A 71,883-nucleotide genomic window follows, 5' to 3' on the forward strand; every position below is an offset into this window, starting at 1 on the left:
CAGGGGTGCCCTCCTTCGGAGCAGAACGGGCCGCAGCGTCCACGACCACGTTAGCGGGATTAGATTTCTGGCTACCGATACTTGAAGTGCGAAGGGTAGCTCGTTGTGAAGCCGTCTCTGGAACGTCCTTGCGGCTGGCCAAGATTTGTCCATAGGTTCCCTCCTTTGGAGCAGAACGGGCCACAGCATCCGTGGCCACGTCAGCAGGACTCGACTTCTGTCTACCGGTACTTGAAGTGCGGAGGGTACCGCGTTGCGAAGCCGTCTCTGGCACGTCCTTACGGCTGGCCGAGCTTTGTCCAGGGGTGCCCTCCTTCGGAGAAGAACGGGCCACAGCATCCATGGCCACGTTAGCGGCATTAGATTCCTGGCTACCGGTAAGTGAAGTGCGAAGGGTATTGCGTTGCGAAGCCGTGTCTGGCACTTCCTTACGGGTGACCGAGCTATGTCCAGGGCTGCCTTCCGTAGGAGCAGAAGGGGCGACAGCATCCGTGGCCTCGTCAGCAGCATTCGATTTCTGGCTACCGGTACTTGAAGTGCGAAGGGTACCGCGCTGATAAGCCGTCTCTGGCATGTCCTCACGGTTGGCAGGGCTTTGTCCAGCGGTGCCCTCCGTCGCAGCAGAACTGGCCGCAGCATCCCCGGCCACGTTCGCAGGATTCGTTTTCTGGCTACCGGTACTTGTGCGAAGGGTACCGCTTTGCGAAGCCGTCTCTGCAACGTACTTACAGCTGGATGAGCTTTGTCCGAGGGTGCCCTCCTCCGGCGCAGAACATACCGCAGCATCTGTGGCCACGTCAGCAGGATTAGATTGCTTGCTATCGGTACGTGAAGGGCGAAGGCTACCGCGTTGCGAAGCCGCGTATGGCACTTCCTTACGGCTGGCAGAGATTTGTCTAGGGGTGCCCTCATTCGGAGCAGAAAGGGAGGCAGCATCCGTGGCCACGCCAGCAGGATTCGATGTCTGGCTTTCGGTACTTGAGGTGCGGAGGGTACCGCGCTGAGAAACCGTCTCTGGCATGTCTTCACGGTTGGCAGGGCTTTGTCCAGCGGTGCCCTCCGTCGCAGCAGAACTGGCCGCAGCATCACCGGCCACGTTAGCAAGATTCGTTTTCTGGCTACCGGTACTTGAAGTGCGAAGGGTACCGCTTTGCGAAACCGTCTCTGCAACGTACTTACAGTTGGCCGAGCTTTGACCAGGGGTGCCCTCCTCCGGCGCAGAACATACCGGAGCATCTGTGGCCACGTCAGCAAGATTAGATTGCTTGCTATCGGTACGTGAAGGGCGAAGGCTACCGCGTTGCGAAGCCGCGTATGGCACTTCCTTACGGCTGGCCGAGATTTGTCCAGGGCTGCCCTCACTCGGAGCAGAAGGGGCGGCAGGATCCGTGGCCACGCCAGCAGGATTCGATGTCTGGCTTTTGGTACTTGAAGTGCGAAGGGTACCTCGTTGCGAAGCCGTCTCTGGCACTTCCTTACGGCTGGCCGAGCTTTGTCCAAGGGTGTCCTCCTTCGGCGCAGAAAATACCACAGCATCTTTGGCCAAGTCAGCAGGATTAGATTCGTGGCTAGCGGTACGTGAAGTGCGAAGGCTACCGCATTGCGAAGCCGCGTCTGGCACTTCCTTACGGCTGGCCGAGCTTTGTCCTGGGGTGCCCTCCTTCGGAGCAGAAGAGGCGGCAGCATCCGTAGTCACGTCAGCAGGATTCGATACCTGGCTACCGAAACTTGGATTGCGAAGGGTAGCGCGTTGAGAAGCCGTCTCCGGCACGTCCTTACAGTTGGTTGAGCTTTGTCCAGGGGTGCCCTCCTTCGGAGCAGAAGAGGCGGCAGCATCCGTGGCCACGTCAGCAAGATTCGATGTCTGGCTTTCGGTACTTGAAGTGCGAAAGGAACCTCGTTGCGAAGCCCTCTCTGACAGGTCCTTACGGCAGGCCAAGCTTTGTACAGGGGTGCCCTCCTTCGGAGAAGAACGGCTGACAGCAACCGTGGCCACGTCAGCAGGAATCGATTTCTCGCTAGCGGTACTCAAAGTGCGAACGGAACCGCTTTGCAAAGCTATCTCTGGCACGTCCTTACGTCTGGCCAACTTTTTTCCAGGGGTGCCCTCCTTCGGAGAAGAACGGCTGGCAGCATCCGTGGCCACGTCAGCAGGAATCGATTTCTCGCTAGCGGTACTCAAAGTGCGAACGGAACCGCTTTGCAAAGCCATCTCTGGCACGTCCTTACGTCTGGCCAACTTTTTTCCAGGGGTGCCCTCCTTCGGAGAAGAACGGCTGGCAGCATCCGTGGCCACGTCAGCAGGAATCGATTTCTCGCTAGCGGTACTCAAAGTGCGAACGGAATCGCTTTGCAAAGCCATCTCTGGCACGTCCTTACGTCTGGCCAACTTTTTTCCAGGGGTGCCCTCCTTCGGAGAAGAACGGCTGGCAGCATCCGTGGCCACGTCAGCAGGAATCGATTTCTCGCTAGCGGTACTCAAAGTGCGAACGGAACCGCTTTGCAAAGCCATCTCTGGCACGTCCTTACGTCTGGCCAACTTTTTTCCAGGGGTGCCCTCCTTCGGAGAAGAACGGCTGGCAGCATCCGTGGCCACGTCAGCAGGAATCGATTTCTCGCTAGCGTTACTCAAAGTGCGAACGGAACCGCTTTGCAAAGCCATCTCTGGCACGTCCTTACGTCTGGCCAACTTTTTTCCAGGGGTGCCCTCCTTCGGAGAAGAACGGCTGGCAGCATCCGTGGCCACGTCAGCAGGAATCGATTTCTCGCTAGCGGTACTCAAAGTGCGAACGGAACCGCTTTGCAAAGCCATCTCTGGCACGTCCTTACGTCTGGCCAACTTTTTTCCAGGGGTGCCCTCCTTCGGAGAAGAACGGCTGGCAGCATCCGTGGCCACGTCAGCAGGAATCGATTTCTCGCTAGCGGTACTTAAAATGCGAACGGAACCGCTTTGCAAAGCCATCTCTGGCACGTCCTTACGTCTGGCCAACTTTTTTCCAGGGGTGCCCTCCTTCGGAGAAGAGCGGCTGGCAGCATCCGTGGCCACGTCAGCAGGAATCGATTTCTCGCTAGCGGTACTTAAAGTGCGAACGGAACCGCTTTGCAAAGCCATCTCTGGCACGTCCTTACGTCTGGCCAACTTTTTTCCAGGGGTGCCCTCCTTCGGAGAAGAGCGGCTGGCAGCATCCGTGGCCACGTCAGCAGGAATCGATTTCTCGCTAGCGGTACTTAAAGTGCGAACGGAACCGCTTTGCAAAGCCATCTCTGGCATGTCCTTACGTCTGGCCAACTTTTTTCCAGGGGTGCCCTCCGTCGGAGAAGAACGGCTGGCAGCATCCGTGGCCACGTCAGCAGGAATCGATTTCTCGCTAGCGGTACTCAAAGTGCGAACGGAACCGCTTTGCAAAGCCATCTCTGGCACGTCCTTACGTCTGGCCAACTTTTTTCCAGGGGTGCCCTCCTTCGGAGAAGAACGGCTGGCAGCATCCGTGGCCACGTCAGCAGGAATCGATTTCTCGCTAGCGGTACTCAAAGTGCGAACGGAACCGCTTTGCAAAGCCATCTCTGGCACGTCCTTACGTCTGGCCAACTTTTTTCCAGGGGTGCCCTCCTTCGGAGAAGAGCGGCTGGCAGCATCCGTGGCCACGTCAGCAGGAATCGATTTCTCGCTAGCGGTACTTAAAGTGCGAACGGAACCGCGTTGCGGAGCCGCCTCTGCCACGTCCTTACGTCTGGCCAACTTTTTTCCAGGGGTGCCCTCCTTCGGAGAAGAACGGCTGGAAGCATCCGCGGCCACGTCGGGAGTAATCGACTTCTGGCTACCGGTACCTGAAGTGCGAACGGAACCGCGTGGCGAAGCCGTCTCTGGCACGACCTTACGGCTGGCCGAGTTTTGTCGTCTTACAGCTAAATTGGCGGCCCTACTTGTCCCGGCGGCCAATTCAGTAACTGCAGCGGTGCTGCCACTCCGCTGCTGGGTGGCGGCTTCCGCATTTGTTCTTTGAGGGGATCCTTCGGAGAACTTGTATGTTGCGTTACGGCGCGCCTGGGATCCTGATGACGTTCCTGCGAAAAAGATATGCCAAGCTAGAAGCATGTTGCTCGTGATCTAAAATGCGGTATATGAACGGTAATGGCTAGAAAGCTACATTAGGCACCGCAGGATAGTACAGCCACAGGGCAGTAAGGTGCCCCCAGAACCTCAAATGGAAACACCTCAGGAGATCTCGTTTGAGACTACGCAGCTTTGAATAGTCAGCATCACTCTAGCACCGCTCGGCTGTTGGCAAAAAAGCGGAATGCTCTTGTCCCAATGAACAGGATTTCTTATCCAAATTACCATCGGCGGCGATCGCGGATTTGTGCCACCCGTACTTCCCCATTGGTCATGCGACAGCGCGGACGTATCCCTATCGTCACGCCTATATCGACATCATTGACCAGTCTCGCATATTGGCGTGTAACGTGTTTGACGCAGGTTCTTGTGTCGTTACTCTCAATATGACGGTGGTCCGAAAAGGAAATTGAATGTACGTCCAACAACATGCCCACAAAGGTGAATTGCCGACTTCGCGTTAGAGTCCCCAGTTCCCATCTGGCAGCTCTCTCAAGAGATATCCATCCACCATATAAATATACCCTCTCAGAAAGAGTGGTCCTTGCAACGACGACAACCGATACGAGAAGCTCAGAACCAGTTCACCACTTGCTTGTTCGCTGCAACGTTTACACACAAACCACCAAATTTCTCATACCGACTATGGCGATTCCCTTGTGAGGATATGACAGCAGCCGTCACAGCTTCATCGCCGATGCGTGAATTCCAGTTGGAAGCGACGTCTGAATAATCACCCGCACCTAAGCCCAAATCTCTAAGAAACACGATGCTGACGCATTCTCACATTATTAAAGAAAGCGTTGATTCTCCCTTTTTTAACAGCAGAGCGGCTTAGGCAGAGCTCGCTCAGTCCGTCACTATAAAATACCTCGAGGCCTAAAAAAAAAATGTCGTTAAGGAGGTCCCATAAAATAAAACCCATAAGCGTTACGCCGGTAACATAACCATTGGGTCACCCCAATAGGCTAAAGCATACAGGGTTGGCAGCGGCGGGGAGCAATAACACGTGCAACTCATGAAAAAAAAAAACCCTTCCCGTGGTCGGAATCAAACCTTGGGTCGCTGGCCTTATCCCTTTGCTGCTCACCAAAAATATTTTTGAAAAAATGGCCACAAGTAATTAAATTTTGTGTATTAACCCCTTCCTAATATTGCTTCGACAAGTTCAAATAAAAAGATCAGAGTATTTCACACAGAAAACAAGCCGCCACATATGTGTGGGCTGGATGGGGCTTCGTTTCGTATGATCTGCGCATAGTAAGAATACCTTAAAAATGGCATCAGGCGCAGAAAAACCGCATTTTTACGTATTATTTATCAGTTTTGTATTGTTTTTAGGAGTACTTACACTATAAATAGGATTTTGTGAAAATAAATAATAATGAAGTTTTAATTGGTGTAATTTAATTGAAATTATTAATATTATCACAAGTAATTACGGAACTAGTTAAAGTTTAAGGCGGAAGAAAACATTATCAACGAGCCAGCACAAAACCGCAAATAAATGAGACACCAAGAAAGCAAGAAAAAATTATTTATCGCTAGCGCTGCAGTACGCGAGCCCGTCAGCCCAGAAAAATATTCGTAACAACGAAAGCCCAGCCCACACATATGCCCCGCATATGTGTGGGTGCATTTTTCAAGCGTGCTGACGGAACGCACACGAAGCGAACGGGTTTATTTTTTAGTAGATCGTGTCTTTCCAAGTTCTGCAAGTCGTGTCTTACGCTTGTTATTAAGAAAATACGAGAATAGCAAGAAGAAGTATCAGTTTTGAAGGCAGCTAGCCTGATCGCGCCTGCTGGGGCGCAGTGTTTAATGTGTGATTTCTCGCCCCTGGTGGCAAAATGGGTGAACTACCGAAACCAATAAAGTCTCGAACCCGTTTGCCGCGGCTACCCAAGACTGTGAAACCGAAACCGAAACAGGCGCCTCTGAGTAAACGAATTATTTACCCACACGTTTGTGTGGGCTGGGGCCCTAAAGGGTTATGAAACCGATGTCTATCCAAATGAGCTGTCATCGAATTCCGGGCGCACAACAGTTTCTTTTGGTTTGTAGAGCGGGCGTTGGCTTTGGACACGGATCATGCTGACAAGAATCAGCATGAACCGTGTCAGCATCACCTTCAGCGTCAGCGTCAGTTGGAATCACGCTGACATGGTCTACGTGGGAAAGGTGTGAAAGCCCGCGATAGCCTGAAAGCGAACGAAACGACCCGGAACTTGCATTCATGGAGAACGTTCAGCGGAAAGTTAGGAAATAAGTGTGAAGTGCAACGTCCGGGCCTCGGGTGACGGGAGACGGGCCGCCAGCTCTGCTGTTTGTAGAGGATTGCACCACAAGCGCAAGCTGCCCAAATTTTGTTTTTTGCTTAACATTCGGGGGTGCCAAAAAAACATGGTAGGAACTATTTCAAAAAGTTATATGAACAGCGCAGCCATTACAGGGAAGACCCTGCCGACAGTGTCTACTGGTATCGTGTCACGCTCTCTCTATATCAGGTCCCCCATCGAGGAAAAAACCAGCTCCCCGTATTAAAAGTTTTCACAGGAAAACAAACGGTCCTAACGCCTTGATATTCGGATATCAAGGCGTTGGTTTTCAAAGCGGGCAATAAGTTATTGCCAGAAAATTATAGACCGATTTCCATTACATGCGCAGCGTGTAAAATGTTAGAACATATAATATCGAAACATCTAGTTGAATACATTGAAACTAACAACTTATTCTACGGAAAACAGCATGGTTTTCGCCGACGCTTGTCGAGAGTAACGCAGCTTTTTGAAGTGTCCCATGCGTTCGGCCTTGCAATTAACAAGGAGCAAATCGATGTAATAGCCATTGATTTTTCGAAGGCTTTTGGTCGGGTGTGTCACACTAAACTTATTGAGAAATTATATAAGCTTGGAGTTAACAAGCAAATCGTGAAATGGATTCACGCGTACCTTACCAATAGAAAACAGGATGTCTAAACAGCTGGCGAACGATCATCTTTTTTGCCGGTTTTGTCGGGTGTGCCGCAAGGGTCGGTTTTAGGACCAATTTTGTTTCTTTTATATGTTAAGGATATTGCTAATGACATTGATTCTAAGACTGAACTACGTCTATTTGCGAATGATTGCCTCATTTATTGTCGCGTCAAGAATGTTCAAGATCAAGTGCTGTTAAACGAAAGCCTTCAAGAAATTTACGACTGATGTATTACATGGGACTTGAAAATTAATTTTGATAAATCGGCTTACATGACTGTATCTAGCAAGAAAACCCCATGCCTTTTACTTACACAATAAATAATATTCCACTTCAGCATTCCAGTAAGCTTAAGTATCTCGGGGTCACATTAACGAACAATTTGAACTGGAACGAGCACATTGATAACATCTGCGGATCTGCTCAACGCAAACTCGGTCTGTTAAAGCGAAAGTTAGAAGATGCTATGCCCGAGACCAATCAATTATACGGCCGACACTGGAGTACGCTAGTATAGTGTGGGATCCACACCAAGTGGGTTTGATAAACAAATTGGAACGGATTCAAAGGCTAGCCGCACGGTTTGTCTTCGGTGCGTACCGAAGAACGAAGTCTGTATCTGCACTATTATCTCGTGCCGGTTTGCCCGAACTCTCAGCGCGCAGAAAAATAGCTAGGCTGAAATTCTTGTACCAACTGTATAATAATAAATTCAACTTGGATTCCAGGCTATACTTGCACCCCCCAGGGCGAGTGTCGCCACGAACAGGTCACTCTCCTGCTGTGATGCCGTATGTGCCACGCGTTGATGTCTTCAAATTTTCTTTTCTTCTAAAACTATAGTTGAGTGGAACAACCTTGATGCAGATGTATTCATTGACACACCCACGACTGAATCATTTGAGCGTAAGCTGTCACTGTGTGTTCTCTGAATGCATTGCTTGTCTATCGCGGAACTGGTGTTAAATGTTTGTGGAAAATTATTTTCCACCCACCTCTGTAACAGCCCGCAAGGGCTAACAGTATTGGAAATAAATAAATAAATAAATAAATAAATAAATATAAAACGGCTTAAATATGCCTGAAAAATTACCGCAACTTGCACTAGTGGTGCGAAGCTCAAGAAACAGCAGAGCTGTCCGCTCCTCTCCCTTCGTCGCAGACCCGGTACTGCACCGCTCATAGCGGAAATACACGCGCAAGCCTGGACGGCACGGCCGCCTGTATGACTCCGTCAGGGCTTTGCAGGCGTCGCTGAGGCTCGGCGGAGCCTCGCCTCGGCTAGCAAAGCGAACGGGGAGCTACGCACAGCTGCGCCAGGGGTTGCTAGGCAAGGCGAGGGGACGTCATCGTGCTTTGAGGATTTGTGGTGCGACGGACGGATAATGCTCGACTTAATTAAACATCTCTGCTGTTAAAATGACTTCCCAGCAATACACTTGCGTTTAGCGGTGAGGCCGACTTCACGGGATTGGTGTAAGCTTGATTTTTGTAAGCTGGCTTCTCACTTTGTCTATTGCACAGTGAAACACAGCCATTAGCGGATGTAGCGTGATTACGCAAAACGGCTCTAACTTTTGTGTTACAATATCTCGAAAAGAATTTACCTCCATTAGCCGCTAAGGCGAATCTACCACTACGAGTTTTCTTTTGTTATCAGGGTTGCTTAGTTACTAGTTAATTTGTAACCGTCACAGAATTGCTGTCTGCTGTCAATGCATGACCATCTACTGACGGGGTATGGTTACAGAAAACGGCTGCAACTTTTATTGTAACCACCGGAGAACAAATTCTATGGCAATCATCCACTATGATGATACTAACATAAAGCATTAGAAAGAAGCCGGAGCGAAGCACCATCTTACAGGCAGTTTTTTTGTCTACAGTAATCTTCCATTTTCATCGTTGAGTTGGACATAGAACAAGGCAGAAGAACACGTTTTTTGTGTGTAATTTTTAATCACACCTCGCAGCCTGAAATGTTGGGCCAGATGGCTTCCAGCTCTGGGGATATGGGGAGCGCGACGATTTGTATGTGGCCCTGAACGTGTGCGTTCTGTGTGCCCTTCGCAACAAATATAGCCGAATAATCAGGGCATTACAGTGAACTGAACGTCAAACAACATGATGCCCTTAATAGGGTATTCCTGCCCTCCACAAAGAAAGCATTGAGGAGAGGCCGAAATGTGCCCTGTCCCAGGCCTGTCAACTGTGAATGAACCCATAAAATTACTTGCAGGATGTAACTGCTCCGAGTGATTAGTTGCTACGACTTCATCAACACCAATACATTAATGATTGCTACCATGTCACCCGCAAATTCTCTTCACGAAATATTTTGTCATGAAGGGAATTAACCCAAAACCTACATTCTTTGATGCAAAGGTAAGCGCGCGCTGTACACTTGCCTTCATATACGAAAAAATATTTAGTCTTGTTTGAAGTGGCACAATATCTTCTTTACAAATAGAAAACTCCGTGATGGCAAGCGAAGAGTTCAAGATGTTCGAACGATCAACTGAAATTTTGGTCGGACGTTGTGTAATAGCACCCGTTGCGCAAATCATAAAATGTCTCTGGGGGGTTTTTTCACCAGTTTAGACATAATGTTGGTCCTGTATACAGACACCTTAGCGAAGACTGGGAATACATTTGTATGGCTGCGGTAGCAGCTTGTCCTTTGTGATCGCTACGGCATCAGCGAGCCTTTTCAGAAACTTTACAGTTAAAAGAAAATTCACGTTGGTTATGATGTTTTCGGCAACATTGAAGATATTGAAAGATAAGGCTTACTTAGTTGGACCGATGGCGTCCTGCGAAAAAACTAATGCATTTGCCAATAGACCAGTTGGTCGAATGACAAGGTCCCGTAAGACCTCTTGACTCACGGCGCCGGCGTGAAACCGGCTTCGATTCTGTCAATACGGTTACTTCAAAACCCCCAAGACGGAGCGATTCTAGATAAGACCATGCAGGTATCAAATACCCTTAAGGAGTACAATGGCATACATTTATCTTATAAACCACGTATTGGTATACATTTTCACCGGACGTAGATGCGTTTATTTGATGAGCTAAAAAGCGTCGCATGGGTTCGTTCTTTGTTTGCGAGTGGGGTCTTTGAATGTTTGACGATAGATTGTACGCCCTTTCGGCGAAAGTGTGGCGCACTTTTAGCGAAGGTTCTCCGCATTTTCCCCGCAGTTTTGATGAGAGAAACTTTTGCGCATCTCCCAACTTTCTTGAGGAAGGATTGATAAGGTTGTATTGTTTTTTTCATCTGCAAAGTTCCCGAGAAAGCTGAAGAGCCTTCCTTTGTAGCTGCACGGCTGAAGTTTAAGTGGGTTTCATCTTTTCCCCGCAGAAACGTACTCCCTGGTCGATTAGCATTTGTGCGGCTATGTGGTTCCCGTTTGGTGTGTAGGCGTTGCGTACCGCTGGCGGTGTTAGGAATTTAGGGAAAGTGGTTGGGTCACCTCTGCCAATGTTTTTACAAGTTCTATAAGCTGCATGCACTGTTGCTTAATCGTGTAAAAGAATATCCGTGAAGTTAGGCGTTTAGGTGCGTATTTAGAAAAGGAAGTCTACCTTTAGCAGAATCTGTCTGTGCTGACTGTTGTCGCTCGCGTGGACCGGAAGAGGCGCTGGTCTTTTGAGCAGTAGCGTCCGTTGCGACTGTCATGCCAGACTTGACGTTCGCCAGTCTGACGGTGTCAAGCTTGTAGTCGTCGGAGGTCGAAGAGGACTTCGCCTTTTGGTACACGATATTCGTGACCCGTACCATTGTCTGCAGCCAGAAGAAGTACACGGGAGAATAAAATGTAAACCCCATTTCATCCTGCGTGAAATCTGTTGAACAGTGGAGCTACAGTTGTCTTGCGCCGGCTACAACGTCAACGGGTGCTCTCACTATAGTTGCAGTGCCGTCGCCGGGCGAATTTCACAGCTCGCTCAAAAGAATCGGCAGCTAAACGTCAACGGCGAAAGCGTTTCTCACCTCTTTCTCCCCGAGCGGGCGAGGGAGAGGAATACGCCCCTGCGAGACCATGGCGCTCGCTATCAGTGGGACTGCAAACTGGTTTCTGCGAGGCCATCGGCGGGTCTGGGAACCTGCTCCTAATCCCGCGTGACGCCGACCTTCAGCAGACGGACTAAAACGCTCGTCGTACAACAGGTACGCTGTTAAAAATGGTCATGTCACGTGTTACGCTGGGCTCGCAAGTTTACAACTGTACGACGGGAACAATGATAACCTCAACGGGGTGAAATTTCGAGATGCGTATGAAAAAAAAAAACTTATTCCAATAACAAAATCGTGTTTCTACGTGGCAACCGGAATGTCTGTAGTGATTATGAGGCTCGCACAAAAACAAATTGGTTGAGATAAGAACTTCCAATCCAGCTGTGCGTCATATTTCAATAAAACACATCTTGTTTTTTATTTCTCATCCTTGCTCCGGCCTACTTCAGCCGTGACTGCGTATTTTGTAAGGAGGAATTTGCCAGTTAGGAGCGACATCACACTGGCAATATTGAAGATAACGTGGAAGGAGTGAAGCTTATCGCTGCGGCCGGCGATATGTCCTCGGGGAGTAATGTTTCTCAATACGTATACGGCGATGAAATCATGCCTCCGAATGTGTGGGCGAAGCCGTGAGGAGGGAATGGAGGGTGAGAGAATGTTAAGTGTACTGTGCAGAATTTTGTGAAAACCAGTACGCGTAGAAAGTTCAGGGAAAGTAGTTTGAGCAGAACGCATACAGCCAGAGCTCCATTTGTGACAAGTACGCAGCTCACCTTGAGGTAACCTAAGGTTCAACCTTGAGGTGTCCTGCTGAATAATTCTGTTGCTTCATGGCAGATTCCATAACAAAATACTATGACGCGGAAAAGTTAGATCGCCTTGTAAAATCTTTGAGTGTTCTTAGAAATAACATTTGTTCAATATTTCACATGCAAATCATTAAAAACAACTTCACGGCTTCGACTTAACAAACACATTAAGCGGCGAGCTGGATTGTGTCAATTACACCCATCAGGGAGAAAAATTTAGTTTAATTTTCGCGCGTTCGAATAGCGCCCGTCATCTCTGGGGACTTTCCTTAGAACACGCCTCCCTTAGGAGGACAAGGTATTCATTATAAAAGTGAGTGATCGTTATCCGTCACAGCTACTGATATAACACTTCTCATGGGTAGAGAGAGAGACAAACAACTTTTATTGGCATAGAAAATTTTGGCGCGGTGGACGCTACCCAAAGGGTCGCGACGACTTCAGCCGCTCGAGTAACGAGCTCCTTCTAGAGCTGGGGTATGAGATGCCCAGCGCCTCCATCCACTGGGCAGGGGAATTAATAGGAGGGAATGCTCTTCTTCACAATCCCAGATTTAGTCTTGGACTGTGGTCTTGTCACCGCAGCGGCAAGCAGACATTAAGCACAGCATCTTGGATCAATTTGCTCCACAATAACTCCAATAATTCCAGTGTAACAGTAATGTCTCACAAACACACGCCTCCCATAGGAGCCTACATATTGACAGCAGACGGGAGTTTATAACTATTTACAACTGGACGGTGAACTAAGTATAACCTAACACAAGCCACGTTATACCCATTTGTGCATTTCGGCCCCCCTTGCCTCGGCGGGTACCACCACTATGCCGATAAAGAGGAGCAAGCTCTTTGTGTATAAAGCACTGTACAGGTGCCGACAGAAGTAATTGGAGCACGGGAGCTGTGGCTGAACCGCATAGGAGCGTCGTGTAGGTGCACCGGCGGTAAAATAAAGGAGCAGAACACGCATGCGTGCCTGCTGACGCCGATAGCCCCCTCGGTACTTCTCAACCTACTTCTTTATTGCAGTTTAGAGTGTTGTTTGCAGCATACTGGTCTCGGAGATGACGCTGATAGCAGGGCCAGCTAAAAATATTAGAAAAGAAAAATTGTCACTTCAGATCCCTGGGATTGCGGCGCTTCTCCAGCAGCTCGCTGCGCTGAAATCGTGCGAGCGATGCTGCCAGATACCGCCTTAGCTATCAGTGCAATCGCTGAGACCAGTGAGCTGCGAATAATGCTGGAAGCCGCCTTAAACGAAGTGGGTGGAGAAGTACAGACGGGCAGTCACCGTCGGAAGCGGGAATGCGTGTTCTGCTCCTTTCGTTTACCGCCAGTGGAGCTACGGGGTGCTCCTATGCGGTTCGCCCACGCCTCCCGTGCTCCAATTACTTCTGACGGCACTTGCACAGCTTTCCTAAGCGCCACTTTTATACCTTACAGAACCTGTGTGTTCAGAGCAATGAGCTGGCAAGCCATCTGATAAGTTAGTGTAAATGTGGAGGAGTGCACTTTTATATTTGTATTGTTTCACAATCCGCACTATGAAGCAATGGGCGGTCTTGCAACTGTAAAGATTAAACTGCAGGGAATGGTGTTAGCGGGTACACTCTTGCTCTAATTTGATAACTTTAACAACCCTGCGCATTTCTGCTGGCGAACCGATACACTTAGCATAAAACCCTCAATTTGCCATATCCTGCTACAAATGCTCTGACTTGCAGTTCTAAAATGAGGTTTTCTTACATTAGAAAATGCATACTTTCACGCGAATATATAAGACACTGTGGCTTGAATTCTTCAAGCTATTCAAGCTCCTACATTTTTACGCTTGTTTAGTGACTTTATTGAAAATATAAAATCCCTTTCCGTTTGGTACACATTTAGCCTAGGTCAATTACCCAGGGTCTCATTTCAGCCTTCTGTCTGTGCACCCTCGTCTATATACACACGTGCATCTACCATTTTTCATTGAGCTCAATAAACGTTCTTTTACTCACAGAACTTGGGAATGGATACCGCTGTTGGCTATATTTTACGCAATGCCTTCATTTGACACAAACTTTGTCATCCATCTCACGGGCGAAGTAGACCTTACGTGAAATAATATAATGCCCTTAGTACGTTTTTCCGCGTCCGGTTTGTGTATACACCGCACATTCCGCGCGGGAGCACGTTTAATCGGTCACTGTGAGTATAAGCATCCAGCTGTTTTCACGCCGTCAGTGTTGGTTCTTGGCGTCAGTGTAGGCGTACCTCGAAGAAATGCTGCCACCCTGACAGGGCGGTTGGTGGCATGTGATCCTCGTAGCTGGCGCACAGCATGTCCACGATGACCTGGCCGAACTGGCGGAAGTGGGCCGGCTCGACACCGGCCATTCTGCAGTGGCGCACGGCGTTCTGTTCCATCATCTGGAGCAGCTCGGTGGGAGTGTCCAGTGCGCCAAGAAGTGCCGTCAGCTCGTCGCCGACCCGGGTGCAGTGCTCCCTGCAGAGGACAGAAACGGGTAGCCGCATTTGTATTAAACACAAGAGTTTTCCGTTGGTCATGAAAACGGAAAAAGTTTGTCTGTCTGTCTGTCTGTCTGTCTGTCTGTCTGTCTGTCTGTCTGTCTTTCGGACTTTCGATTCACCCACCTGGCCAAAACTTCAAACTTTCTAATTAGCATCGCCGAGCAAACTATACGCCTCGAGCGCTGCCTGTAGGGGCCCCACTGAAATCCACCTAGCGGCCCGTTTCGAAAGCAGTCGCGGGAGTTTCCCGAACGCTCACCACTGTCACCGCTGCTTTGGCGAGAGGTTCACGACTGAGATTTACCATTTGTATGCGTTGTAAGTACATATTTATACGTAGCAGTCAGTCTGTTCGCAAATGTTTTGTATTTACGAGTGTAAATGTTTCTGACGCGAACTTAGCGCCGTACAATCGGTCGGTATGAGCGCCAGGCGTTTTTCACAGGCCGGCGTCGCAAAACCGGCATATGTGTCTAGCTTAATGTAATTCCACTTTGTGAAATTTACTAACAGCATCTCCGTAAGCAGTGTTTCTTCAGATGGTCATACTACTTTTATAAACTACGATGTAAATCACTTTTGTGTGCTTACAAAATCTAGCGGAGCACGCATACCTGACTACACCAGTTACGCTTCATACCTCACATATTGATCAGCATACCCTGGACAAGCCATTGTGGCATAAATTTCACGAACATTGAACGAAATAAGTACGATGGATAATACGAAATCTAAAAAATTAATGCTGGGTCGTCTTGTCGCGAGGGCAACGCTCGCAATCGAACTGCTTCCCATATCTTTCGCGAGCAGCTCGGATGCGGGCTTATAGAGTAATCCTCGTCCGCGAATAAACGCTTCTCCGAAATATCGTCATATGACTGCAGAATCTGGCACAAACTGAAATCAGAGGGCCTGATATACCACACTCTTCTAACGACACCGTTTCTCGCTTGTGAACTTACTTACCGTATACTTACTTCAAAAAAATGCGTCCTGTTGTGCCAGAGCGCCTGGCCCAAAGGCGTTGCACGAGGCGACGCGCCAACAGCGAGGCTGAGTCACGCCTCTCCCTTTCGTCGCTGCGGCGCGGCCGAATCCCGCATCTCAGAACGCTGCGGCGCGGCCGAATCCCTCAGCGGAGAACGACCCAAACAAGGGCATGTCGCTACGCCCGGAGGCAAGGTCACGGAGACGGCGGCGGCATCGCTCTCCCTTTCCCCATTGGCGGCGCAGCTGACTCACCGCTTCGCTACCATTCGTCGGAATTCAAACTTCAGGCAGCGAGAGCTCTGATTGGAGCTATTTGAACTTCTCGGGGCCCCAACGAACTTCCCGGGCTATAAAAGAAGCCCGGAGGCTCTCATCGTCGGCTTTCCTCGGCGGCTTCTCTCCGGCACCAGTCTCTTCGGAAGCACCGAGTGAAAGGGGTGCTGTCGCCTTTGGGCGAGTTATGTAACGTTTGCTTACCTGTACATACTGTATATAAAGGTTACTTTAAGTTTTTCGTCGGCTCGAGAACTTCTTCGCTCGGCTCTGCGCCGCGTCGATAGCGGACGGAGCAAGGCAACATCGCTACACCGGTGACTGCGCTCGGGTGGCCATTCCCAACAGTGGTGCCAGCGGTGGGATCGTCATTCCCAACAGTTGGAGGCTGCGGTGAGAGGGCCCTTTCCCAACAGTGGTACCAGCGGTGGGATGCTCATTCCCAACAGTGGTGGCAGCGGTGGGATAGTCATTCCCAACAGTGGATGGCAGCTGTGGGATCGACCGGCAACGGCTACTACCTGGTGTGGTAAGCGCTCGACGTTTTCTCTCAGTTCACCAGACTTCTCTAGCACAGGTTATGGTAGTTTAGAGAAGGGCTGTGTGAAGCACTGTGTGTAGCTTTGAGCGTTTCAAGCCTAGAGAAGTGTTTTGAAACCAAAGCTAGTGCCGAGAGGTAAACAAAAGAGCGTCGAGAATTACTTGCGCGTGCCTTACTAGTAGTTCGATAGTATAGGTACGGCAAGGGAATTCTAGCGTGGGTAAGCAGCAAGAGGCCAGTGCAAACGATGGAGGACCTTAAAGGGGCCCTGAAAGGCATTTTGAGCACACTAAATTGACTAGCGCAACCGTTAGATTGGGTCGTCAACGTCCTCTGTGCCAAGTATTACTCTTTTACGCGCAGCGGAAAGCTCACACTTTTGTTGCAAAGTTTGTCGTTTTTTTTCTCACCCTTTCCTTCGTGTTTTTGGACGCCGCCATCTTCACATGTCTACATCATCGATTCCCAGATGTTCGTCATGAGCTAGACATCCTGCTATTGGGCGGCTTTTTCACGCACTTCCGGCAAAGAGATGAGTCGTCTGCTCAGCGTCGGCTCGCCGGCTGATCCGTCAGCGGAGTGCCGGAGTGCTTGGGCATTTTACGACAAACGAAACAAGTGTAAAACAAACGCCTAACCGTTTGTATTGAATGTAACACGGCCATAACCCGACATGGATATTCTCTAACCTGAGTACGTTCCATAAAGAAAGCGTTGAAGCCCCGTGGCACTTCTTTCGTGCAATCGCAGAGAACGCCCTGAGCCGAATGCCCGGGTTTGACGCATACATTTTATTCAACTTCAAAACAATCCAGAGATGCGTTTCTAACGAACACAACGTCACAACATGCGTTGAAAGTGTGAACCACGATTGACAGAGGATGGGTTGCCTCCTGCCCGTCGTAAATTCGGTACTCACCTCGCGCGCGGTTTGCGGGGACGAACAGCAAGTCACTTAACTCTGGCGCGCAAGCCGAGATGGCTTTTAGCCACGCACACTGCACATACCCCATGCGAGGTTGAGTCGTACGTCGCTCGAGAAAGATAATCCAGACCATGGGAAGAACTATCCACCCGCAGAAGCACAACGTCGCATTTCATCGCGAAACAAAGGCGTCCACAACACACACACCATCGCCTCCTGTAATGCCAAACGCATCTCGCACTTCCCAATGGGAGTGGGTGGTACGCCTGCAGTGCCCACATGTCGCGAGGTGGGGCCCCAAGCTGAACCGGGATCACGGAACCGTAACTGACTTCTGGAGAGGTTTGTGCCTTGTTGCCAAGGCAACCGATGTTTGAGATTGTCAAAGAAATGGCGCTCGCTCCAGCGCTAGAAAGCTCAGAGCCGCGGAGGAACACGTTTTGCCAACGTTGCCGCTCTCCACCACGCGTCGCCCCAAGCTGAACTGGTCACATGATTGAAGCGTTTTGTGCGCGGGTTCTCTATCGGTTTAATATGACTTTTTCACATGCCGCCGGCAGGAATTACCACCGCCGCAAAATAAGACCCGGCACCAGCGGGGCCACATCTGATACGGCGCTTTTTGGATAAACAGTGCGCGGTGCATCAAGGGAACGAGCGCACGACCCTCCCCGTGCGGCTGCGAGTTCGCCGCCGATAAAAAGTCATGTGCCGCCAGCAACGTACACCGCGAAAGGGCAAGGCCAGGCCGCCGCATACATGCGGCCAGATTTTTCGTTCGCTTTTCCAGCCTTGAGCAGAGTGCGGGATTCATGGTGTCAACAAAGCTTGCCCGTAGCAGTCGACAGTCTGAGCAGCGCAATAGCGGAAGTACGTCACCGCTGCGGAGCGCAGCATCATGGGAGGCAAAGCTCGCGCGCCGTCAACAGCGGAGAGTAAGTCGAAAGGAGGAGGAAACTCGGAGCGACGATAATGCGCGGTTTTTGATTTACGATTTCTCAGCTAATACTCATCGCTTTAACAAAATTCTTGCGGGAGGAGATTGCAAATACATTGCTTTATTTGGGTACATGTACATCCATGCATCGGCGGAAGGTATTTCAGGACCCCTTTAAAGTGAAGGAACTCATCTAAATTTGCGAGGAGCTGGGCCTTGACTTAGGCCGTGCGAAACGGAAGCATGCGATCCTTGAGATCATGCGGAAGGAGAGCGTAACGGCTGAGGAAGTCAATGAGGCCAGGGCTGAAATCAAAGAACGCCGTGAGCGCGAGGAAGCCGAAAAGAAAGAGCGCCGGCAGCGCGATGAAGCCGAAAAGAAAGAGCGCCGGCAGCGCGAGGAAGCCGAAAAGAAAGAGCGCCGTGAGCGCGAGGAGGCCGAAAAGAAAGAGCGCCGGGAGCGCGAGGAAGCCGAAAAGAAAGAGCGCCGTGAGCGCGAGGAGGCGGAAAGACAGGAACGCAGGGAGGAAGCCGAAAGACAGGAACGCAGGGAGGAAGCCGAAAGGCAGGAACGGGAAGCCGTAAGGCAGCTCGAGTGGCTCGAGTTGATGAGGCTAGAGTCGGAGCTCCGGCAGGGTTCGCCGGCGCCTAGCGTGACTTGTCCAACAGTTCAGGCGAGCGGTCCGAGAAGTCAGGACCAACGGCCGCAGTTCGTTGGGGAGAGGTCAGGGCCGGAAGACGGAGCGTCGCAGGGCAAACGCGAAGCGCCCGCACTCGTATCCTTGGACAGAGAAGCGAGCCAAGAGAGCGAGAACGGCGCGGAGGCAGAGACGCCGCGTCGAAATAAAGATTTCGAAACGCGCGCACAGTCCGCGAGCAGTGGCCAGTGCAAGGCACTTACGAGTTCGCAAGCGGGGAAGCTCTCGGAGAATGTTGACTCTTTCCCAGCGAGCGAGACGCGAAAGGACGCCGAGCAGCTTAGCCCGAACTGCGAGCCGACCGAAAACTCTCGCGGTAGGTTAGTAGAACCGCCAGCAGCAGAACGGGGTTGCGCGAAATCCTTCAGTGGAGAAACGAAGCCGGGCGAGACGAACGATACGTTGTCACCGGTTTCTGATGAGCGGTTACGCGAAGACGAGCTCAAGGTCGAAGCGCTGCCGACAGGGCCGACAGAGAAATCCGGTGAGCTCGTAGCAAATGAAGTTGACAGAGACTGTACCGCCGTCTCGGAGAGCAATGGCGTACCCAAAGTAGATAACGCACTTTCTGAGACGTCCGATAGAGGGCCGTGCGGGTCCGCTGATCGTGTTCATGTGTCGGTCTCGGGTTCAACGATCTCGGCAGAACGCTCAGAATCAGAGGAGGCCTTAGAGACGGCTCCCAACAGGATCGCGCACAGTGCGCGAGATAGCGAGGTTTCGCGGGAAACTTTGGACAGCGAGGCTAGCCGGACGAAGCAGCTAGAGCCCCCGCAAACAGAAGGTGTTCCTTCGGGTGCGAGCTCTAACGCGGGCGATGTGGTGGCTAAGCCTGCGAGCGGGACACGAGAGACGCGCGAGCAACGAAGGCCAAGCGGCGAGCGGACCGAAAGGTCTGGCAGTAGCTTAGTGGAGCCGCCGACGGTCGAAGCGGGTTGCGTCATCCCCATCGGCAGGGAAACCCATGTGGCCGAGTGTTGCGCGGCGAACTCGATGTTGTCCCCAGTTCGCAATGACTTGCTTGAAAGCAAGGTGGGGCACTTTCACCCGCATTTCAAGCCAGAGGAACGAAGGCGCTCAGGGCGAAAGCGAAAGTTCAGAGCTTTCTGCTTTGAGCGGAAACGCTGTTTGGAGGCATGCGTGCCTGCCGCTATGTTGGCCTTGAAATCAGCTCCGCGCGAGATTACGGGCGTCAGTTTTGCGAGGCTTGTATATGACCGGGGAAAGAGAACGCGTTTCGAATGACGAAACTAGCCTGTGGGGAAGAGCTAGTTGTAACGCTGCGTTCTTCGTTTCCCCGATCGGACAGTCCGTCCAGTCATGTTCAGTTTTGGACTAAACACGAGCCGTATTGCTTTTTGAAACTAACGCATCGGGTGTTTCGTTGCCTGTCGTAGTACGCGCTCCATTACCTCGACGTAGTCGCCAGCTTTTCTAGCACATGGTAAGAGCACGTAGAGAACTCACGAGTCGTGCTGAGCAGACGCAAAGAAGCAGGACTATCAGACAAACAGTCGAGTGTAGCATAGGATACGCCGAAGTGACGTATCTAGCGCATGTGGCGGTGGTAGCGCGGCCGACGCAGACCGTCGGAAATCGAAGTAGCCGCAGTCGAACTATCGCCGACCAACCAGTGAGCCAGAGATAAGGGCTTATTTGGGTTTGACTAGAGCCACTAAAAGCTCTAGGTTTGACTAGATATTGTCAGACTCGTGTGAAAGATTACTCCACACTGGCTAGACCGTTAGTGATGCTCTTACAACAACTGAGCCAGTTAAGGTGAAATGGGGCACCAAGTAGGAGGATGCGTTTTAAGCGCTGTAACGAGCCTGAGCGAGGAGCCAGTTCTAACGGTCCCCGACTTTTCGAAAGGTTCATTATTCAGTGTGATCGAGCGATCGTGGCATGGCAGCTGTACTATGCCAAGAGGATGCGAACGGCCGGGAACGACCAGTTTTGTACTTTAGCCGCAAGCTAACTTGCAAGGAAGAGGCTTACAGTACTCCCGGAAAGGAATGTGGCTGCGTAGTGTGGGCAGTGCAGAAGTTTGCGTGCTCTGTAGCCGGTAACGCGAACGCACTAAGCCGGGCGTTCTTAGTGCTACGTTCATCCTCCCGGTGTCTTTCATTTCGCCTCTTCGTGAGCAGCTTTTATCTTAGCAGGTAGATGGGAGCAAAATTATTGCCCTCATTTGCTGCCTCAGTTGATTATTTCCGTACCGCGTGATTTCAAGTAATCAACCTTAGTTATCATTTAATGTCGTGTGTTACGTTTGACACTTAGTGTGAGTTCTTCCTTTAAGAGTTTTACGTCCCGCATGGGTCTCTTGGTGTAGAGGGTCCAAATTTGGGGATAGACACTTAGCTAGGACAGTTTGTCACGTTTTAGAGTCTGGTGTTCTGACAGAGGACAGAGGGTGCTTGCGTGCGCTTGGTGTTGCCTGTTGTCGGTCGGTTCTTTGCAAGCTCCAGAACGATGAGCAACCGGTGCTGAGGACAGACCGGAAGAGCCGGACGAAGCTGGTCGAGACACCTGGGCAGCACGGCGAGGTACCTGTGATCCAGACCTGGCAGGCGGTACCTGTTCAAGGAGAGGAACTTGGTGGAGCCGCCCTTTTCCTGGGGCACTGGAGGTGTACCTGGATGAGCCTGGCGAACGAGCGCGCCCAGCATCCGAGCCACGTGGAGGCAGCTCGTCTTCACGGCGCATTGTCTGGCGGCGGGGGTGCTGTTGTGCCAGAGCGCCTGGCCCAAAGGCGTTGCACGAGGCGACGCGCCAACAGCGAGGCTGAGTCACGCCTCTCCCTTTCGTCGCTGCGGCGCGGCCGAATCCCGCATCTCAGAACGCTGCGGCGCGGCCGAATCCCTCAGCGGAGAACGACCCAAACGACCCAAACAAGGGCATGTCGCTACGCCCGGAGGCGAGGTCACGGAGACGGCGGCGGCATCGCTCTCCCTTTCCCTATTGGCGGCGCAGCTGACTCACCGCTTCGCTACCATTCGTCGGAATTCAAACTTCAGGCAGCGAGAGCTCTGATTGGAGCTATTTGAACTTCTCGGGGCCCCAACGAACTTCCCGGGCTATGAAAGAAGCCCGGAGGCTCTCATCGTCGGCTTTCCTCGGCGGCTTCTCTCCGGCACCAGTCTCTTCGGAAGCACCGAGTGAAAGGGGTGCTGTCGCCTTTGGGCGAGTTATGTAACGTTTGCTTACCTGTACATACTGTATATAAAGGTTACTTTAAGTTTTTCGTCGGCTCGAGAACTTCTTCGCTCGGCTCTGCGCCGCGTCGATAGCGGACGGAGCAAGGCAACATCGCTACACCGGTGACTGCGCTCGGGTGGCCATTCCCAACAGTGGTGCCAGCGGTGGGATCGTCATTCCCAACAGTTGGAGGCTGCGGTGAGAGGGCCCTTTCCCAACAGTGGTACCAGCGGTGGGATGCTCATTCCCAACAGTGGTGGCAGCGGTGGGATAGTCATTCCCAACAGTCCCCAAGTTATCAGCTGTTCGTTGAAGTCCTAAAACAAAAGGCAAGTGAACCCCCGCAGCTTGTGTATGTAATTACTAAAACGTTCATTCCTTGATTTTGCTCTCCATTTGCGCACAATATAGTTAAGCGTCCCTTCCTTCGCTCCCCCCCCTCTCCCCCCCCCCGTCTTGGGAAGTATTAGTGAATTTCACAACTTGTTGGTCTAATGAGCACTACCTTGCTTAAGTTTCGACAAACGTCTTTGGCATTTCCCAAGCTGCAGTGGGTTTTTGCATTCCCGTACGAGCGGTTCTGTTTGTTCCGGACTTGGAAGACCATTTATTGCCCCATGGTATCATCAGCTTTCCTTGGTCTTTAAGGCGTGAGTGGGCGCATATTTAACTAACCACAGCCTTGGAATGTACTTAACATTTTCGCGTGACTTATATTCCCATAAAAAGCACCAGCTATTGTCAGGTATTCGGTAATCACTCCGCCAAAACTTATTATTCCTACGACGGATATATTCGAAACAAAGCCGCATTCGTTGTGCCCACTGGAAAAGGAAACCAACCGCTCACTGTACCAGTATCAGGTCCAGGCACGTACCCAGGATTTTTTTTCGGGGGGGGGCCCAACCCAAGGTAACTTTTCTATGCAAATTATGGGAGAGGGCGAGGGTACCCGCCTTTACTAGTTAAACACGTTGAACGCCAAGCGTTTACCATAAATGCGCCTAAACCTGCATACAGAAATGAAACTAAGTGTATCCGCCCTTGTGATGCAGGCGAAAAGCGAAAACACTCGTATGTTCGAGATTTCTGCACATGTTAAAGATCCCTACGCGAAGTTTGCAAAATTAAACGAAGAACGGCAGTAATTAAAATATTTACGGGAATAAATACGCGTACTGAACAGTAACTATACATTTCTGGAGCACCCCACACGTTATCCGCAATCGAAGTCGGCAGAAACGAAAGTGCATTAGGCACTCGAGAGTTCAGATCTCCGTGGCAAACCTCTTGCGCTTCCATATTTTTCTCCAAACAAAATCTGTGGCTACTAGTTATGAAGGAAGGAAACAAAATGCTAGGTAAATCAGAGATGTCATATGCCTAATTCCGTGTGTGATTACCCTAAACAGCCTCCGAGTTCGACGTCTAACCGTCTCCCATTCAAAGCACCAATGATTCAGGCTTGGGAAATTGCAGTATCGAGACGCACTGGACTGCAGTAAATGTAGATAAAAAAACGGTGGCAATCGCCAGCGCGTCAGCGCTTACCTCTGGCTGTTTTGTAAAGAACCTTAATTGTTATATCCAGGGATGCGCCTTGTCGCTTCCTCGGCGTCGCAGCGTGGCTTGTCCTGCAAGGCGGGAATGAGCTTCTCCTCTGTCCTCTCGTTCGGCCCGTTGGTGAAGTAAACTCGTTGCTCTCTGCCGACACCTTGACGATACTCCGACATCGCGAGACTAAGCTATCATATGCACCCGGGGTTTTATAACCTCTCTAATACAAAGACACAGTTCGCAGTCCAATTTTGAAGCCGAAATTGCTCTCGGCCAAAAGTCTGGTTGGTTTCCGTCGAGATGTCCGGCCCGGGTTCATTTTCACCGATCGCCCGCTGCACACCCGTCTCTCTCATGTTGACAAATGGCCACCTTGACTCCGTGCCCTTCCCCGCTGAAGCCCGGTGGTCTCGAGGTCTGTTCATAGGAATGCAGCTCGGGGTCCGTAAACCCACCAGTAAAGTTTGGTTCGTTATTGAGGTGGGTAGTGTCGTCGTGGAGGATGGTGAAGAACCCGATGATGAGACGAGGCAAGTAGATGATGAAGAAAAATTCTGTTTACACTTATTTACTAGAGACGACGAAGCATGAACATAAGCTAACACAAGACAATGAAAACTGCATTACAATTAAAAGGTGCCGCAGCGCACAAAAAGGGTATCGGGGCATGATCCCTGATTGTTGCCCGGGGGCCAAAACGGGTGCCGAATCGCCGCGTGGTTGGCGAGAAATTTGCAAGGCTCTGGCGCCCAAAAACTGCCACGAGAGCAAGTCTTGATGCGACCGCTCTTGGCCGCAGCTCCGGACAAACTACGCATGCAGTCACAAGCGAAGCAGGCTCCACACAGCAACACACGTACCAATTAGGATTTTGACCCCCGCTCCCCCCTGTCCGTCGCCCCAGAAAGTCGGGAGGAAACGAGCCTTCCCAACAGCCGCGTAGAAGGTCGCCGGCAAGGCCGTCTCAAAGGGCTGCCACTCCACCGACGGCTTGGGGGACACGGCAAAGCGACGAGAAGGGAGGAGGGTCATCGCCCCGACGCGTTCCACCGGCGCTGGCATCACTACACCGCCGTTGTGCATAGCAGCCATTAACCAACAATGGCTGTCAATCAACAGTGCCGCTGTCACTGCCTTTAGTTGTCCAAAGCAAAGCCGCCGGTGTGGTGTCTCTTGCCGCCGTACAACTGCGATGCACGCCTTCACTTTGTCACCCTGCCGTCGCCGGGCTTGGTAAGGCTGTTGCGCTTCCTTTTTGAGCGATCCTTCTTGTCCAGACGGGCGCGCCGACTGTGGCACAAGGCTTTTGTACTCCCACGGTAGCTTTCCCTAAGCGGGCGTAATGTTAGAGGCGCCGGACGGTGGGGTCAAGCATCCCCTCGCGCCACTCCGCCCATCGCCATCCGGTTCCAAGCCCTTCTGTCGCCTTGGCTTGTTCGGCGGCCGCGGACGCTGCACACGTGCGCGAGCCGGACGTTGGAAGGCATTCCGTAGAGAAACCCTACAGAGACTTCTGACCCTTCTTACCGACAAAAGCAAAAGCAGCATTTCCACGAAAACTAGTGAAAAACGCGCTGTGAGTTCGGCTCAGGGAAGGCATTCGTTGAGCCACAAACACCAGGCATGGGCGATAGTATCGGCCGACAGCACGGCGCGCTAGGATGGAGGAATTTGTTGAATGTTTAAAGACAAAAAATTTCTTCCCCACCAAAACATATGCGACCCGAGCCGCTGAAACCGCCATCTTGGCGAAACAGGCGATAAGTACTGCCGTCGAGAGAACGGAAGCACCGATTGCAGACGACCAGGGTAAAAGGGGTGCAGCGAATTGCAAGTGGCCGGCCGGCAGCAAAGCACGAAGCCAGTGTACAGCGGTACTGGCTTCCGCGTAAACGGAGCAAACATACCTCGCCTGTTTTTTTTTTTTTTAATCCCACGTTGACCACCAAATGAGACATCTTTTTTTTTCTAAATGAACCTAATCCACAAACCAGAACTAAGTCAGATAAAACTGCACTGCCAAGAAAATCCCGGCAACTTTCCCCTAAAAAAATGTGGCAAATAAATAGTTGAGACAATTCCCTGCAAACGTGTACGCAGATCTTACTTCGTGTGGAAAATGAGTCAGACCCTGCTGGATCAAAATGAGCCACATTCATTTGCCCAATGGGATTTCGCGTCTGGTGTGACGTTTCGAGCTGTTTTGTGCGTTTTTGCATCAATTTTTTTTTTTTGCTTTTGAGAGCTGGCGTATCATGAGTTCAGAGAGCAATGAGGAGATCGGCAAATGATCTGACGCCACACGTCTACAATAACGTGAACGGAAGCGGAAGTGAACGAAATGAAACTGAGAGGTGTGATACTATCATTTTATCTCATCTCCCTCGTCCTTACGGAGTAAATCTGGTTATTATTATTATTACTCCCATATTTCCCATTTACGTACCTAACAAATTAGCTGCCTCTTACAAGCCATGGAAAGCCATGGAAGATGATATGAGCAGGCTGCTTGTAAAGCGTTTTGGAAATTTATGGCAAGGCAATGAAGAGCTTCATGAGTGTTTTCAGGCGTGTCCGAAAAAGTACCCTTCGGAGCCATTCATAAAGAGCTGCTAATGCTGCCAAGAGGACTCACCGGCTCTTGATGTAGAGTGTTACTGTTTTTTGAGCTCTTTTGCGTGTTTATTGCCTTTTTTGCTTAAAACTCTATCGTACCGTTCTTGAAATTTGATTCCAATAAAGTTTTCATAAGAATGCCGCACCAATTTGTCTGTATCAACTGAGTACGAGCCAAATCTGAACTTATCCTAATATTGCTCAAATTCTCCACATAATTCTTAATTACTTGTCATTATAGACTTCCCCTAGCTGACATGTGAAACATGTCATTTAATAGTTTTGACAGCACTGCATTTAGGTCCGGTTCCAAACTTTTCGTTTTCCCCCCTCAAATTCCCCTTAGGTGGATTTGGCTCATTTCGAAAAAAACGCCTCAAATATCTATCAAGCCCAGGATTTGTATGGCGCCGCTTTAGAATGTGTGCGAGGGAAGAGGAGAGGTGGCGCGGGGAAGGGGGGTATGGCCCAAAAAATTTCGGGGGGGGCCCGGGCCCCCCGGGCCCCCCCTCTGGGTACGTCCCTGATCAGGTCTAAACGAGGAGACGTCCGGAAAAATTTTAGACCACCTGGGAATCCTTGTCGAGCACCAAAACTTTCATTCAGATACGTGCATTTCCTCTTTTGGTCTCCATGAGAAAAGTATCCACCGTGGCCGGGATATAGCCAGTTGCACAACGCGCTAGCAACTGAGACATCGCGGCGGCTGCCCCCCGTGCAACGGATGGGATGCTACGGAATGCAATTGTAACCGACAGAGGCATATGTGATTGTTCACCTTGATTGGTAGTGTCTAATATCACGGCAACCGTGAGAATTACGGTCACAAATTTCTCACGGCAGTCGCCTCTTATTGGCTAAGCACGCTGCGCGGAGATTAAATGGGATATACATTCCATTCAAAGCCGTGTTTATTATAGCTGCCCTGAAGGGCTGTGGTATGGTACTTGCTTTTAAACGAGAAGGCTCAGGCTCGAGTCCGACATTGCATAGTTTTCTTTACAGCTTTCGGAATTTTTCGGTCATCGTGAATTTGTTAGCGCTCTTTTACTCTGGTTTTTACGACATCAAGAGACCGGCGCACAGGACTGGAAGAATGGGCTGGATTACGTCCAATACGAGTTGTGTTGTGCGTCATCGGGAAAGGTTAAATTAGGTTTGTTACAGTTAATTGGGCTGCATTTGGGTAGTCTATGATGCTTTCGGTTAGGTTAGGTTTGGTACGGTGAGGTTATGTTACGTTACGGGAGGACGTAGCGAATTTTAGGCCAGTCAGCTTTTATGGAAACTGTTGTGAGAATTTCCCGGCGGTAATTCTCATGGCTGCCTTTAGACTAGACGCAGCCACCTAGATTTCTTTTTATAGGGAAATTCTCCTTCGCATGTAAAGGTGCACAGCAGGCCAGATGGACGAGACACACGTACCTGAACTTGGCGTCGCTAATGAGTGTCCTCAGGGTCTTCCCTTGGAATTCCTTGAACAGGTTCAGGTAGTCGGGGTACTTGAGGAAGAATGCCTGGAGCACGCACACGCCGTAGTCCTCCACGTGATCCCGGTAGTGCATCTTCCAGACGTCTCGCACCGCCTTCTTCTCGGCCGCGGTCAGCCCCGTCGCGTCCCGTGGCCCCCCACCGCTGAACCAGCGGCGCGGGTCCATGTGTTCAGAGAGGCAGTTGCCCATCGTTCGCAGGAGACCCAAGAGATGCGTCTGCCTGCGTGGCCCCCAACTCTTCTTCTTCGTCTTCGCTTCGGCGCCAATCGCAACGTTTAGTGAGGTACGGAAGGTGGTTGGCCGCAATGTAGACGTCACCAAAATGTAAGAACATACTTTTAGTTTTGTCTCTCTGTAAATTGTGCATCTTTGGGCATCTTTTGCCACTTGTGTATTTTGAGCGATGGAAATTTGAATCCAAACAACTGTCTATGTTACAATAAGTTCGAGCTCATAGCTCTCCGCAAGCGCCGGAAATTGATAACGCTTGCCATTTACTAGAGTAGCATGCAACAAAGCTTTACCAATATGAACGAGGAAACTGTGGCCAAGTTTACATATACATTTGTTAATTATGGTTAAGCAAAATACGGTCAACTGAACTTAAAATATATTAGGCCATACCACCAAGCCTCAGAAATGTTGATGATATGGTGGCGTGGCAGCAGTGGGACTTGTTTGCAATAACATGTATTAGCGGGTATATACACTCCGGCGGCGAAGGCAGCTCCCACGTACAAGGCACAGCGCTCGTTGGTTGGTTGGTTGCCTCAGACCATGGCACATACCCACGCGGGGGATTGGCCAAGAAGCTTTGTACCTAATCAGGATGTGAACTAATTTATTTTAGATCTCAAATTTTAGAAAAGGAAATGCAGAACAGAATTCTTTTAATATGTATAATATTAAAGTAGGGTCAGGAAGAGAAATAAATGTGAACGCTTCGCTCTCGTCCTAACACCTCTGAGCGTCCGCGTCCTCTTTCCCAAGGCTATGAACCAGCTTGGCTTTCTATCAGTGCCGTGGCGCGCATCTCTAGAGGAGAGGTAGGCCATAACTGAGCACGTGGATAATCATGGCTCTATAGCCGAGGCCCTTTGACAAGGTACAATAGCTCGTGACATAATCTGTGGCATGACATTTGGTGGCGAAAGTGCGAACGACGGAACAAGATTAGTGACAGGGTGGTTCGCGGGAATGACAAGCACTCAAACGGGACACGTGTGCAAGTTGCCACGTTGAATGCGATGGAGGTGGCGAAAATGTAAGTCGACCAATTTCTAGGCCCGCGAAACAGCACAGCAGTTTTTCAGACATACTGACGGGGCGCGATGGGGTCCACATGAGAACTAATGTGCTAGGTGAGAAGCTGACACCGCGATGGTGCTCATAGTAGTGATCCTTCAGGGTTGCTTGTGCGGTCGATATCCTGGCGCGGGCAATCCGGCCGACAAAATCAGCGTGCCGTACGGCGTCTCGGGCATATTCGGTTATCAACGTGCCCGAGTCAGGCAACACGGTGTCCAACGGGGAGGTGGGTTCGCGGCGAAAAAGGAGACAGAAAGTAGAACAATCAGCGGTGTCGAAACGAGAGGAATTGTAACCAAAAGTAACGTAGGGTAGTGGAGCGTCCCAGTGTCGGTGGTCGGCGGACACGTACACGGAGAGCCTGTCCGTGAGGGTATTGTATAAACCTGCAAAACGTCCGTTTGTTTGTGGGCGATAGGTGGTGGTTTAACTGGTTTATTGAGTGGAGAGGTTGGAAGCGGATCTGCTCCCGGCTACTCCATTTCACCAATACAGGGTCATAGACCCGGCTATACTATTCCACTGTGCACCACACTTTCGTAAGTACTAAAAGTTGTCTGTAAAATGTCCTCCTGGGTTGGTGGTCACTGAGTCACGACAAAAATCTAATATGTCACCTAATACTTTGTGACTATTCCTGTTGAGGTAAAAAACACATTCAGGGCACGAACAACCTTATTTTGAAGCCCCGCATCAGGCCATGGTCCTAGTAAAGATTCTAAACACACCACACGACGGTTCTCTAATGGGAGTTTGTGTAAAAGTTCACGTCTTTGCCGTGAGTATAATGGGCAGTCTAGCATCACGTGGGAAACATCTTCCTCGGGCGCTCCGCATGCGTAGGATGGTGAGGTTGCACAGTGAATTCGGTACAAAAACGAGTTTGTATAAGCCACCCCGAGTGGCAAACGGTGAAGCAGAGTTTCAACATTTCGTGACAGCTCCACATTCACACGGAACTGTAAGGCTGGGTCTATTGCGTACAGCAATGACCGCTTCGTGTCTTTATCAAACCAGGCACTGCAGGAGCGAAGGATGGCGTCGACAACTTGACACAAGGAAAACCACCCGCGGTTCGTAAGTAGCTGAGGAGGAGCCCCATGGTGCAAGATTACTGCTTGCAGTTGGAAATAGGCTACATTGTTTTCTTTCTTTTTTTTTCGAGCTCCTCCCGTGGCACAAGCCCACGCGCAACTCTGGACGACGCCCGGCGCTCCTCACAGGGTGTACGGTCACATGCGCTCGGTATTTTTTCTCGGAATTTTTTCTGGCATCGTTGGGCAGGCAGAACTAATAGCTAGAACAGCTCTGTGTTTAAAAGGCCTTGCCGCATTGCCAACTTTATCGCGATTGCTAAGCACCAAATTGTTGGGGCTCTTGTTTCATCAAAATTTTACGCGAAGCGATTTCATAAAGATTGGCTTCGAAGCTGACTACATCATTACGCCGAGCTTTATTTACTTGTAATTATCACACAGTGAATTTGTAAACGTTACACACGGCCCGTGTGGTGTCGGTGCCGGGGAATCTAAGTCAAAATAATGGTTACGCTTCCAACAATTACTTTATGGAACCTTTCCTAAGAAAATTGATATGACAATTGGGAACTGAAGTTACTCTATCATTACACTAAGATTAATATACGTTTCCTAATAAGTTCACGGTTGGGCGTGTTATAGAAATCTTGTCGCTTTTCAGTGCACGGGGCTTCGACAGGAGGGAAGCGGACATCCCAATGTTTGTCTGCCTAGATAAATATTTACCCCTTCCAAGTGGTACTATGTAATCACGAAGCTACACTGAGCAGCATTACCAAGTGAAGCAAAAATAAACGCGTCAACCTTCGCTAACCCTCTGTCTGTTGCGTATTTTTTATGCATCCCTGAAGAACGAGCTTCACAGAATGAAATGTCTCATTTTTTTCATGCTCTCAAAGAGGGAGGGAGAGAGAGAGAGAGAGAGAGAGAGAGAGAGAGAGAGAGAGAGAGAGAGAGAGAGAGAGAGAGAGAGAGAGAGAGGGAGGGAGAAGGGAGGGAGGGAGAGGGGACTCTTTAATATGAACTGGTGAGGTGAGCCCTGCTAGTGGCAGGAATTGCAACAGCAGACGGGGTACGACTACAGTGATGAGTAGTAAATGTTGGACCATTACGTTTGCAACAGCAATAGGGCAAGCAAGAAACGTATAAAACGGGTATACGCGTGGTAGTTGCACGTTCATTCCCTTCGCTTCCACGTTCTTTCACTGCGTACCATTCTTTGCCCAGTACCCCCACAGCCCAGAGTGCGTAACGCCCTGCATTTCTAAAAATTGTAGATATGGCGGAAGTTCCCTCCATACCTCCGGCAAAATATTTCGTGGTGGCTGGACAGATACGGCGAGGTATGGTACAGAATGATGGCGATATATTTACATTACGTACAAGACAGACATGACAGCGTCCGTTCCCGGTACGCGCCATGCAGTTTTCGTCGTCACATCTCCAGGGTCATAGCGCTGACGGTCATTGTCCTGTGACGATATGATACATCTCCCCCGAAACCGAAAAATAAACGAAAAGAGTTCGCAAATACACGATCAAAATAGTAGATAAAAAATGCGCAAATTGCGAACTCTGAATGCCCTGCATTTCCGAAAAAATGCTGATTTGGTGGAAGTTGCACCTTCCATCCTTATAATAGTGTAAATGGAGATAACTGGATGGACTTAAGTTTGAAAAACCAAGAAATAAGGAAAATATAAAAATAAAATTGTGACAAAAATAACCTGACGAAATAAAAAAATATGCATCTTATACATCTTTTCCAAGAAGCAAAGAATAAGCGAAAAAAGCTTGCACAAAACGTCGCGGCATAGCGATGCTCCGCATTAGTGGACAGTTCTCTGAGTTTATGCAGGCGGAGGAGACGGCGATCGCGCTGCCGCTCATGGATCCGCAATGCACCACAGTGCTCAGTGACTCGCGGTCGGCCATCGCGAACTACGCCAAGAACAACGTATGTGAAAGTGCAGTGCGCGCGGTGTAGTGCAGTGCGGTGATCAGTGGAGCGGTGCCGGCCTCCCGGCGCACACCGACATCAGACGCAACGTGGGCGACGGTCTCCCCAACCGCAACGAGACGGCGGACGCAGCCGCGCGAGGACTGACCAACCGCGCGGCGGCGGGGTCTTCCCCCCTGCCGAGCTCCGCGACAGAGGGAGGCCAACGCGAAGACAACGACGACGAAGACGACAACGACGACGTGGAGTGGGACCCGGAGCCCCTCCTCACGTACGGGGAGGTGCTGGAGTGGTACCGGCTCGGCCGGCGCACCGCTCCGGCGCCCCACCCGGAACTAACACGACAGCAGGCAGTGCTACTACACGCCGGCGCTCGCGCGTCACGTGTGCCCGGACGTGTACGCCAGTGACGTGTGTAGTGTGTGCGGGCAACATCGCGCAACTCTGGCCCACATTCTGTGGGACTGTGCAGTGCACCCCGTGGAAGCTGCCGACCTCTACGGCCGGCTGCCGGACACCATAACGAGTGCCGTATATTCGACGGACCTGGATGCACAAACTCTAGCCGTCCAGCAGCTCGAGGCTGCTCTCGCCAGGCAGAAGCGGAGCGAGTCGCAGACGGGGGGAAAGGGACGAACTCCCGAGTACCTTTCGCGCACCGCTCACGGTGACGCCGGCGGGGCCTAGTCCCGAAGACGTCTTGAACGTGGGTGGGATGTGGAGGCTCTGCTCAGCCCGACCTCCCACTCCCTGCTGGCGATAAATAAAGTATTTCTCTCTCTCTCTCTCTCTCGCAGATTTTAAACAGCAGAGCTGTCTAGGCCCACATAAAGCGTAGGCCTCGCGGCTACTGCCTGGCGTTCGCGGCGCGAGGCGCTAGGTACGACCTTCTCGTAGTGACTTCAGCACACACACACAAAGAAAACAATACTGAGCGCACGTGAGCGCGTGCCTAACAGCGACTGCCCGGCGTCATCCAGGCTTGCGCGTGGGCTTACTCCGGGTGAGGAGCTCCCGTCTTCGTCGTCGTGGTCGTGCTGCGACCGTCGAACAACGGGTCCGTCGCACCGAAGATGATGACGACGAATCTGTCAAGCCATCCCTTCAAAGTCCACACGCGAAGGCGACCACCTGACCAGCTGACGGAGAAGTGCAGGTTTATGTATGCGAGTACGCGCTACAAGAGAATTTGCCATACGCGGCTGTGCTGTCAGAAGGCGACGACGAAAGGGATGACGACGTCTGCTACTGAATAAAGCCCTGTAGAATCGAACACGCAATGGCGTTTTTGCGTTCTTATTGTTCTCGTTTTCGGCGCCCACAGGTCATTTTTGCGATTTTTTTACTTAGTCCATGAAACTCCACGGTCCTTTCAGTTCCCGTCTTGCAGACTCAATCCACAGCAGTAGATATTTCTTTTGATAATATATTTCTTGAAAAATGCCAAGTTCCTTGCAATCAGCTTAATTAAAAACATTTTGCTGGCTCACCAGTCTGAGTACGCATTGCACGTGGTTATTCTAACCGACGCCTCGAGGAAGAATGAGAAAGTTGAGGTGGTTATCTTCTCTCCGGAATTGAATTGGTCTTTTCCATTCCTTTTGCTACATTATATTCCCATTATTTATGCAGCATTTCTTGCTATTCATCTTGCCGTCCTGAAACCCGATTCCGCGGAGCAATATTCAGTGATGGTACTCACTGATTCCCTTTCCGTGTGCATGGTATTTTCCTTGGAAACTGTCAGTCCTATGCTTACAACTTTTCACTCATGCGTTCCCACGTATGTGTGGGCAATTAGGCTTGTTTGGCTGCCTGGCCACTGTGGATGAGTCATTAATGTAGCCGGTGATAAGTTGGCAGAAATGGCATTGGCTTTACCGGTAATGGAGGTGCTTCCCCAGTTCGCTTGCGTGTTGCTAGCCCGTTATCGCCAATACCTGTTCGCCCAGGAAGTGTCTTATCACGGGCTGCCCGCTTCTCCCGAACTCGAACATCTCAGGTTCCGTTGTAAAAGGAGCCTCTGCCAAACTCGCTCGTGCGAAGTTTCGCTGACCTTCTTTCGTTGTGGTGTTCCCCCACTTAATCGGTACCTTACTCGCGGAAAGATCTTACAACCTCACCCCTGTGCCACTTCAGCCATGAAATTGAATCGGATGAACATTTCGTTCCTTTTCTGCCGCCAATTCTGTAATCATAGAAGAAGGTTGCTGGAGGCTCCCCTGTGAGGTCTTGAACTGCCATTAACTCTGCCAGTGATTTTGTCTTTTGGGGGCACAAATCTAGGCCACTGCCAAGGAAAGTGTGTCACGCCAACCATTCATTCATTTCGGAAACGGCTCGTCAGCCGTGCTGAAATTATTCTAATCAATCGTTCTCGTTCCTTTTTCTTTTTTTTCCTTTCTCTATTGAATCTACATACTCAATTCTTTCTTCGGCTGTACAGTTTTGCCTTATCTGGTTCTTTTTAATGAAAAAAAGAGTGGGTATGCACCAGTTTATGGGCCACCGCCAGCACTACTTTATTGTTCTTTACTTCAGAGTGCCATCCAAAAGGGCTTTGGACTGCTGGAGTCCAGCTGCTCCGTCTCTCCTGGGATCCGCTGTCAGTGTGGGTCGAAGCTGCGACAACCCCTAGCTCTGCTGTTTCTCTAGATTTGCACCACTAGTGCAATCTTCGCCAATTATGTCCCCTCATTCTGCCTCACGGAAACTCGCGGAAAACCCCTTCCAACGAAGGGCTCACGGCGACGCTGCGACAAATATGTGAACACTACTGCCGGAAGTCGCGACGGGCGCCCTAAGCAACTGTTTTTTTTTTGCTTTCATATTTCAACTGATTCAGTGTTTCCTTTTTTAATCTCCCAAGACACTTCTCACTCCTGCTTTTCGGGTTGGGGATGTTGAGCACATCGGAAATGAAATCCAGTGTACGCCACTGCCGCAGCTGGTCGCATACACTGCAGCTCAATCCAAAATAATGGTCAAAGAATGAGGCTGGAACTCCTCGTTCTTTGAAGTTATCGAGTTGAAAGGTGTGCTAACTATGCTCTGGGAAGGCGTTGTACGCTTGGCAAACCTTATCGCTCCTCTTCCTGTCTCGTCCCCTCCTATCTGCTTCATAATGATGATGATGACGACGACGACGACGACGATGATGATGATGATGTTCCATTCTTATTACCCAAACGGCATGAGAAGCGCACCGAGCTTCCTTATTCTCGGAATTTTCGACGCGTATCGTTGCACGCGCTTTTCCATGGTGCGATCATCCGCATTTAGTTTTTGCTGACTGCGGAGGCGAAAAATCGCGATATTCAAGGGCCCTGCCGCTTCGTTATCAAACACGTTCCAACTGTGCAGTTGCTGTGTGTCTGTGTGGGCCCGAAGCAGAAGGAGAAGAAGAAGCATCGTTCGGAAAGGTAATAGCCATTCGTTATGGCTGTATACAGTGGAATATTTTGAAAATATGCATAATAAGGCAGTTTTCATGCCACGTTTTGTGCCGTAAGCCCGGAGTGCGAATAAGGAACTTACTGGTGTTTGGTTCGAGGTGTAATTTTGAGACTGGATATAAAGTAATATTGGTGAGCCATCCCGCCAAGTGAAAGCGGCAAGCCAGCGCGCATTTCCGAGCCACTGCCCAGAGTGTACTAAAACGTAGGGAAATGCTTACCACGACACTGCTTCATTTTCCGGTAAAAGCGGGGACTGCATAGCGATGTGGTCCCTGTAACGAGTCCCCCGACAACTTTGTTTCCTGCTGTTCAAACGTTTCGTGCACGCTACTTACTTTTAAGATTGGTACGTCCTTGCACGACAAGGGCCATTTTCACACTACAATTGCAGTGGCTTTTCACAACGAAGCTGTTTATGGATAGGGCACCCTAGAATGTTTCTGTCCGCCAACAAATGTCGGCCTACAAAAACCGAGCCTCGTAAATTGGTGCAAAATCGCGTGGCATTTGTGTCTGTTTTTGTTTGCTTGCTTGCTTGTTTGGTTGCTTCTATTTTGCTCCAACTTGCTGCAACACGACATGTTTCCTGTTCTTCATTTAGAATTTGACTTCCACTATGTCGACATATAGTTGGGAGGCTTCCTCTTGTCGGGGCTCCCGCCGACGGCGAACGTCGACGATTTCCAAGTGCGCGAGATGTGTAAACTCTCTCGTCTTAAACGTGCCATGCCCCGATGATCTGCCGTGAATGGATACTCATAACACCCGATTTCAGACGATTTACTGATATTGCATGAGGTCGAGGTACGGCTTATGCGACCAGGACTCCCGTCAGGGGTTGGTATCTTTGTTCAAAATTCTGTGTTATCGCCGGTTCGCTGGTCATCGGCGTCACAGACTGCAATTGCGCATGATTTTTGTTTCCCTCGTCTGCTGTAGCAGTTTTCGTAAACCCTTCTCGAATTCCACGCGGTGACTCACACAGCCGCTAAATCCAAATTTATGGCCTAAGAATTGATTCCGTAATTATGCAACTGTTGCTGTAAATGTTTGACTTTTTAGGAGCGTTATACATGCGACCTTTGTAAAAAAAGAAATTAAGTTGCGTGTGTTAACGCCCAGGAGGTACACCTCGGCTATGAAGCGTGTCATAGTGGGCACTCAGTGTTAATTTTCCAACACACACGCGCTTTTGCTTTTCTCCTCCATCGGAAAAGCGGCCACCACGGCCGGCATCGAACTCGCGCCCTTGGCCTCAGCAGCACGACGCCTTTGCCATTCAGCCACGGCGGCGGATACGTGCGCCTTTTCCTTGCCTTCTTAGCTTCTTTGTATGTGTATATGTGTCGTCTTCTTGACTGGCTTGACTCTTCGTCGTGGCTTCTTGGGGGTAACAAAGCTCTTTCCTCCTGCATTTTTCTCGCCTTTGTTATTGTTCTTCGCGTTAAGTAGTGCTTCCTATTCCATTGCGCTAGAATCAACGGCTGTATGTGATATGTCTGCTGGCTACGATAGCAGCTCCGCTGTAAAGGGACGCGGAAATGAACGCTCGCACAAAAGCATGCACGTACCCACACGCGCACACTGCGTTCAACTCTGAAAAACAGGTTTCCAAGGTTCAATAAAGCCACGGGTGCAGAGATACCTGCTGCTTTTCGTATGAAGCAGAAGAAAAGAATACATCTTGAGAAACGGCTGCTCAACGCGTATTCACAAATCGGTATAGCGTGCGATAAGAGAATCTGGGCTGGTTGGATCAATATCTGGGATATCTGAGTTACCCAACGTTTTTCGGGAAATGCCCCAGTGGAAGGGTCCGTAACTTTGAACCGCAGCGATGGCGCAGAGGTACATCAGTCGCCTTGTATGCGGGAAGTACTGGGTTCCCATCCGTGTGACGCAGGGAACGCTCCGGCTTCTGTGAAGGGTACAGGTGTCCCTGGTTCACTACGGACCTTTTAAAGGTGACCTCACGCCTAGAAACCTGCGTTTACCCTTGGAGGTTCCCCTCACCCTTGTCGATCTGGCGGGGCCCACCGGCCTTCTACAACACCGCATTGCCGGGGGAAAAGAGTCTGTCGCATGTCCGGCCACAGGCGGTTACCGAGTTGAGCGTCCACCTTGGCCGCGGAAGAACCATGCGCATTCATGTGCGTACGTGGCGTCAGATGCCTACCTGGAAATAGGTACGAAAGGCTCCACGGCCTGGCGTCTCGGCTCTTGCGCGCGACAGCAATTCTTGGGAAGTTCGCCCCGCTTGTACGGTAAATCGCCCAAATGGAATGTGACGGCTGCAAAAATTCAACAATATTCTTTTTCGTTTTTAGGAAATTAGCCTTCAGTAAAACTACTGGTAGTACCCGTCGATGGCTGGGTGGCGAATGTAGCAATAATAATTCGATTGATAACAGTAATAATACATAATGAGTGAAACGAACACGCCGGGGCAGTGGCTGGGCCAAGACAAAGCGTTTATTGCGATAGCGCGGGGGTAATGTAGCGTTGTGCGAGAGGGGTTAAGAGGGAGGGGAAGGAGAAGGAGCATTGGTGATAACGGCGGCTTCGGCTGGCGTGACGTCACAGATACATCATTTCGCTCCCCCTACGGTGAGTAACGGTCTCGCGGTTTGCATTGCCGGGCCAACCGACGCAACACCGGAGTTGAGGTGCTCCCGGCGATCTCGTTTCTTGTTGGCAGTCGCCTCGGTGTTCCTCCTGCTGGGGGTCCGCCGGCAGTCTCCTGGCACCCGGAGTCACTTGCTTCTCCCTGCTCGTGCTCCAACTCCCGTGGCTTCACCTGGTCGCTGTGGCGCCGAATGGTTTCCCCCTCCGGACCGTCGGCATTCACTAGGCGGGCTCCGTCTGTCGATGTAATGCTGGCTGGAGTCCACGGCTCGCCTCGCCCGAAGTTCCTCACCCAGACTGGCTCACCGGGCTGCCACAGATCGAGGGAGGGGCGGTCAACTGGCGAGGGTGGAACGGTCATTGCGTTGTCCAGCCTGGGGCGAAAATCGTAGCCCATTAGGAGTTGCGCTGGTGTCCGGCCCCCTGCATGCGGTGTCTTGCGGTACCTGTGCAGAATCCTTGCAAGGCGGGTTTTCAGTGACCCTTGCACATTCTTCTTCAAAGAAAATTTGACAGTACGAACAGCCCGCTCCACGAGCCCATTGGACTGGGGGTGATACGGTGCTGTTCGGAGGTGTACTATGTTATTCAGCTTCATAAAATTGCGATATTCCCAACTCGTAAACTGTGTGCCATTGTCGGATACCAGCGTCCAAAGCAACCCGAATGTACTGAACAAGGTGCGCAGAGCCTCTATGGTGGCGTGCGTGGTGGAACTCTTCATGGATATCGCTTCTATCCACTTACTGTGTGAATCCACCACAATCAGTAGCATGTGACCATCGATCGGCCCCGCAAAATCAATATGCAGCCTCGACCAACGCTCATCCGTTTCCGGCCATGCAACAGGGGGTTTCTTGGGGGGCATAGGGGCATCTTGGATGCAACTGGGGCAGGACTTAACAATGTTCTCAATGTCATTATCGATCCGGGGGTACCACATCAAGGAGCGCCCTAGCCGCTTCATTGAACAAATTCCTTGATGAGTATCATGCAGCAGACGTAACATTACTGCTCGGGAATTCTTGGGCACGATCACTCGATGGCCCCAGTAGAGAAGCCCGTAACTCCCCGTTATCTCAGCCTTCCGGTTAAAGTATGGCATCAAGGGCTGGTCCTCAGGCCCCAAATTTCTTGGCCACCCCTCCTGCACCCATTTTTGCACCTTTACTAAATCGCCATCGAGCTCCGTGAGAGTGCCCTGCTGCTTCGCAGACATGACACCATCATTGAGGGTTTCCGTGAGCAGGACATACTCACCGTCCCCAGTTTCTTCCTGCGTCCCTGGCTGGGAAGTTGCTGACGTGGGGAGCCGGCTGAGGGCATCTGTTGCAACGCTGTCTTTCCCGGGCTGGTGTTTGATGACGTAATCGTATGCGCTCAGCAGCAGGGCTTATCGCTGGATTCGCGCAGCGGCCATCACGGGTACCGGCCATCACGGGTACTGACGGTCCATAAGTCCCACAAGCGGCTTATGGACCGTCATCAATGTGAAAGTATTGCCCAGTAAGTATTGCCGGAATTTAGATGCACTAAACATAAGTGCCAAGGTTTCACGCTCCAACTACGAGTAATTTTTCTCTGCGTCGGTCAATAACCGAGAACGGAACCCTGTGGGCCGAAGTACCCCGCTCCGACATCGTGTGAAAGCACTGCGCCGATTCCGTCCGGGGAGGCATCGCATTTCAGGACTAGCGGCCTGTGTGGGTCAAAATGCGCCAGAAAATCTGCGGATTTGAGAAGGTCTTTCACATTGCTGAATGCCTGTTGTTGAGTGGTACCCCACTCCCACTTAGCTTCCTTCCGGAGTAGTTGATATAAGGGCGCCATGGCGGTCGATGCGTTGTTGAGAAACTTGCGGTAGTACGTGACCATGCCAAGGTAGGACCTTAATTCTGCGAGATTCCGCGGTGCCTTAACCTCCAGGATGGCGTCTATGTTCTCCGTCTTTGGTTGAAGACCTCGAGCGCTAATTCGATGTCCCAAAAAATCTACCTCTGGTTAGCGGAACTTGCACTTGTCTGCGTTCAAGCGCACGCCATATTCCTGGAAACGCTTCAATACTGCGCGCAGTGTGGTGCAGTCATTGCGTTTCTCTGCCACGATGGCGTCATCTAGGTAGACCCATAGTTCGGCAGAACAGAAAAAACTCACTCAAACTCAATCACAATTTTTTTCATTAACGTTGTAATCAATCAAACTCAGACTCAAAAAGCTCGTCTGTTCTCAAAATCACTCATACTCACTCATCACACACTCATTTTAAATCGTACTCACTTGTACTCAAACTCATTTGTCCTCACGAGTATTCATACTCAATCTGTACTCATGAGTACTCCCTCTGTAATCATGAGTACTCAATATGTATTCATGAGTACTACAATACTCATGAGTACTCAATCTGTACTCATGAGTACTCAATCTGTATTCATGAGTACTACTCACAAATACTCAACTCAATACTCAATACGCCCAGGCACAATTAAGTGTCCGCGTAGATTGACGTCCGTTCGTATCCAGATCACTATCTCCTTAATCGCAGTTGCTCGATGCTGGCGTTTGTTTTTTGTTGTTCCGGATACTGGAAACTTCGTTACAGGGCGTTTGTCTGGATGAGGTTCGGTGAATATCAAATCGGCTTGTTTTTTTTTTATGCGTGTGCCATGGTATTCACTTCGTGGGACATGAACTTGACAGCATTTACGGCGTTGCGTTAGTCGCGTCGCTTCCGTCGGCAATCGTGTTCCCGTAGCTCGTAGCGTGCTTGATACATGTGGGAGCGTAGACGGCCATTTCGTCCTCTGGCGAGCTGCGGTGTGCAGGGATGGCATAGTTCGCAGCGTTGAGGACGTTGCTTCGATTGAGGTGTGCGTTGCGTGTGGTGCGGCAGCAGGTTGGCTTTTCGTTTAGCGTGCGGTGGCGTGTTGTTGTCGTAAAGTGGCGTGGCGGATCGGTCAAAATCGTTGCGGCTCCGTGCTCGCTTTCGCCATGGTTGCTTCGAAAGTGAAACCGTTGTCAAGTTGGATGTCGTTTGTCACCCCTGGTGCGTTTCGTGCGCTGTGCCTATCGTTTTTCCTGGGAAACTCCCCTAACAGTGCGGTCATTCGCCACGTATTGTGCGTTCCGTGCGGCATGTGTATCGCTCGTCGTGGCCTATCCACCAATCCGGATGCGATGTCGTTGGTTGCGCGGACCTGGGCAAGGATAGGACGTGCGGAAAATGTACGTACTTGCCCCGTTGCGTTCCGCGCTTTCAGCGTTGCGTTCGAGTACGTCTGGACCGGAAGAGCCGGTGCAGGCACGCGGTGCTTTCTGGCTCGTGCGAGCTGCGTACGTTCCGCGCCGCGCTGCTCGTTGCTGGAAAGACCTGCGCGCGGGCGATGTAGCTCGTCGATTGGCCCGGTGACAGAGCCGCGTGTGTTTGTGATCTCGCCATTACCTGGGAGAGGCCCGGTCAGTAGGCAATCACAGTTTTGCAAACGTCGTCTCGTTCGTGTGCGTGCCGCTGTACATGCTGCCTGTGTCCGGATATCGTGCAGTTCAGGCACTGTGGCAAAAGTGCGGCTAACTCTCGCCAGTTGTCTCAGAAAACGTTCTCGTTCTTCACGCAGCATCCTCCTCACAAACAGCGCTGCTTGCAAGTTCCTCTGCCGTTTGTAGTTGTAAGCAGCCTGAAGTATCGTTGGCACATTCATTCGTTTGGAGAACTGGCGGCGTTGCTCGTTGTCCACTAGAAGACGCGAGACCAAGTCGTCCATACGGCCAGCGCAAGGCAGCCCTCGTAATCGTTGTGCGCTCAACAACTTCTATTTCTTCGTTGAACATAGGACCTAGCGTTCCGTTGAAGTCAGCAGTGGGTCGACCACCGCCGACGTGGGCTCCGTCGGTGCCCCACGTATTCGTGCCGCCCTCTCGTAGTCGTGGTACGGTTCGTCCACCTCGTTCGTCTGTTCGTCCGTTCGTCCTCCCGTGGCCTCAAATCCTGATCCTGTCCACTGCGCCATGTTAGCTAGGTCTTGGTTCGAATGAAAGGCTAAACAGGAAACATCTTAAATGCAGAGCATTTCAGTAACTCACGATGTCACCCGCGTTGACATCCGTAGTCCGCATCGCTTGTATGAAAAAATAATACTTACCGGCGCCAGGTTTCGATCCCACGACTCTGCGGGCAGAGCGCAAGGTGCATGGTGCTCTAACCACTGCGCCACAAAGCCGACACAGAACGGAGGGTTACGAACGCGCTTTATATCCTTGACTCATTCAACCGTCGGCCACAGGTGCGCCCTCTCCCCCTCGTCTTCCTCCCCTTCTCTCCGCTCGCAACACCCTCTCTCGCCGCGTCGGGTTCGCGCTGACCAACAGTCGGTTCGCGCGCAAGAACAGGTGGGGGCGCTCGCATCGCGCTCTCTCGCCGCGGTCGGTTCGCGCTTAAACCAAATATGTCGTTCGCGCGCGCTCCGGTCGCTAACATCTGTGGCGTGATCGTGACGTCAACATCACGCGTTCGTGTGGTGGCGCGATTTCGGCGCTATAACACTCTCTCGCGAGGGGCATTGGATTGATTCGATTGGCTTGGCTTGGCTTGGCTTGGATTGGATTGAATTAAAGTGGATTGTGTTGGATTGTGTTGCGTCATAGCCGCGCCACGTTGCGTCATAGCCGCGGCAGTGGGTTTACGGCACGTTTCACGTTTCACCATCGACTTCATCGACAATGTCTACGCTCGAAGACAACAATTACAACAACAACAACCAATACGTAATCCATACGACTTGCAGGCGCGTCCCCCGCGGAAATGCTCTGCATTTGATCGTGCCGCTCGCGAGGGGGATGTTTTGTGGCCCTCACGCGATGCCAGCGTTTTTTTTTTTCACTGACCTCCACGATCCAAATCCGCAAACTGCGCATACCTCGAATTTGGGGCCTTTTTAAATGTTTAACTGATTAGAAATAGTGAGGTTACATATACATCAGGACAAAGGAGCACGGGCAGAAAACGTCTTACACTGTGCACTGTCGTAGGGCGACGCACTACGCGAAGGCGTGTACATGGGAGAGAGTGAAACGGAACGTAAGCACTCGCGTTGCGTCTGTCGTCCCCTCGTGTTCTCAGGAACAAAGCACCGGAGTCTGGGGCGCGTCGTGCTCTTGTGAGAATCGGGGCTTCTCGGCGCTTGCCGTGGCCGTAAATTGCTGTTTTCTGCGTGTCTTCCGGCAGCAGCTTTCCTCATCCGTTTTCGTTTCTCGTTGCGCTGAAATTCTACGAATCATCGGAGCTTACTTGCAGTACTCACTTCTACTCAATCTCTAGTCACCTGTATTTTCTTGTACATTATCTGCACTAATATTTTATCGTGTTCAACAATGTTTCTACTAATTTTGTCAATTATGCAAGGTGGTAAATATCATCGTTACACAGATATCATCGTTATCATCTTTAAATATCATTGTTACAAATATCATGGTTACCGTTTGGTGCAATGTGAATAAACTCCACCAATGCTTATTTAGACACTGGTAGTCTTGAAAAGGGGACCAAAGTTGTCGAATAGTTTAGCGCTCTCGAGGCACATCGTGTCGCTCAACTTCTGTCAGCGTGTGTTTCTACGATTGTCATTGTTCGCATTTGATTTCAATATCGTGTAGAAAATTGCTTTATTAGTGAGAATAAGTTTTCATCGGTCTTGCGAGGTCAAGCCAAGCCTGGGGAAAAAATTTTAGTCGGACATGATGTTCCGTCGACCGTATCGGCTACATCCAACCAATAGCCTCAGTTACGGTTGACGCCAGGTTGCATCATGCGAAGTGGTACAGCTGACGCAGTGTTGCATCATGCAATGTTGCATCATCCTCGGTAGCTCTTCGCAACACCTGCTAGGCAAGTAATCCTTCAGAGTGACTGATGGGTGAGCACTCTTTCTGCTACTTAAAAATTACTCCTCTGACACCCTGTAGAAGATGATCACTCTCATTAAATGACAATATTGAAGCCGAAAAACGATAAGTGATCATTGTACGATTAAAGTGGTCTGGCGTTCTATTTGGTGTTCTTTTGCTCAGGAGGAAGAAACGGAACGAATTTCCGGCGGGGGAGTTGTAACAAAAACAAGGAAAGAGCGGTCACCACGGTATAAAAGGCCCCAAATTCGAGGTATACGCAGTTTGCGGATTTGGATCGTGGAGGTCAGTGAAAAAAAAAAACGTTGGCATCGCGTGAGGGCCACAAAACATCCCCCTCGCGAGGGGCACGATCAAATGCAGAGCATTTCCGCGGGGGACGCGCCTGCAAGTCGTATGGATTACGTATTGGTTGTTGTTGTTGTAATTGTTGTCTTCCAGCGTAGACATTGTCGATGAAGTCGATGGTAAAACGTGAAACGTGCCGTGAACCCCCTGCCGCGGCTATGACGCAACGTGGCGCGGCTATGACGCAACACAATCCAACACAATCCACTTTAATTCAATCCAATCCAAGCCAAGCCAAGCCAAGCCAAGCCAATCGAATCAATCCAATGCCCCTCGCGAGAGAGTGTTATAGCGCCGAAATCGCGCCACCACACGAACGCGTGATGTGGACGTCACGATCACGCCACAGATGTTAGCGACCGGAGCGCGCGCGAACGACATATGTGGTTTAAGCGCGAACCGACCGCGGCGAGAGAGCGCGATGCGAGCGCCCCCACCTGTTCTTGCGCGCGAACCAACTGTTGGTCAGCGCGAACCCGACGCGGCGAGAGAGGGTGTTGCGCACGTCCCCACCTGTTGTGCGCCCGAACCGAACGGGGCGAGAGATGGTGTTGCGAGCGGAGAGAAGGGGAGGAAGACGAGGGGGAGAGGGCGCACCTGTGGCCGACGGTTGAATGAGTCAAGGATATAAAGCGCGTTCGCAACCTTCCGTTCTGTGTCGGCTTTGTGGCGCAGTGGTTAGAGCACCATGTACCTTGCGTTCTGCCCGCAGAGTCGTGGGATCGAAACCTGGCGCCGGTAAGTATTTTTTTTATACAGTGTAGGGGGAGCGATGCGGACTACGGACGTCAACGCGGGTGACATCGTGAGTTACTGAAATGCTCTGCATTTAAAAGTGTTGCGCTGACGATTGTTTGTATGCTCAGCTATGGTTGCCTGCAACACGCACTCAGCGGATGACCTAGTGATTACGCAAGGTTTTAGTATGCCAGAGAGTTTGAAGGACCACTATGATTACATCGGCACTAGTAAGGATTTTTGCAACGTGACCTATCTCTGCAAGTGCTGCAAGAAAAACGACCGGGGTAGGAAGCTGCCATGTATACCGCGGGGCAGGATATCAGTTGCAATAATAAATTATCATTATGACAGACACAAGACAGACAGAGAGGCCAGCATTGTCGCACTCTAGTAGCCAATGAAAGACTATCTCCTTTAAAATTAGCTGCAAAGAGACGCTGCCGGCACTGTTCCGCATGCTGCGAACATTGCGCAACCGTACCCCTCGCCGCCGCCACCAGCCGGCAAATAAGAGATAAACACAAAAACAAAAACGGGCTAGCGCGCTAGACGCCAAAGAGGGAGGTCCCGCCGCTGGAGAGGGGCAGAACAGGGGCGCTACGCGTCGTGATGTTTATTTCCGTTAAGAGGCCACGCAGAGCCCACATGGGACTTCAGCTACTCAATATTGTATGCGTGTCTGTATTGTGGCAGTGCGCCCAACACAAATTCGCTGCGCCCGGCGACGTGCCGACGGCGGAGTTAATTCGCGCCTAGGTCAAACCGCCCCGACAGATGTGCCGCAACTTGGCGGGATAGGCGCCGCCGAGTCTACTCTCACTTTCCCATCATGACAGCTGGACCAAATCATGCCTGGGAAAAAACGACCCCCCCCCCCCCCAGACACGCAACAAGCAGCGCCTGGAGACGGCGCCGCTGAGTCGCCCTCCCTTTCCCTGTCTGGCGGCCCGGCTGACGCAATCGCTTCGCCTCCATTCCCCGGATTCAAACTGCGGCCAGTGATAGCCCCGATTGGAGGGATTCAAACTGCACGCGGCTGTAACGGAACCCCGGTGGTATAACACCAGCCCGAAAGCAGCTGTTCTGCGGCGGCATCTCATTGTAGCACTGAGTTGAGAAGTGCTATCGCCTTTGTCCAAGCCATTTAACGCTCTTGGTACCTTTGTATATATTGTAGGTAAATACAGCTTCAAATCACCATCGACTCGATTACTTCATCGCTCTACTCTGCGCCGTTTCGATAGCGGACTGAGCAGGGAAACGTGGCAACAGTGGTGACTGAACTGGGATGACCCAGTCCCAACAGTGTGTGTGTGTGTGTGTGTGTGTGTGTGTGTGTGTGTGTGTGTGTGTGTGTGTGTGTGTGTGTGTGTGTGTGTGTGTGTGTGTGTGTGTGCGTGCGTGCGTGCGTGCGTGCGTGCGTGCGTGCTTGCGTGCGTGTGTTTGTTTGTGTGTGTGTGTGTGTGTGTGTTTGTGTGTGTGTGTGTGTGTGTGTGTGTGTGTGTGTGTGTGTGTGTGTGTGTGTGTGTGTGTGTGTGTGTGTGCGCGTGTGCGTGTGCGTGCGGGCGTGCGCGCGCGCGTCGCGTGCGCGTGGGGGGGGAAGCGGCGTGGAGCGGGTACCGTTGGCAGTCGACTGCCGCAGTGCATCCAGTTGCTGCCTGTGCTTGGCAGCCGTTACAGCACTGTCAAACTTCTCTCCCGTGCTTTGTGAACTCGAAAACAAAGGTTGCAGACGCGTTTTCGGAGGCGTGATAGCTTGCACTGGCATCGCTTTATTGCCGTGTTGGTGCCTTGATTGCACAGTGGAAATCTGCAGCTCTTGTCTCGAGCAGCGCTGAAGAAGCTGACAGGTATCGATGAAAAAGTGCAGTGACGCCGTTATGGGCAAGCAACATGTTTTACGAGACGTTCCGAGACGTCCCAACGTCTGGCATTGCCGTTTATGATATAAAAACGGCCCCTTCACGAGGCCTTCCACAGTGCGAACTCAAACTTAGAAGTAGTTGCTAGCCAGGGGTGTTCACCCCGCCAGTAAATAGGAGATGAAGTTAGGGGAAGAACAACCACCGAAATTCACCATCGTCGTCAGCTTCCTCATTACACGGTGACATAAACGAGAAGCGGCGCATCCGGTTGACATTCGAAAGCAAAGCCATTCGAAAGCAAAAGGTTCCTCCAGCGGCAAGATGACAGAGCTCTTCGACAAAATATGCGAGGCTAAACAAGGCGCCGCACGCGTTGAACTGGATATTATGATGTCCGATTCCCAACTCACAAACGTGCCTTGGTGTGCTCGGATATTTTATTTCCAATGCAGGGGAATATTACACCGCCATGCCTGCACGGTGAGGCTGTATTCTCACTTGTAAATGGACTGCACGAGACCATAGTCTACCGAACCTGAGCAAAAATTACAAAACAAGAGCCTAATAAGACCATATAGGCGCACGTACATCAGCCGAATTATCGCAAAGCGGCATGCTGCGGACAATTTCGGTGACACAAACCATGCAGTCGATTTGATGCGAATGACGTAAATAACCTGCGGCGGTTGAAACGAGCGGTTCGGCTCACGAAACGACTACACAGCGTGACATGCGTCTACAGAAACTGCTGAAGACCGGAAAAGAGCAACTTTAGTGCGCGTAGTGCCTGCAGCGTTAGCAAACTCCCCTCCTTCCCCCCTCCCGGCTCCCCTAAAGCAACTTGAATGGAGCAAGCGGAACGAAGCATCTACGTGTTCCTAGGCCACGTCTTTGTAAACAAAAAAACTGCGCCAATCAACACATGCCGTAGAAACAGAGTCACGGCTGCTGCACTTCCCGCCGGGACCTCGCCCCCTCGTTTTTAAAGACGATAGCCTTTCTTGGGCTACTTAAACCCAGAAATTTTTGTCTGTCTGTACGTCTGTCTGTCTGTCTGTCTGTCTGTCCGTCTGTCTGTCTGTAACTTGATTCAGCCACCCGGCCAAATAAAATGCTTACTACGCAATAGTCTTATATACTCACACCCAAATGTAAACGTCTAAGCCCGGTTTATATGTTCATACTTGTCAACTTTGTGGAACAAAAACAAGTCATCACGCAAATATAAGACAGAAAATTAGTACAGAAGGGATATTTACAGTGTTCCTTTATTAAAAAAATCATGGATGCTTGGTTTTTGGATAGCAAATGCTATTATACATCTACTACAGAAAACCGCCGCCTCCTGGTGGCATACAAAAATCACGCGGCAACAGCAACGAAAGGTTCCACTAACTAGGTTCCACGTTCTGCTTGGAACACACGTGGAGCACGGCCACGCGGTTCTGTAAACCTTGTAGTCGGCCGCCTCCATTCACCGCGTCTACGCCGTACTGCAGCGCTGGCATCGATGAACCTGGCCTGTAGCAGTGGAACGCGGTAAATTCAAATCGCCTTGCGGAAACGTTTAGTGTGGTTACCTTGGGATGAGCGCGACGGTACAGAAACAGCATGAGAGGTGAGCGGGAAAGCAAAGGGGGGCATTTCCTTGGCAAATGTCTACAAAGACATCGTCTTTTGACGACATTTGCAACGAAGGAGCATATACGGGTCAATTTTTCATTTTCACCGCGACCCCTTAGCGAGCGACCGCCGAAACAAACTAACTGCGCCAGACAGGGACAAGGAAAGGAGAAAGGCCCAGTTTTCGTTGTCTGATTTTACCATAGGTCGGCAAAACAGACAGAACTCACTCAAACTCAATCACAATTTTTTTCATTCACGCTGTACTCAATCGAACTCAGACTCAAAAAGTTCGTCTCTTCACAAAATCACTCGTACTCACTCATCAAATACTCATTTGTAATCGTACTCACTTGTACTCAAACTCATTTGTCCTCACGAGTATTCGTACTCAATCTGTACTCATGAGTACTGAATCTGTACTCATGAGTACTCAATCTGTACTCATGAGCACTCAATGAGTGCTACTGCTCATGAGTACTACTCATGAGTACTACTCATTCTGCACTCATGAGTACTCAATTTGTACTCATGAGTACTCAATTTGTATTACTCACGAATAATCAACCTATCTGCACTGTTAGCTAGGTCGTAGCTCGAAGGAAAAAACTAAATAGAAAAAATAAATTGTTTAATTGATTAGAAAAACACAGGTTACATATAAATCAATACAGAGGAAGAAAACGTCTGACGCAGTGCACTGTCGTTGGGCGACTTACTGCGCGAAGGCAAGTACTTGTGAGAAAGCGAAACGGAACGTAAGCACTCGCGTTGCGTCTGGCGTCGCCTCTTGTTCTCAGGCCTGGTCGGGCTCAGGGGAGCTCGGGGCTTAACGGTGCAGCCGTGGCCGTAAAGTGCGTTTTTCTGCGTGCCTTCGGGTGGCAGCTTTTGTCGTCCGTTTTCTTGTTTGCACTACTGTACTCAGGAGTGCATATACTCAAGAGTGCAAGTACTCGCAAAAACAGTATTCATGAGTATTGTACTCATGAGAGCTGTGTACTCATGAGTACTCATACTCATGAGTACTCAAACTCATGAGTACTCAAACTCATGATTACTGTACTCATGAGTACTCATACTCATGAGTAATGTACTCATGAGTACTGTACTCACGAGTAGTGGACTTATTCCTGTACTCACTCGTCATCGTACTCACTGTTTCTTCCTGGGTGTGGGATCACTCATCATCGTACTCACTCGTGAGTTTGAGTACAAATGAGTACAAATGACTGTACTCACGAGTGAGTACGCCGACCTATGGATTTTACCACCCTTGAGAGTTAAGCTGCACAGCGGCACCGCTAAATGTTTGCGACTGGTAGATGCGTGTCCAGATTCGGGTTTGTGATAGAACTTGTTTGCACTACGGTACTCACGAGTGCATGCACTCGAAAATACAGTATCCATGAGTATTGTACTCATGAGTACTATATACTCACGAGTAGTACTCATGAGTACTTGGTACTCACGAGTACTACTCACGAGTACTCACGAGTAGTGGACTTACGCCTGTACTCACTCGTCATCGTACTCACTTTTTTCATCTGGGCGTGTACTTACCCATCATCATTTTCACTCGTGAGTTTGTGTACAAATGAGTACAAATGAGTGATCTCACGAGTGAGTACGCCGACCCATGGGTAGACCTGAACACCCGGAAGCCCCTGCAAAATGGTCTGCATACGACGTTGAAACACGGCCGGCGCGGACGCCACTCCAAAAGGCAGGCGAGTGAAGCTGAACAGTCCCTTATGCGTATTTATGGTCGTGAGTAGTAGCATGGCTTCCTCATCCGACGGAAGCTGGTTGTACGCCTCCCGCAAGTCTATCGTGGTAAAAACTTCACCGCCGTTGAATGTCGCCAGGATATCCTCCACCCGTGGCAACGGATATTGCTCAGTGTGACAGACTTTATTCACCGTTAGTTTAAAATCGCCACAAAGGCGGATGCAGCCATTCCGTTTCACAACCGGTACCACTGGCGCGGCCCACTTCGAATGAGGCACCGGGAAAATAATACCCGCGCCCGAAAGGCGGTCCAGTTCCGCGTCGACCTTTGGACGAAAAGCATAAGGAACTTCGCGTGCTTTCGGAAATTTCGGCGCCACATTTTCTCGCGTTTTGAAGTGTACCGGAGGCCCTTTCATGAGACCTAAACCTGGCGCGAACACATCAGCGAATTCTGCTAGCAACCGGTCCACGTTAATGTCGTCAGCACCGACTAACGGCAGTTGCTCACCTGATGTGTTCACGTTCATGACCGGTGCCTCTAGCATGTGGAACGCTTGAATCAGGTCGCGTCCGAAGAGGTTGGGGCCGGAGCAACCAAGGACTTGCAAAGACCCATCCGTTGACCTGTTTCCGCACGAAACCTAGAGCTTAAGTTGCCTCCGCACTGGAAGCCGTCCCAGGAAGCAGGGCACTTTCAATGGTGAACCACGTAGCTTGGGCCACACTGCTTTGTTCCGCTCATATGTGGGCCACTTGATGACCGAACCCGGCAAGCATGTGTCGACCTGCATGTCCACTGGAACACCAGAACAATCCAAGGTGCGTACGATGGGTTGCGTAATGCCGACATGGCCGATATGACTGTTCGCTGCCTCCGGCGCGAACATACCGTCCGCGCCCGTGTCTTCCTCCCGCGAGGACAACGCGTGTACTTGGTGCACTGGTGGCACCCCCCCGAAACCACTCTCACGGCGGCAACAGGCTCGGGCGATATGACCTCGTTGTTTGCACCTGAAGCACGACGCCGAGCGGAAACGGCAATCCTCGGGTCCGTGCCCTTTTGCTCCGCAGCGGTAGCACGCAACAATCTGTGAGCGGCTTCTTGTGCGATAGGACTGGTTTCCCAGCGCATGCACACTTCCCTCAGCGGCGGGGCTTACTATCTCTTGCGCGTTGGCTTCAGCCATTTTGGCGGATATCGCAATTTCTTGCGCTTCGCTCCTCGTCAGCTGTGGTTTCGCGAGTAGCTGCCGACGCACTCCTGCGCTTTGCAGTCCACACACGATACGATCTCGTAGCATTCTATCCAACGATGTGCTAGAATTGCAGGTGTCCGCTATCTGTCGAAGCGCCATGATAAAATCCTTGACCGGTTCGCCGGGCAGCTGGCTGCGGGTGAAGAACTTATACGACTGTGCTGTCTCGTTCAGTTGCGGCGAAAAGTGCTGCTTAAGCAAGGCTACCACTTGTGGGTATGAAAGTTCATTCACCTTATCCGGAGCACAACGTCCGCTCAGCACGTCGACGGTGTGGGTGGACAGTGCAGTCACCAGCAGGGCCCGCTTCTTTTTGTCTTCCGTGATGCCATTTCCCTCAAAGAAGGCTTAGCCGAACCTGGTAATCGGGCCACTTGTCGCTCGTCTCGTCGAACTGCGGCGGGCTGGCGTATCCTCCCGTGGGTGCGGCGGTCATGGCGGAATGAGTTGACGCCCCGCTATCATCCCATCCTCGTCGCCACTGAAACGAACACGCCGGGGCAGTGGCTGGGCCAAGACAAAGCGTTTATTGCGATAGCGCGGGTTAATGTAGCGTTGTGCGAGAGGGGTTAAGAGGGAGGGGAAGGAGAAGGAGCAATGGTGATAACGGCGGCTTCGGCTGGCGTGACGTCACAGATACAGCAATGATTAGATCGTAATAATTGGTTGGGTAAGAGTGGAGTTGGTAACAATTAGGAATTTCCCGCCCGCGGGCCATACATATGCTTCTACCAGAACCGTGTTGTTATAAAAATGGCTGGAAATGGTGTTTCACCCCAAAAATTGTACCACGTGGGTGTGCTGAAACTACTACATAGACATGTAAGATGTTATCTCGATAGGTGTGATGCCTTACTACCAGTAACACTTTTATAACAAATAACATGAGACCCTACAAGCAGTCCTCTCTGGTTACAGAAAACGCCGCGCGCTGATATTTGCAAACGCGGGAAAATTGAATTGTATTGATGAAACCTCCACTGTACTGATTACGTTAGTTTCAAGAGCGTACGAACAGGGCATGAACGACAGCAGCGGGAGAAAAGAGAGGCGGGTAATTATAACAAACAGAATGGACTGTGAAGGGAGCCGTGTCGTTACAGAAAACGCCGCGAGCTGTAACAGATTGAATTGAAGAAATCTCCACCGTGTTCATCACGTGAATTTCAGATCCGACAGGAAGAGTGTGAGGGGGAAGATGGAGAAATAAGAGGGGTTGTAGTGGGTTCAAAGGAAGGCAAATTCGCAAATTTTAAATTATGAAGATTTGCTGTTTCCTTCATGCATACGTTTGGTAGTAGGGGCTTGGGGGGGGGGGGGGTTGCAAGTAAATGAGGAAAATAACACGAGGAGTGAGCGATCGAGAGGGCAGCGGCTGTTAAGCAAAAGAGACAAGAAAAAGTTACTACGTGCCTGCTATCTCAATAGAAAAACCACCAATAACTGAAGGCGATATGCGTAGAACATCACTAGAACGACGCTAAAAAATATGGTTGGAGACTTCGTTACAGATGTGGTCTTGGCAAAAGTAATTTTGGAAGAGAACTGTGATAAGATATCAGATACCGAATTTGTCTCAACCTAGTGCCGGGGGGAGGGGGGGGGACATATATGGCCGCCGGACGCGGATCATACCTTTCGTAAAGACTAGTCAGGCTTCCAATATTTCTCTAGCCACAGTAACGCGGTGACGTTTTATAGTGTCGCTATTAAAATTGCAAAACGATCTGCGTGCATTAAAATAATTTCTGTGTTTAGACTAGTTCCTATGGTGCGGAAATGTCACCTAAAGCTTGCGTCACCCGCCGCATTCCTTTATCTATAACGAGTTGCCGCAGAACGTCAGGTCTCGGAAGGAACGCTTGTTAAAGCAAAAATGCAGAAATATTCCCTGGACCTGCTCTTCGCAAGAAAAGCTTTGAAGTCAATTCCTAATCAGCTCCAGAATTGGAAGTATAAATTTTAATGCTATATGCACGGCTGGGAAACCATAATCCAGGAAACGTTGACCCCACATTGTAAGGTGTGGGGTAAATATAAACGCATAAAAACGTGCTAGCATATCTTCAACTTATCAAGCGCAGTTGTCACGAAAACGCGACTAGCTTACTTCAATGCGGCAAAGCGTCTCCTCTGATCCATGTAGGAAATCCAGCGCGGGAATTAGGAAGCATCGGGCGTGGCTCCCTGTGGGTATGGGCGGTGGTGCCCTTCATCATAACATAAACACCAAAGCTCACTCGCACAGCTGGGGTGGGAAAAGCTTTACGGATGCGTTTGCGTTCAGCCACATCGCTCTCGACTTCGGAGTTCCCAAGCGCGGGCACGAAGCAGGTTGTTGGTCCCAGTGCCGAAAGTTATGACATTCGGGGCAAGTAAATCACATATATTTGTAGTTTTACGCAATAGTGGAGTGAAAGTGGTCAATTCATTATAATCGTGTCCAAAGAACTTATGGTCATCAATTTTGCAGACCCTCTTCGAACTGCTGTGACACCTTCGCCCGATTATTCAACTATTTCCTTCAATGGCACCTGCGGCAGTTCAAGACAAGGCTAACAAGAAGCAAGAACCCCCCACTATATACGAGCAAATGCGTGAAATCAGCTGTTTCTGCGACGAAGTAAGCGAGCCATTAAACTATTTCAGAAAGGATAGTAATTGGCGGGGCTTCGTGCACAGCCTCGAAACAATTGCAACGTTGGGAACTATTGTCGACCTCAGAACTTGTATATGTCGCGTAATTCTGTCTCCTGTTTATTGCTCTGTCATGTCCTGACAAGCACCAGCTTTCCCAAGTAATATCGTTACGTACCTCTCCCCCTGTCCGCTTTGCGCATTCACAGCTCTTTTTAATGGGCTTTCAATTAAGTGTCTTTAATGTGCTTTCAGTTTGTCATGTGTGAGGAGCGACGAGCGGAATTTATAAAGTGCAGAGCACTTTACAGGCTATCTTTGTCGTCGTAGCTCGCTGTAGCGGGGGATGTCAAACGACTGCCGGAGTCAGGCGGTGCCGCGAGATAACGGACCCAAGTAGAGCCCGGCGTAACGTCGTAGGGTGTCCCGGAGAAGCTTCGAAAGCCAATCGGTTTATATAGTCATAACGGTTCGTAACTCGTGAAATGCTGGCGCTTGTCATACATCTCCCCGTTAGGTAGCGCAAAAAAAAAAACTGCCGGCACATTTGACGCAGAATATATGCAATTAACCGGTAGCACCCGCGTTCATTTAGTTCGGAACGCTCGTTGGGTTGGTTTTTGCGGACAGTAAGCGAAAAAAAGTGGCCGTAAAATGCCGGCACGTGAAGGGAATGAAAAGCAAGCATAAAACGAACAGAACTCCTGGTGGAGCTGTTTCAGGAAAGGGTTCTGGCGAGCACTACGGAGGCGGGAAATTTGACTTGCTTTGGGTGGTAGCCGTGAACGGATAACGGCACTACAGCTCATTATGGCGAATCACTTTCTCTGCACTTCCGTCAGCTTTCACGTTTAGTGGAGCGGCTTTAGTTTTTTGGAAGCACTGATTACTACTTTTATGCTGTTTAATAGAACATATCTGAGGAGCCAGTTGCTTCATTTCGGTATATTAGCATCCAATATATAGCTTTCTTTTAAACACCACGTGAACGTTACAGTACATGGCGAAGTATTTTCATTTACTATTAGAGGTGTGTAGAGGCAGCATAGGGCGCATCTACAATGTTCTCCATGGTCGGGAGAATTCGTCGACGATGGTAGAATCCCCTTTCTAAGCCTGCGGTGTTACCACGGTTACAAAGATACGGGCACGAGAGATGTGTTTGAAGCGTACCCGATCCATATCAATGGAGAAGCTTGTGCCAGCTCCAGCTTTGTGTGTCTAGTGAGCATCGAGATCGCAGTCCTTCCCTTTGTGTGACGTTTATTGTCTTTTGACTCCGCTGGCCTTTCCTTTATTTTGTGTATGGCAATGCCGATATCAAATGCGTCGTGTCGCCTGCCTTCCTTACCGTGTCGCGTTCCCTTTTAGATGCGGCGCATCTTTTGCTCTGAGGCATGTCCCTCCTGCCTCGTCGGCGTCCGTCCACACGCCACCTGCGCATGCGCGACTCTCCTCCGTTCGTCTCTCCCACAGCTGTGCGCAACACTCTCACTCCGGCGCATTAGCATAACCACAGCTGGCGCGCTGGGTTGGCGCGCGCTTCGCTGCGTTAACGCTGCGTTAACAGCTGCTCCGGTGCGCATGTGCGCGCAGGTGCGACTCTCTCCCGCGGTCTCCTCTCCTTCAAGCGCTGTGGATATAAATGGGGTACCGCTCCGCGGCGGTTCAGTCAGCGCTCGCTCTCGTTCTTCTTGAACATTGATGATGAAACCAAGATTCGACCACTGCTGCGGCAACCGCTCACTGTGCACTTTACTGACCATAAAGTCATCATTCTTAAATGTAATAAAGAGCTGGGTGGTGGTCGCTAAAACACGTGTACTCTCTCATTTCGCGTATGCGTGCGCCGCATCACACCAGGGTTCCCTCGCGGGGAGACGGGGGCAATTTTTCCGTTATTTGTTTACTTCGGTTGTCGCAAATTCGATCACTGCAAGTTTGTTCATACCAGTTTCGTTGCTGAAAACAAATCAGTTGCTGGTCTGCGCCTTCTGCGTCCGCTCATCTCATTTCTACCTGGCCTTTCGCGCAGTTTTTTTTATATTTCTAATGAAGCAGCTATACCGAGTTAGTCTCCTACAGAATACCAAATCGAGTCGTTTAAGACTTCTCCTTTATGTCGGGTTCTGACTGGTGCCGCAGCTGTCGTAATAACTTTGAAGAATGACGTAATTTCACGTCTCAGCCTAGCGAACTGCGTGACATGCCGCTTTTTACGTCGAATATTACGATATGGCCTGTGCGTCGGTAGGCTGAACTTAGCTTTAGGCAGGTCTTGCACACATAAACATATTTACGTCATGTTCTTCGTTGTAGCACGCACTGTCATAACTACAAAATAGAATGCACCGCACACTTGAAAGATACGTTGTAGACCACACGCGCCTTGACTTACCTGAGTACTTTCGATGCTTTCGAACACTTATTTAGGACCATGTGGGAGACATGACGAATCGGTTTCTTGGACTATGTTTGGACTAGGCGACCTACCTTTATTTCGGGATATCAACAGCCGTGTTACGATCGTCCTGTGTAAGGGTTAATGGGCTGCCCTACAGCAGGGAAAAAACATTCGCAGAACGACTCCCTTTCCCATGCAGCGTTTAAATTTCAGGCTGCACATTTGATTTCCTTGGTTAAGAAGCAAAGAGTCGGCGGGCACTTTTTTCCTGCACTCGCGGCTCATGCTCTTGACGGCTGCAGCGCCTGTACATGTCAGCCACGGTGGCGCTCCCACACTACAACCACGCCCTTTAAAGCGGAGCTTTGTATGTCTCACAGATGTCGATGTTACGCCAGGACGCTCTGCACGAAATCAAACTTCACACAGTGGGAGGGCACATGATAATAATAATGATGATAACATACTTATCAGAAAAGCCAATTCTACACAACCCGAGCACACATGGTGATGATGCTGATGATGGGGCTGCTACTGCTGATGATGAAACGCGTTCATGCATGTTCTACAACTCTATATCAACGACAACGACTTAGCTAACCGAATCAGGACATTCAGATGGCCCGATCACAGACTAATGGAGAGAAAATCATCTCATCACATTCGCTTAGCTCAGGGCTGTCTTAGGTTGAGGCTTTGACTAGTTCTCAGGCTAGTTCTCAGGCTAGTTCTCAGGCTGTCATTAGAAGCATTGTTTAGCATTGCTGCGTAAAGAACGAATGAAAACCCTTTTCGCACTTTGGGAATTCAGCGAAGGAGAGACGGCGGCCTAGAAAGCCTTGACGCCAAAGAATGCCTTGCACGCACATATAAGGTTTTAAAGGTTCACCTTCGATCTGTTGATAATAGACATTTTGGGTGCTTCATTGAGAGCGCTGTTGAATTTTACTGCAGCACGGCATCTGATGCATTGACTGACGTAGAATAGAACGCTAGAGTGGTAATTAAAACAGCTCTTCACCATTTTATGCATTACCGCAGCGCTCTCTCCGGATATACATCACGGGCTTCCTAGTCATGGCTGTCGTAGGAGTTTACGTAAACTTGAACGAGAATGGAAACGTGAACGTCTCGAACGGTGGGAAATGCGTGAAGAACTCTGTGCTACAAGCGGCTCCCAAAGTAACAGGTAAAAAAAACCCATGTTGCTACGTAAAGTACACCGCTAAGAATACAGCAGTGGCAATTAAAAAAGCTTTTCTTTCTTGCTTTATTCATTCAACTGCACCGCATTTCAAATTCTGGTGAGCTGGGGGCATGCGAGGGACTCAGTTCCGGTAGTTTTGAGGCCGTACGTAACGTGAAGAGGTTGCCAGTCAGTCCACCTGTCCTGAGACGTCGTTCACACTCGGGTCACGTCCCGAGGGTCGTCTTCAGTCCGGGTTATTGCAGCCAATCAACATATCCCAAAGTACACCTGGGGTTCTGGCCTAGCTCTGGCGTAGTCAGGCTTAATAAACACTTTCCCGATCCAATCCAACAGATATCGCATGTCTAATCTGAAGGGTGCGCGCTCGAGTTCTCTGCGTGCCACAGTTCTCGCGGTGCGGGAGTGAAGGGGCGGGCGTACAGTGTTAATAGGAGAGAAACCTCTATTGCAAACACAGCCAGGGAAATAACAGTGACTGTAGACATTCTTTAGAGGAATAGAGTCTGGCGGGTTCTAGCATTTTAACTTTGAAATTTATATTATATTTCAGGCATTTTTGGCGTGTAAGATTCAAAGTTTACGATACTATGTACGGCCCAAAATTTAAGATAGGGACTTGGTGGCCTAAACTTTGGGGTACAGCCTTCGACACTCACTACAGAGCATCTTCTGTTCGTGGCCATCAAGGTGAGAGCCAATAGGCTGACCAGTGCCACTAGTAACCTTTCGCCAGTATGCATTTGCGTATAAAGAAACTTTCTCAAACACAAAGGAAGCGTTTTCTGCATGTTTATGTGGTGTACCTTTCCAATTGTAAATATTATGCATAAAAAATTCAATGGTTATCATTTTTTGTCCTACACGTAGCGCGGATGCGAAGTGACCATCTCGTTTGCGCCCATTGAAAAGTTACTTACGTTGCCTGCAATTACAAACAGCGACGTGCAATGGAGGCTGACTATATATGAATGGTATTCGATGAGAATTGAAGAGCTGGCTGCTTTCTTCCACTTCGGGAGATGCACCGGCAGCCGACACCGCAGGAACCGTGGTGGCGAGGACGGCCTGTAATGTGTCAACCCTGCGCGGTAAATTTGCATACAAACCACCCCGCCAGAAATAAGCACACGTCCACAAGCGCCTAAAATCTGCAATGGCTTTGAACAGCATGTATAAGAATGCTACACATGTGCATTTCGCCCATGGCACGTACACTTTATGATAAAATGAAAGAACGGTGTCCCCTATAAGCACATGTTAATTCTGGATGCACGTAACGAACGAGCAGGACGACTGGCTTGCGGAGCTGCAATGCCGGCTCAATGCATCAACATGAAGCCGCAGGGAGATTCGTTGTCGTCATAATCTGTCACTATAGAAGACCAAAAACGTAACCTGGAAGGTTATGTCGTAGGTGTTCTACTAACCCAAGTAAGAACATCTCTCTACCAAGGAGGACCACGCCCATTGCGTTCAAAATTCTCGATGAGCGAAACGGACGAATATACCAGACTCATGGACTTCGACCCAGAGCACCCAACACCCATGGCGAGGGAGACCTACACGCCCCTGACTCGGACCCGCCCATGGCCACAAACGACATTGCCGCCCAGAGAGCCAACACAGGCAACCTTGGTTTCCCCTAAACCCAGGGGATACCCACCTCCATCAAATCGAAGCTAATTTTTGATTCATTCATTCGTTTATTCGCATCTGGAGTGCACCAGAATGTGTAGGACCTGTCTGTCGGAAAAACCTTGACGTTCTTAATCCCGTTCAACGGGACTATTGTGAAAGTGATTCCGAAGCCATATTCTATCGGAATCGTTAGATGAGGTTCCAAATTAGCCGTGGGAAACTTGTATTTACAGTACTTATCGCGAGGGTTCTCTGACTGTTGTTAGTGCAGGCGAGTGTTGGCGCACTGCTGACGGCGCCATTATGCCTTTCGACGCGTTTTTTAAAACCGCGTTATATTCCAACTCTGCTCGTTACATCCGGTCGCGTTCAGTATTCACTCCTTGTATTTGTCATGCGTGCTCTTCATCCACAGGAGCTCTTGGTTCCAGAAAGCACTCAATATCACAGGCTGTAGCATTTGTGCTTCTTGTGCTGCATTGCGGCTTTGCATACAGTGGCGCGGTGTGGGTGCATTACAATACTGCCGTTCATCTTCCGTCGTCTCTTCGGGGATGGTAGGTACAAACTGGGACATTTCCGCCCTCCTTCAGTTGCTTCTAGCACCACCGTCGTGCTCGATTTCACTCGGCGCTCCTGCGTCTTTGTTCTTAATCAGGAAATCCTTAGTGTGGTGAACAATGGGGGATGGTGGCACGTACCGTGTACTTTCGGTGGTCATTTGCACCAACGTTAAGCAGTGTGGCTTAGCAAAGATCCTTTGAGATTAGGGAGCGTGGTTGTACTAGGTTAAATGACTCCGGCAACAGTGCATGGCGGGGCGATAAGCCTGTGCGCTGCTGGGCTGGGACGAGTCACAACATCGAATCACAGCTAGGTGTGGTTTCAAATGTCTTGCTGTCTTCTTTGCGTGCTTAACTCTGTGAACCCAGTTGGCAACCAGCACAATACACACGGACCTTTCACGACGCTTCACGAACAAGGAAGTAGTGTACGATGCCTGCATACAATTCTCGTTGTCTCACATTCTTATATAAAGACCTATAATTTCTACTTAAAGCGGCGTGGTGTCTTTTACTTATTGACACTTGGAATATTATGGTATTTTTTATGCATTGCGTGTTTTCCCCCTAAAACCATTACAAGGGGACAGGCGGCTTTCGCGTCGACTCCCCATCGAAATGCTGCGCATTTAAGAGACCACCTGTGCTGGTAAATATGCCGTAGGAGTCGAATGCTCAGTTGTGATTCCTCTTTTCAGTGCAAACGGAGCTCGTTCTGTGCGTGGCTCCATGCAACGCAGCGTTCCAAGATCGGGAGCTCGTGCGGCGTGGTCGTCCAGGTTCAACAGACCAGAGTGACGTGAAGGCAGCTAGCTATCCGCTTGCAGAGCCCCTGTCCTTGCCGAAAGAGATCCGCCGGTGGCAGGTGATGCCATTCACCGGGCCCTACCTTGTCATCGCGTCCACGCGCCCTGAAAACTACGCTAAAAGGGCAGCCATCCGCAGTGGTTGGGGTAACCCGAAGCACTACCCCAAGGGTGCATTTAGGCTTGTCTTCTTCCTTCGGGGATTTCCCAATGTCGGACGAAGGATTACCGATCAAACGAAATTACTTGTGGTAAGGAACTATTCTTGCGTTGTTCGGATAAAAAAAAACCATCTCGTCCCTTTTTTCCTCAAGTGCGTTGTAACCTAAAAATGTACTCCATGTTGTAACATTTGGATGCATCTGAGACCAGATAATCAGTAAAAATGCCGTGAAGTATCCAGTCGCATAAGGAGCAAGTTTTCGTTGCATTTTTTGTGTAGTTAGGACGTTTGGCGCTGACGAGAAGAGGTGGCACGCTCGAAATAGCGGTAATTATCTCTGACAGACATTTTCGTTATGTCTAATATGCAGCGCTGGCTAACGTAGTTCATGAACGCTAAGTGTGTGGCCATGAGCATTTTCAGCAGCCACTTACTCTATGTGGAAAACAATGGTTGTGAACTGCGCCCGAGTCGAGGCACTTGGACATTGTAAGGTAAATAAAGAGTCACTAATATTGCACTTCCTCGTTCGTAACCTCTCACTGCAACTGCTCAGAAAGAAAACAAACTAACATAATATATACAAACGAAGACGAAAGTGTTGCGAAGCCGGGATAATGTGGCGCTCATTGCGGTTTTCCAGTAGGGGCATATACGAAATGGGGGTATGACTTGAGCATTTTGTAATAATCTACTCTTACGTGATAAGGGATGTTAAGAGACCAATTGTATATTTGTAGTTTTTTCATAGGTTTGAAGCGGCGATCCAAAATGATAGCCATTACACTGTCCCAACTTAATAATAATGTGCAAACGCAGTGCGCATTTGTGGCTATAAAGCTCTGCGATATTCAGAACCGTTAGAATACGCTACTCCCGAACTGAGAGTACGTGAACTGTACTTTTGTTATTACCCTACTTATTTCTTGAGCTGTAAATGGTTAATAGATTGGCTAACAGATTTTTTTATTTATAGAACTCATTTCCTTAGTGAAATGGTTGAAGTGATTAGGGATTTTGTAGTCTTGTCCAATAAGACTTTGCGGCTATGTGAAACTGTCGACAATCTTGATTTGAGTTGCAGAGGGAATGTCTGTTTCTGTGGCACAAGATTTTGAAGTTGAAACAATGCCATTATTCTTTTCCTTTTCCTTCGTTGGATTATCTCATATACTTTAGTTTATAACCTTGACCAACCCCCATGTTATGAATATGTAAATGCTTAACCTTTGCCAGCCATGAGGTTACGTTCATGTGATAGCCCTCTTGTTATGTGTCTAAGTGTTTCTGGTTTTGTCCAGTATTCAAATTGGGCTCCAATCGGATGGAAGAGCAAAAGAAGATTTTCCCTTCGGGGGTAAAAAGAGTGTTAGAGTGAGTGGTGTGAGTGTCACGTTCTCGTAAACCGTTGATGAACCAGTGGGAATGCACTGCCGATGGGTCTGAAAGGCTGGGCAGCCTTCAGGTGCATCGTTAATGGTGCGAATTGAGTGCTCTCAACGGTTCGCCTCTCTATGATGCAGCCTACCTTGGAGCGAGCAAATTCGTTGACATTCATGCACGGAGGGGCCGGCATGATCACATAGTTTCGACGTTCTTGGCAGACTGGGTTTGCTGTCAGTATACGGCATGTAGTTGGTATTCCCCTTCTCGAAACATAGTTGCCGGATACTTTGTTGGAACCATTTTTAATTAGTTTATTGGCGTTGTGTGTGGATAAAGGCTAAATCTAGATCTTCGATTGTTGTGTTTTTCATCTGTGCTGGTGTTGAGGTCAGTGTTATTACTAGCGTGGTGCTGGCTATCTTTCCTTGGTATGATACTGCATTGGTGTAGGCGACCATGGTGTAAGGCCCATATAGTTTGCTTACTACTCTCGCGCTTGTCCCTCCTCCCCCTGGATTGTGGTCAGGATGCTTATTTCTTAATTGCGGGCGGGTGAATCGAGATGTGGCTTCATTACTGTATTTGAATAACTCCACGTATAACTTCTTTTGGTTGATGGTTTTGTGCAAAACTGGTTCACTGGTTTAGAGCGAAAAGCAAGCTAACTTCAATAACTGCCTCGTTAAACACCTGGAAGTGGTATGAATCCGCAAATCGGAGTGTTAATGGGCTGTCCATGTGGAGAGGATAATCGTCGCGCTCTTTGGACAAGTGTAATGGAAAGGAGTAACCCCACACGGCTTTATGATCTCGATGAGCTTTGATAAAAAACAGCAGTCTTCAAAGTTGCCTATAAACTTATGGGTTAAGACGTCGCCAATGCGAGCGATGTACGCTGTGACAGATTAGTAATAGATGGTAGCGGTATAGCTTAAAGTGAGCTTCCCGTTATCCTGAATGATGTTTATCCAGGACAAATTTATGTTATCGAATTCAGTTCTTGAAAACATTGCGCCTCAAACTATAAAAATCACAATGGTCACTTCTTTTAGTAGCGAGATTTTAATGTGGGAGTGCCACTCAAGCGTTATTGGCGGTGAGATCTTTGAGTGGCGCCCCCTGGCTCTGACGTCGGCTTAGGGATTCGCGCCGCTGTCGTCTGCTACACTCCGCTTGTGAGGGGCAACAGTGCCTGGGCTAGAAATCGCCCGCTTCGTTGCTGTAGTGCGTTAAAAAGCGTATTTCTAGCGACTCAGTTGTTTTTCCAGCTTCTGACGCATCTCAATAAGTTGAAGCTGTATCCCCCACAAGTTTGCAACACACGAAGAGATAGAGAACAACTTTCTTCAGAGTATCGGTCAGAAGATCGTGTGTAACTCGTCCTTTCTTGCTTATTCGCGAGGATCAGCGATCAGAGCTTCTCGATAAGTATTCAAAATGCGTAGGCTTCCCTGCACTATTTTTTAGATGCTCCTATGAAGACTCAACAGTCTAATACTACGTAGCGGCCTCTACACGCTCATCGCACAGCAGGAAATAAAGCGGCTTTCTTGTGTTTCTTTCGTTGTTGTCTTGTATCGGATTAACGTTTCTTGCTTTTTTTTCTGTCCAACGCATTAATTTTTCTGCGCCATCACCAACTTCTTATTAGGAGGTTTCGGTAGGTTTGGGAGCCTCACAAAGGTCGTGTGGATATTTTCTTCATTTTGTGTGGCATACATTCCCTTCTTCACAAATTGGCTTTCATTACGGCTGCGTGCAAGATGGTGCATATCCGCAGCGTGCTTTGTTTATTCACATGCAAATACAATGAGAACGTTTATGCTACGCCACCGCGATCGCGCCCTAAACAACGTGGTCCACAGTACTCGAAGGCGGCTTTTGTGCTCCGAATTTCTATCGTAATTATATCGTTATCATAACGAACTGACTGTCAACTCGAACAATGATGACATGATTACGGTGTTGAAGGCATGATATACTCGCTAACTAACGTAATAAATAGTATACCTGCATATATTACAAGACTCGAAACCGAAGAAGAATTCCAAGTAGCTCTTTATTGCTTTTCAACCCTTCCAGGCGCGAAGAACAAATCCTATTCTACTCGGGATGGCGTTCTGTGATTTGAAGAAACTTACTTTTACTCTCTTGTCCTGGACTGAGGACCCGGCCCACTAACCAGATCGATTTAATTGTTAAACAAAGTTTTCCCCTCCTCCCCTTACTCCTCCTCCTCCTCTTGAGTGCAGTTTTCCTATAACGCATATCCGAATATCGGGAAGATATGGCTGTGCAAAATGTTCCGAAATATTCCTCCAGGTCTTAACAAACATATATGTGTTACTATAAATTTAACGAAGACGTGACTCGTTTTGCTCAATAAACCTCCATACTGGTTAGATGCCTTGTATAGAATCAGCACGCGCGTATATACACACTGGGTTATTTGGAACTCAACCTATAGTTTTTTCAGTCTATAGTGCATGTCGGCAAACTTTCATGCCTTGACAACGTAAAGTGATGTGACAAAACGTGTTCGAGAGTTCGGCAAGGTTGCAAAAACTGTTTTACCTTACATATGATTACCGGGAATCGTGATGCCTTCTGCCAAAGCCGACAGCCCTGAAGGCCTAGAATTTGTTTTGGTCTTCCATTTTCGCTGTTGTCGGTTATTAGCAGCTGACTGTTCCATTTGTTCGAATGCTTACATGAGAGGCTGACGCCTAGCTCCGACTCTTCGCGCTGCGCACAGGACCGGCTTCGCAAGGAATGGGGTGGCGCCGGCAATGTTTCTCCCGTAGCGGTATCCAAAACTATACTTTAATTGACACCATGAGCTAGTGTATGCGATTTTAAGCCTATTATTATGATAAAAAGTTACCCACACGCCAATTATGGTGCGGACAAGCATCAGACGTTGACCGAGAGCAAAGAAACAGCAGGGAGAGCGATCCTGAGTGAAGCAGACGACAAATGCGAGAATCCCTAAGCTTACGTCACGGAGGCGCGCTTCGCAGCGCCGCCTGTGTTCGCGCTCACCGCCAATTGGTTGACTTAACTGGCGGCGATTACGGGGTCTCCTCGTAAGCCAAGTAGAACCAATCGTCAAAGCTTGAATTGGCTGCGTGTATTCCGTGACCTCTCATCAGAAAATCCATTGGCTGCGAACATTCCGATTTGCTGTAAGCGTAAGTGTGTTTGCCAGCCTAACGCGCCCTCTGGCTCTGAAGGGGTACACCAATGCATGGCGGTAGAATTCGAGGTCTAACGTCAGTAACCAGTACCCAAAGCTTCGCGTAGAAGACCCTCAAGGTTGCGTAGAACGACGTTAAGCACCAAGTTAAGGTCACAGAACGTTCAATTTAGGTATGCACCAAGCAATCTAGAAATTCATGTTCACAATCCAATGAGGATGAGCAGCCGTACTTAGCGGCAATTGATACATACTTACTCATGGGGACTGGCCGACGTTGATAACTACGGTTATGCTAGTCTTGAGGCATTTTACTATTTCCCAGTTAGCTGCCGCGTCAAGATAACCAACAATAGGTCTCACACACTCCTTTTAGTAAAATTAGCCCGCGACGATGACAGTACCCGTCCAGAGCTCACTCCGTTTCTCTCTTTCTCACTGGCAGTGTCGTCAGCATAGCCCCTGACACATGCCCTTCCACCACTCAAAAGAAAGTGATGCTCACCTATTCTCGCATCACCAAAAGAAGACCAGTTGGCGCTACTTCAAGAGGTTTAGGATACAACAAAACAAACAATAAAAAAACGCGGTTCCGCCCAGTGTGAAGTATGCTGAAACAGCAGAGCAGTGGTTGTGTTGTGTCTCAAAAAAAGTAGACCAACCGTAGCTTTTCCGCTAAAATGAGCTCACACTATTTTACCTTTTTCTTATCATGAAAGCTATAATGTCTCGCAATTCTAGCGCTTTTTTTTACGCTCGAAGGTCCTTCCCTAAGATGTCAAGAAAACATTGTGGATTGTCCTGAAGCGACAAGTATTTTAAAGTTTTCGCTAGTGAACTTTCTGCGTGTCCTGTGCGCCGTCGCCTTCGATCTAGGGAAACTTTTGCATTTCGCAAACACCAACAAAAGTTAAAGCTTTGACTCCAGCATTTCTCTTAATTAAGTTACCTTGGAGAACTGCAAAGATTTCTTGGGTCAATTCGTGAAACCTTAAGCCGTACCTTCTAACACAGAGTAACGAGGGCTGTCTTTTCATTACAGGAAGAAGCGGACCGTTACCAAGATATGGCTGCTGAGGGCTTCAACCGTTCCTCGGTTCGCTCGATGATGTTAGAATATGCCCCAGGAATTGCAACCGCTTCAAAACTTCTGCTCTGGGCTCGGGACAGTTTTGAAGTGCAGCCGGGGCATTTGATCCAATGGATGAATCGTCTCGGCAAGGGGGCAGGCGACGTCTTCGGTCGGGCCGTTAGATACAAAGCCCGCGGAGCCCAAGTGCACGATAACACCGCAGGCGTGTGAGTGTGATTTCACAGCAACGTAACGTAGCCTAGAAATACAAGTCGTTTGTCGTGACGCTTGTTGCTCCGTGATTAACAAGTGGATATGGTGATATTAACAGTCCAGGGGGATCCTTTTTCAGTAATGGTTTACCAGCTCTGTGCGCTAGATCCCAATGCACCGCTGTTTCCACGCATTATATTTCACACATTTGATAGGCGCGAGTGCCATTATAGAACTGGGTGCATCCTCATAACCTAAAGTAGCAGGAGGCTTGCATCAATTTCTACTTCTCTCCTGAGCACGACGACGCTGGTACGAACCCCGACCGCGGCGGCCGCTTTTCTGATGGTGGCGGAAACGAAAAACGCCCGTGTGTGCGAGATTTAGGCGCACGGAAAAGATCCCCTGGTGGTCAAAATTAATCTGGAGCAGTCCACTACGGCGCGCCTCATCGGCAGCGTTGCGTCAGCGTGTTAAACCCTACAATCAATCACATGAATCCTTACTCCTGTTTCAAAGATTTTTCAAAAATGCAATGATATGCGATTATATAATGTAGGTATAAAAGGCCAGGTCCTACGGTAGGAAACCGCCGGCAGGACATCCTATGCTTCGACACAACAAATAGCGAGCGTGTACAAAGTTATAATTTGCACTCCATCATCACGTAACGCTACACAAAATTAGCGGCGATACAGAGAGTCCTCAAAAGACAACAATAGTATACACATTATATTGCACAAATCTATATACTGTGAAACTGAACGAGAGCAAACCATTCAAGAAAAAGAGAAAAACAAAAAAAAATCAAGTGCAATACATTTTTGTTAGAAATAATTTATACATGTCCAGACACACAAAAAACCAAGAGGCCAGAAGTGGCCTACACAACCAAAACCACTAATAATGGCGTAGTGTAATTCCTTTTATTCGATTATGTGTATGCGTAAACACTTTTTACGAAAAAACAGGGATTTAGAGCTTCTAAGGTGAATGGTAAAAGTGTTCCTAATGCTTATTTCGGAAAATGCGATAGTTTGTTTTTCATAATTTTTTCGTACTTTGGTCAATAACAGCATATTTTGAGACGCAAAACATGTATTATTAGGGTTTACACTACATGAGAATGGAGCATGTCGAGTACAAGGTCATTATTAATTGCACGGAATAACGTGTTGGCAAGGCTATATGCATATACTTTTGAAAAAAGAAATTCCATCCAGTAAATACAGAAGAGGACGGGGATTGACGGCGGAGAAAGTAATGGCAGACATGACCTGCTTTTAATCTCTTCTAACCGGCTAATATGAACAGTGTATCCACTTCCCCACGTTGAAATGTAATAGTTTAAGTGACGATGGATGAACGCAAAATGCAGACAAGTGAGAGTTCCCCTGTTAATGAAATTACTAGCCCTAACAAGTGCCCTTCCTCTATAAGCAATTTTTTGCACTTAGAGACGAAATGAAAATGGAGTTTTAGTTGCGTGTCTATAATAATACCCAGAAAAAAAAAAACTCGTTCATCTAACAGAATCGGCTGAGAAATAATATACAAGGATAACATGCGGGCAATTTTCCATAGAGGGTAATAGAAGGGTACAAAACAGGTTTTCGAGACGTTGATCAAAAATTTATTTGCATGACACCACTGCTCGAGAAGGAAGAGGTCTGATTGTAAACTAGAGAGAACGGAATCAATATCGTGATGGTGTGATAATATAGTGCTGTCGTCGGCATAAAGTATTCAACTGAAATAGGAAAGGCACAAAGGAAAACCACTAATTCAAGTTAGAAATAACGGGGGGCCGACGATAGAACCTTCTGGAGCACCCCTGTTTGTTATTACCCTTGCGGAAACGTGACTGTTGATGGAAACAATTTGGTGCCTATCCTAAAGGGAACTGTTTATAATAGTTAGACCTGGGCCAGTTATGCCAAAGTATTCCATTTTTTAAATAAGAAATGTAATCAATAGTGTCAAAAGCTTTCGGAAAATCAATAGCAGCGCCCCCGAGATGTTATCTTCATCGATGCAAGATTTAACCTTAACAGCAAAAGTAGCAATGGCAGGGCAGTCTAGAGATCTTTTGGTTGGAAGTGAGAATATTGAACTTGATAACTTGTTGAAATACTGAGACAACCTCACCTCTATCCGTTTCTCTGGAATTTTGTCGAAACAAATTGAAATCGGCCTATACTTGCTCGGGTTTTTACGTCATTTTTTTTATACGCGGACAACGTTAGCCCCTTTAGTTGCTGTGCAATATTCCGATCTTAAATACACAGTCGAAAATGGGCCTCAGTACTTGCGATATAAGTTTACTAATGGTAACAACACGTTCTCTATGAATACCACGCATCTAGGCCAGGCCCGGTTATTTTTACTGTATCCAGAACGGACTCAACTTTCTGCGGACAGGTGGGGTTCAAGAGAAAAAATTGCGAGCTGCGATTGAAAGGCGGCGCATATAGCGAATCAGTGGCGATATAACATTACGGAAAAATATTCACAGAAGGCATTTCGAATTTCTCGCGGGTCGGTGATAACGGATCCATCCTTACGTAGAGTGCTTGGTCGGTTTCGTGGAACTTAGTTAAAAATTCATTATTATGTTTCATTTTTTTTCACGTCATTGCCACGGTGCTGAAGGCTATTTTAGTATAGACTACGTTTAGCTGTTCCAGTAAAATGGAAAGAGTCCCCGAGCCGTCTGGAGTTTGTCCAGTGCTCATTGAAAAAATTCGCCTAGGAGATTTTCTTTTGATTATTTTTACCTCCCGATAATCTGCTGCCAGTGTTGTTAATATCCGTATAATATACGTAGTTCGATGTGAGTTTTAAATTTCTCACTTAATTTCGCCCCAGGATTATCGGAAACTATATTTTAATTTAAAACCTAATTGTAACGTTAATTTAACGACACGTTCCAATTTTCGAAGTGGAACTAGAACGCGTTCCTTTCGCAATAAAGGAACTTGTAACGGGAACTCGTTTCAAAATTGGGAAGGAACGAGGAACGAGCTTTTGTTCCTATTTTAGAGGAATGTGTACAACACTGCACTGAAGTCAAAACCGAAGTTCGTCTAGATAGATAGATTGGCATCCCAAGAGATCGAAAGTGCCACTCGCTGTGTTAGTACCTTGAAAATAATTGCGTAAATAATAATAAATGAATCCGCTCAGGCGCCCAACAGGGGTGGCGTCAACGGCAACTGAGCGGATGTGCCAAGAACCACAAACGAACAACAGAACGAGAACCGCGCTCACGAACTCTCAAAGAAACACATTAAAATTTTATTTGCGCGTTAATTTTCATAAGTACACACACACACATAAGCACACGGGCGTTTTTGGGAAAAGCATAAACGCCCGTGTGTTCTAGATTTCGGCGCACGTTAAATATGCCCAGGTGGTCAAAATTAATCCTGAACCCTCCACTATGGCGCGCCTCGTCACCTGCGTTGCGTCGGCGCGTTAAACCCTACAATCCATCAAATCAAAATTTCATAAGGACAAAACAATTATAAATGTACAGATATAATTCAATCCGTGCCGACATTCGCAAGCTGCCAAACCGCAGCGCCGGTGGCTGTAGCGATGGTTTTGCAGGATCGGCGAAGTCAAATGTCTGTTATCTCATTGTTTACATCATGGCGGCAAGTAGCGTGTCGGCCTTCCACGGTTCCGCTCTTCTGTGGGCAGTAATTTGCGTCTGATATAACAAGTTTTTAAGTGCGAATGCACTTTATAAGCGACCCCAAACCATCCACCGCCGGCGGCGGCGGCGGCGGCGTCCGCAGTGCTCCTCTATATTTAAAAACGAAACAGCATCCGGCGCCAGGTTTCGATCCGAGGACTTTGCGGGCCGCAGCCCGACGCTCTACCGAATAAGCCACGGACGCGACGCTGATATCGGTGTCAGTAACGCACCTTATATCTTTAACGCATTCAAACTACGTCGTCAGCGGCGTGCGTTGGCGACTCAGCGGCGTTATAGCGGCTTGATAACTGCGTGGTGTACACGTGATACTACAAACCCGATGGAAAAGATGGAAGAGAAGGCGGCGAGGCGGTGGGCTGCGGGGACCGAGCGCAAGCGCCGCAAGCGGGCCGACAACCGTGCATTCGCACTTTCACATTCTCCCCCTCGGGGAAATGCGGGGGAATTTTTTTGCTCCCTCACGTAGCGCTGTCTGCCCGAAAGCAGTTTTGAACTTCAGCCGGCGGCCGAAGCTGTGTGCGTGTTGTAGTCGCGTTCGCTTCGAGATAAAATGCGACGGCGAGCTGCCGCGGTTGGACTGCGCTTACTATGTTGGAATTATCACTAGCGGCGATTCAATGCACCCCGGGGGGTACGCGGTACGTAGAGTGTGCGCGATGTTTTACCAAGAGAGTGTTTCATTCCGGTATACACAAACCTTTTAGTGACATCGTATCCGTCACGGAAGTGAAGCCAGTACAACAAAGCAAGCGGCCTGAAAAGAGTGCACCCGTGTGCACAGGTCCTCTTGCGGGGATGCCACCTGTAGAACCAAAGAGGACGTCATACTTACGGAGTTCGTTTTCGGATTTTATGTTTACAACGGAAGTGTTTTACGTCAGAATACACCAAGATTTCACTGACGTCATATCCGTCACAGTAATCACGCCAGTACACTTTTGCCGAATCGACCGGCCAGCATGCCGTCACTCGGAAACACACCCACAAGACAGCGCAGACCCGCAAAACATGCCCAGCTGTAGATTTCGCTGCAGATTTCGTTTTCGTGTTTTACTGATTTCTATGATAGCGGAATCAATCACAATTTTTTCCAAACCTTCTTGGCTTGAGCCGGAGTAAAGTGACTTGTTTGCCGCCGTAAATTGCAATACGCGCGCGTGTTACTCCTTACGGCAAACAACAGGCAATCGATCGCATGTGAAGTTTGCACGTCAGCCTCAAAGCGCATGCCGTGATGATGCTTTTGTTTGAAACCATTTATTCATTGTCTTGAAGTTGAATGAAATGTGTGTGTGTCAAACCGCGTCTTCTGGATCAAAGCGTTGTGTGCTCTTATGCTGTCACGAAGGTGCT

The 71,883-nt window shown here is 49.4% G+C and overlaps 1 protein-coding gene and 1 pseudogene across 1 annotated transcript; both read right to left on the reverse strand.

The window, feature by feature from the left end:
* Positions 1 to 13,035: 13,035 nt before the first annotated feature.
* Positions 13,036 to 27,857, reverse strand: LOC144153364 (globin-like). The gene is made up of 3 exons (XM_077685017.1): positions 27,601 to 27,857; positions 14,180 to 14,411; positions 13,036 to 13,083 (listed from the first exon to the last, which is right to left on the reverse strand). The coding sequence occupies exons 1-3, from the start codon at positions 27,855 to 27,857 to the stop codon at positions 13,036 to 13,038; spliced, it is 537 nt and encodes a 178-aa protein (XP_077541143.1).
* Positions 27,858 to 38,033: 10,176 nt separating this feature from the next.
* Positions 38,034 to 51,954, reverse strand: LOC144153365 (uncharacterized; annotated as a pseudogene).
* Between the last annotated feature and the right edge of the window lie 19,929 nt (positions 51,955 to 71,883).

The sequence above is a fragment of the Haemaphysalis longicornis genome, unplaced genomic scaffold (assembly GCF_048455015.1).
Source record: "Haemaphysalis longicornis isolate Haplotype H1 unplaced genomic scaffold, Haemaphysalis longicornis Haplotype H1 scaffold_9, whole genome shotgun sequence".
NCBI lineage: Eukaryota > Metazoa > Arthropoda > Arachnida > Ixodida > Ixodidae > Haemaphysalis > Haemaphysalis longicornis.

What these genes read in the sequence shown, in the direction of transcription:
- LOC144153364 (XM_077685017.1), bottom strand. Translation starts at nt 27,857, where the DNA reads ATGGGCAACTGCCTCTCTGAACACATGGACCCGCGCCGCTGGTTCAGC. An exon ending in ATTAGCGACGCCAAGTTCAG is followed by an intron (nt 14,412 to 27,600) that starts GTACGTGTGTCT and finishes TGTCCTCTGCAG; the next exon opens with GGAGCACTGCACCCGGGTCG. An exon ending in GGTGGCAGCATTTCTTCGAG is followed by an intron (nt 13,084 to 14,179) that starts GTACGCCTACAC and finishes GCACGATTTCAG; the next exon opens with CGCAGCGAGCTGCTGGAGAA.